General features: G+C 43.9%; 1 protein-coding gene across 1 annotated transcript; it reads right to left on the minus strand.

The window, feature by feature from the left end:
* Positions 1-14506: 14506 nt before the first annotated feature.
* Positions 14507-57133, minus strand: coq2 (coenzyme Q2 4-hydroxybenzoate polyprenyltransferase). Its single transcript, XM_072254401.1, has 8 exons — positions 57012-57133; positions 42372-42715; positions 41425-41591; positions 31513-31634; positions 29532-29617; positions 27480-27613; positions 24010-24198; positions 14507-16983 (listed from the first exon to the last, which is right to left on the minus strand). The coding sequence occupies exons 1-8, from the start codon at positions 57131-57133 to the stop codon at positions 16831-16833; spliced, it is 1317 nt and encodes a 438-aa protein (XP_072110502.1). The 3' UTR covers positions 14507-16830.
* Between the last annotated feature and the right edge of the window lie 14956 nt (positions 57134-72089).

Here is a 72089-nt window from a genome sequence, read left to right on the forward strand (position 1 = left end):
ATAGTCAGGATCATAAATATGGATGAGGGCTCAGTAGCAGATGAGTCAAGACTGGAATTGGGTAAAATTATAGAAGCAGAAATAGTCTTAGTGAAAGTGCGGATATATTGTTCAATGCGTATCTTAGAACTAAATAGAACACCAAGGTTCTGTTGGCAGGGAGAGGAACAAAAGTATATTGTATGATGCAGAGAGATGGGTTCACTATGAACTCTGCAATATCAAACCTACCTCAAGTTCAAGCTTGAAGTACTTGTGCAACGTTAAAACTTATTTGCAGTAGCATCGCAGGCACGTCAGATACTGCACACGACAGTCACACAAAAATCATAAATTAATAATACAAAATCATGCAAAAATGACATAAGTAGAACAAAACAAGGAAAACAAAATCAATTTTAGTGCAAAGTGGTCACAGTATTGCTCTACTGAGGTAGTGATTAGAACTGTGCAGCTTTGTTCAAAATTGAATGACTGAAGTAGTTGTTCTTGGAATGGATGGTGTGGGGCTTAAGACTTCTGTACCTCCTGCTGACGGTATCTGCGAGAACAAGGTCCCAAGATGTTGCCTTCTTAAGGCAGCACCTCATGTAGATACTTTCAGTGGTGAAGGAGGACATGCCCATGACGAACTGGGCACTTAAATGAAATCTCTTCTATAAATGAGCAGCTGTTGACAACATGGTTACATACTATAAATTTGGGATTTTGATGCTTACTAAGAAAATAAATAAAATGGCAGGTTGACTATACAAAAGGAATTCTCATTCACAAAGGTTTAGAAATGACTCAAGCAACACACATCAAAGTTGCTAGTGAATGCAGCAGGCCAGGCAGCAAATCTACGAAGAGGTACAGTTGACGTTTCAGGCCGAGACCCTTCATCAGGACTAACTGAAGGAAGAGCTAGTAAGGGATTTGAAAGTGGGAGGGGGAGGGGGAGATTCAAAATGACAGGAGAAGACAGGAGGGGGAGGGATGGAGCCAAGAGCTGGACAGGTGATTGGCAAAAGGGATATGAGAGGATCATGGGACAGGAGGCCCAGGGAGAAGGAAAGTGGGGGGGGGGAACCCAGAGGATGGGCAAGGGATATAGTGAGAGGGACAGAGGGAGAAAAAGGAGAGAGAGAGAAAGAATGTGTGTATATAAATAAATAATGGATGGGGTACGAGGGGGAGGTGGGGCATTAGCGGAAGTTAGAGAAGTCAATGTTCATGCCATTAGGTTGGAGGCTACCCAGATGGAATATAAGATGTTGTTCCTCCAACCTGAGTGTGGCTTCATCTTTACAGTAGAGGAGACCGTGGATAGACATGTCAGAATGGGAATGGAATGTGGAATTAAAATGTGTGGCCACTGGGAGATCCTGCTTTCTCTGGTGGACAGAGCGTAGATGTTCAGCAAAACGGTCTCCCAGTCTGCGTCGGGTCTCGCCAATATATAGGCCACATCGGGAGCACCGGACGCAGTATATCACCCCAGCCGACTCACAGGTGAAGTGTTGTCTCACCTGGAAAGACTGTCTGGGGCCCTGAATGGTGGTAAGGGAGGAAGTGTAAGGGCATGTGTAGCACTTGTTCCGCTTACAAGAATAAGTGCCAGGAGGGAGATCAGTGGGGAGGAATGGGGGGGGGGGGGCGAATGGACAAGGGAGTCGCATAGGGAGTGATCCCTGCGGAAAGCAGAGGGGGGGAGGGAAAGATGTGCTTAGTGGTGGGATCCCGTTGGAGGTGGCGGAAGTTACGGAGAATAATATGTTGGACCCGGAGGCTGGTGGGGTGGTAGGTGAGCACCAGGGGAACCCTATTCCTAGTGGGGTGGCAGGAGGATGGAGAGCAGATGTGCGTGAAATGGGGGAGATGCGTTTGAGAGCAGAGTGGATGGTGGAGGAAGTGAAGCCCCTTTCTTTAAAAAAGGACATCTCCCTCGTCCTGGAATGAAAAGCCTCATCCTGAGAGCAGATGCGGCCGAGACGGAGGAATTGCGAGAAGGGGATGGCATTTTCGCAAGAGACAGGGTGAGAAGGGGAATAGTGCAGATAGCTGTGAGAGTCAGTAGGCTTATAGTAGACATCAGTAGATAAGCTGTCTCCAAAGACAGAGACAGAAAGATCTAGAAAGGGGAGGGAGGTGTCGGAAATGGACCAGGTAAACTTGAGGGCAGGGTGAAAGTTGGAGGCAAAGTTAATGAAGTCAACGAGCTCAGCATGCGTGCAGGAAGCAGCGCCAATGCAGTCGTCGATGTAGCAAAGGAAAAGTGGGAGATAGATACCAGAATAGGTTTGGAACATAGATTGTTCCACAAAGCCAACAAAAAGGCAGGCATAGCTGGGACCCATACGGGTGCCCATAGCTACACCTCTAGTTTGGAGGAAGTGGGAGGAGCCAAAGGAGAAATTATTAAGAGTGAGGACTAATTCTGCTAGACGGAGCAGAGTGGTGGTAGAGGGGAACTGATTAGGTCTGGAATCCAAAAAGAAGCGGAGAACTTTGAGACCTTCCTGGTGGGGGATGGAAGTATATAGTGTTACGTACCCCGTAACTGGGTTGCCAAACCAGCAGAAATGGATCACTCAGTTGGAGTCTGGATTACTGGAACTAAGAGAGTTTTATTAAAGAAACAAGCAACACAGTAGTCTAATCAAAAGGATAATAAATGTAACAGTTCAGCAATGATAAACACACACGTACACAGAATTAGGATAACAGGATCAATCAAGCTCTATCGTCGTCTAGGGGTAAATGACCAGTTTCAAAGTGACGCAAAGTTCAGTTCAACTGAGTTCAGTTCAGTTCACAGTAATCACTGCTGTGGTGATGGACAGTGGGGGGGGAAGGAGAGAGAGAGCAAAAGCAAATGAATATTCAAATGGCTTCCACACAGACCTTCGATATTCTTCGCAGTCAGCTTTCGGGCGAGCCCTTTGTGATATCTTCTGAGGTCACCGACCGTGACCCCTCCGTTTCCAGATACGATCGTTTCTCTGCGGTGAACCTGGCACCCAGGCAAGGGCGGACACACACCAGGTTCCCACCGTTCGTACCTTTCCACCCTGTGCGTCTATGGCTTGGTCCCGCGAGCAGCCCTCCAAAACTCCCACCGACTTGTGGGAGGCGCACCGCTTCCAGGGTCTCATTACCTCGTGGTGTCATGTGTGTCCTGCCTTAGCGAACCTGTCCCTTTTTATCCCCCTGCTGGGGTATCGCCTGTCCCTCACTTCAAACAGTTCAGGATTCAAAAGGGGAGCCGATCTTGACAGCTCTCTTTCCGTTAAACTCTCCCGTCCCTTCATTAACATCTCTAAATGCTGCTCCATTGTTTTCCTTATCTCTCTTTCTCCTGAAGACAGGTGGCAGACCAACTGCTGATCCCACTGGTGCCAGCAGAGGACAGCTAACATCTTAATCTATGTGTACTCTCGTCACACCCTTCACCTTTAAGGATTTTTACCGGGGTAAAAATTACAAACATGAATACATTATTTGATACACACAAATATACATCTTCATCAGCTATTTGGCTAATACAGAGAATTTTAAGTTGTCAACACCTGACAGACAGTCAGCAATCACATTTTCTGTTCCTTTTATATGTGTTATTAATAATCCCTTAACCCAGGCTCCAATTTAGCAAACTTCATAGTGGCCGAAAACACCAATGAATTGCGATCAATGTAACCTCTCATTGGGTTTCGTCCCGGACCACAATAACAAGGGTCGTCCCATCCCGACTTAGTTTTCTCTCGCAAGGGCTTAGTAGGAGGGGGAGGGGTAGTAACCGCAGAGGATTCCAAAACTTCCTCCAGTACCCCACCATCTCCAAGAGCCTTCTGAGGGCCCTCTTGTCTGTCAGGGTTGGGATGTCAGAGATAGCCCGCACTTTAGCTTGCATCGCTGCCAGCTGCCCCTGTGTCATCACAATTCCCAGATAAATGACCTTCGTGTGGCCAAACTCATTTTTTTCAAGGTTCACTATCAAGCTGGCTTCAGACAGCCGTATTACATCGCCAATACACACCTCTGTGTTCGTCAGCCCTTTCGTCACTGAATTACTCATTCTATAGGCATGTTGCTCACTAGGCTGACCCAGCGTAACAAACACCACCCAACGTCCCAGTTCTTTGCATTGCCTCGGGACAATCAAACACACGTGTGCGAGCCGTTTAATTACTTCTCCTAAAGAGTCGCTTTGTTCGGGGATTAAGGGAGAGACCTTACCAGCAGAGCTGGCCAAAACAATAGTCTTCTCTCATCTGGTCGATACCATACTCATCTTTTCAAAATGGTTTTTTTCTCTTATCGGGGGACCCTAGCTTCATTGATTTCCGCGCTAACACCGACTAGGTTTGTTAGCATATCAAAAGCCTGTGACCGTCTCAGTTCGCGTCTGCCATAATCAATAACATCCTTCCTCCTGTGCAGCCGGTAAACCTCTTTCATGATTCCACCAACTGTTTCCTCCAGCACCTCAAAATGTCCACCGAAGGGTACCTTGTGGGCCAGGTTAAAAATCTCATCCCCATAACTCTTTTGCACCACTCCCTACTCCTCATCTGCGGGTACGGTACTTGGTCTCCCTTTCTTCCTTAGCACTTCCTCCTCCACACAACAGCCTACTGGCTCCCTTCTTAGTTCTGCGTCAGAGAGAGCTGTCTCCGCCAAAACCATCAGCCCCTCATCTCGCTCCTGTGCCTGCACAAATTCTTTCCTGGCTAATGCTAAGTCTGTCTCAGCTCCCTCACTACCTCTTGTTTCACTACACTCCTTCTTTTCACTTTCTACCTCCTCCTGGTACATCTCAGCTAAATTTACTTCGGCAGTCCCGTGATGAACCTGTGAGTCCATGGGCGGGGCCTCAATGCTGGCAGGCTGACTTGTCAATCTCACGGCTGGGAACACGATTCCCCCGGCGAGGTCATTACCGAGCAAGACTTCCACGCCTTTCATCAGTAATTCGGGCCTCACCCCGATCGTGACTAGTCCAGAGACCAAGTTGCTTTGTAGGTGTATCTGGTGCAAAGGGACTGCCTCTGTCCCTTCCCCAATACCTTCGACCTTGACCTCCCCAGTCTGGGTCTCTGAGCTAAACTCTAATACACTCTTCAATATCAATGACTGACACGCTCCCGTGTCTCTCCAGATCCGCACTGGAACTGGGTTTAATCCCTCCTTCACTGACACCAATCTGGCCGAGATAAACCTCTCGCGCCCTTCCTGAACTTTGGCAGCCCTTTCCTCTCCTAGCGGTTCGTTTACCAGCTCGATACAGCCAGTCAAAATCGCCGTTTTTCATTTTCCCGTCTCCTTCTTTGGGGCAAAGCATCTGGACGCAAAGTGTCTGACATTCCCACAATTATAACAGACGACCCCAGGAGACTTCCTACCAGACTGCTCCCGGTCTACCTTATCCTTCTCACTAGTCCCCGGCTTACTTTCTGACTTTTCTGGCGGACCCTCCCCGCCATCCTGACTACCCTTCTGGTAGCCTTTACTTGGGGCAAACTTCACTTTATGTGTCAACGCATACTCATCCGCTAACTTAGCAGTTGCGGCTAACATGGCTGCCTCTTTCTCATCTAGGTAGGGTCTCATACCCTCAGGGACACAACCTTTAAACTGCTCAATCAGGATCAGCTGTAGCAGTCTGTCATAATCCCTCTCTACCCCCTTCGAGGCGCACCAACGCTCACAATATGTCTGCATCTCACAGGAAAACTCTAAATACGTGCGGTCCCACTGCTTCCTCGCATTCCGGAACCTCTGCTGGTATGCCTCCGGGACCAACTCATAAATCCTGAGGATGGCCTCTTTCACCACCTCATACCTCTGGGCATCTTCCGCGGACAAGGCTGAGTAAGCTTGTTGGGCTTTCCCTTTCAGTACACTCTGAAGCAAAACAGCCCACTTATCCCTCGGCCAGTCCTGACTTGTAGCAACTTTTTCGAAATGGAGAAAGTACCGATCCACATCGGTATCGTCAAATGGGGGAACGAGCCTAACCTCCTGAGTCGCCCTGAACCCTCCACCTTGGTTCGGCATGGGCCCCTGCTTTGCCCTTATCTTTAACTTCTCCAGCTCAAATTCCCTTTCCCTCTGTTTCTCCAACTGCCTCTCTTCTCGCTCCAACTGTCTCTCTCTCTCTCCTGCCTTTCTAACTCTCTCTCTCTCTCTCTCTCCTGCCTTTCTAACTGTTTCTCTTTCTCCTGTCTTTCTAACTCTCTCTCCTGCCTTTCTAACTGCTTCTCCTCGTGTTCTAACTGCTGTACCCGGAACTCGTGCTCGAGTCTCAGTTTCTCAAGCTGCACCTGTACTGCGTCTCCAGCAGGTTTTTCAATAGACACCACCTCCAGCTCCCCTTGGGGAAACACACCTTTAGATACATCGTGCTCTACGATAGCTCTGTGTATCTCCTCTCTCCTTATTGTCGACTTCCCCTTAACAAGATTCAACCATTTGGCCACAGCTGCCAATTCCACTTTCCTGGCATCCTCTAATGCCTCCAAGGTCGGCGCCTTTAGAAATTCCTCAATCTCCACTTCTGCTGTTTGCCTTTTCTTTCTTTCGGGAATTTTAACCCAATCAATTTACTCTGTCCCAAATTTAGCGTTCAAAATCCTGGACGAGCCCCCACTTATGTTATGTACCCCGTAACTGGGTTGCCAAACCAGCAGAAATGGATCACTCAGTTGGAGTCTGGATTACTGGAACTAAGAGAGTTTTATTAAAGAAACAAGCAACACAGTACTCTAATCAAAAGGATAATAAATGTAACAGTTCAGCAATGATAAACACACATGTACACAGAATTAGGATAACAGGGTCAATCAAGCTCTATCGTCGTCTAGGGATAAATGACCAGTTTCAAAGTGACGCAAAGTTCAGTTCAACTGAGTTCAGTTCAGTTCACAGTAATCACTGCCGTGGCGATGCATGTTGGGGGTAAGGAGAGAGAGAGCAAAAGCGAATGAACATTCAAACGGCTTCCACACAGACCTTCGATATTCTTCACAGTCAGCTTTCGGGCGAGCCCTTTGTGATGTCTTCTGAGGTCACCGACCGTGATCCCTCCGTTTTCAGATACGATTGTTTCTCTGCGGTGAACCTGGCACCCAGGCAAGGGCGGACACACACCAGGTTCCCGCCATTCGTACCTTTCCACCCTGTGCGTCTATGGCTTGGTCCCGCGACCAGCCCTCCAAAACTCCCACCGACTTGTGGGAGGCGCACCGCATCCAGGGTCTCATTACCTCGTGGTGTCGTGTGTGTCCTGCCTTAGCGAACCTGTCCCTTTTTATCCCCCTGCTGGGGTATCGCCTGTCCCTCACTTCAAACAGTTCAGGGTTCAAAGGGGGAGCCGATCTTGACAGCTCTCCTTCCGTTAAACTCTCCCGTCCCTTCATTAACATCTCCAAATGCTGCTCCATTGTTTTCCTTATCTCTCTTTCTCCTGAAGACAGGTGGCAGACCAACTGCTGATCCCACTGGTGCCAGCACAGGACAGCTAACATCTTAATCTATGTGTACTCTCGTCACAATAGGGACTGGACATCCATGGTGAAAATAAAGCGGTGGGGGCCAGGGAACTTAAAATCATCGAAAAGTTTAAGAGCGTGAGAAATGTCACGAACATAGGTAGGAAGGGATTGAACAAAGGGGGATAAAACCGTGTTGAGGTATGCAGAAACGAGTTCGGTCGGACAGGAGCAAGCTGAGACAATAGGTCTGCCAGGACAGGCAGGTTTGTGGATCTTGGGTAGGGGGTAGAAACGGGAAGTGCGAGGTGTGGGAACTATAAGGTTGGTAGCAGTGGATGGGAGATCCCCTGAGCGGATAAAGTCGGTGATAGTGTGGGAGACAATGGCCTGGGGTCATGATCGAGGGGTAAATAAGAGGTGTCCGCGAGTTGTCGCTGCGCCTCGGCAAGGTAGAGGTCAGTACGCCAGACTACAACAGCAGCTCCCTTATCGGCGGGTTTAATAGTAAGGTTAGGATTAGTGCGGAGGGAGTGGAGAGCACAGCGTTCGGAAGGAGTAAGGTTGGAATGGGAACAAGGTGCGGTGAAGTCGAGACGGTTGATGTCCCATCGGCAGTTAGCAATAAAGAGATCCATAGCAGGCAGAAGACCAGACCGGTCTTAGAACAAATGACTCATCTGTCTAACAATGCACTTATTCAAGTGCTTCTTAGCACCAGCTTGAATCACCAGTTAAATAACTCTGGGGCACCTTTTGTGGAAGTCATGAAGTCACCATTCAAGTACATTCGGTACTTTTCAGTTATTTCATAATGATGGATAACATTTCAATTTAATGAATATTGGAAAGCTCAACCATACAGATTACTTATACCTGCTGGTTATTGTAAACAATGAACTAAATGAACAGAATATCAATCACAATCCAAAGCAATAATTGAAAATTGGAAAAAAAACAGTAATTCTGGCAATCTAAATATTTAGCAGGCCAGGCAGCATCCATTTTGATGAAGGTTCTTTGACTTGAATCATTAACTGTTCCTCTTTCTACAGATACAGATGCTGTAATTATAACAATCCAAAGCAGAATAGATTCAAGAGTACCACATCCAATAATCAGATACATAATTCGAGAACATGAAGCAGTACAGTGTGAGAATAGGCCCTTTGGCCAACATTGCCTATAATGGCCATGACACCAAATTAAACTAAACTTGTTTTCCTGCACGTGATTCATATCCCTCCATTCCCTGAACACACCATCATCTCTGTGTCCACTGCCAACCCTAGCAGTACGTGCCAGACACCTTACCATAGTTTGAATAAAAACTTACCTGCACATATCCTTTAAACTATTCCCCTCTCACCTGAAAACTATGTCCATAACGCATCTAACATTCCTACTCCGGAAAAAGATTCAGAATTTCTACCCTATCTATGCCTTTCTTAATTTTATAAACTTTTATCAGGTCTCCCCTCAGACTTTGATGCTGTAGAGAAAAGGGACCACGTTTATTCAACTTCTCCTTGTAACAAATGCACTGTAATCCAACAACAACAAAAAAACAAAATTTGTGTTTGGAAATCCAACAAAGTAGAGACCATTTTAAATACACTGTAGGTTAGGCAGCATCTACAGAGAAAGAGCTAAATTCTTTCTCCACAGATGCTGCCTGAACCGTTGAGTATTTCCACCCTATTCTGCTTTTATTTCAGATATTTAACCTATTTGTAGATAAATATAGTAATATATTTTTCATGTGAAAATGTTGCACATTCTACTAAAATCCTTGATTCCATGTATCACTTATTGTGCCTCAGAAAGCTTAAAGAACATTATAGCCAAAAATACTTTCCATACTTAATCACCTTTGAAAGTTGCCAACTTGTGTAGAGTACGATTACACAAAGAACAGTGAGACAATGATTATATAATTCATTTCAGCAATGTGATAAAAATTGGCTAGGACAATGGGAGGATTTCCTACTCTCCTTTGAATCTTGGCCTACAACATAGATCATAAAACAGTATAGCACCGTATGTGGCCTTTGGTCCACAATGTTTTGCTGACCAATCTCAAAATACTGCACAATCAATCTATCCTGTCCCTCATACACAGCCCTTAATCCTCCATTTTTTCCTTACATCCATGTGTCCATCTAAGAGCCCTTCAACTGTTCCTTTTGTATCAGCTTCTACCACTCTCTTTACTTTTATGCAAAAAAAACTTAACTCTTTCTCCCCTAAACTATCCTTCAGTCACCTTAAACACATGCCCTCTGGTATTTGTCACTGCTGTGCTGGTAAAAAGGTGCTAGTTGTCCACTCTACACATCTTATACACCTCTATCAAGTTGCTTCTCATCCTCCATTGGTCCACAGAGAAAAGCCCTAGCTTGCTCAACCTTTCTTCATAAGACGAGGGGGTTAGCATATGAGGAGGGATTGAGTCGACTGGGACTGTTGTCGCCAGAATTCAGAAGAATGAGAGGAGATCTTATAGAAAAATATAAAATTATGAAAGTTAAGATAGAGGCAGGAAAGTTGTTTCCACTGGTAGGTGAGACTAGAACTAGGGGATATAGCCTCAAGATTTGGAGGAGTAGATTTAGGACTGAAGTGAGGAGGAACTGCTTTTCTCAGAGGGTGGTGAATCTGTGGAATTCTCTGCCCAATGAAGCAATGGGGGCTATCTCAGTAAATACATTTAAGACAAGGTTGAATAGATTTTTGCATAGTAGGGGAATTAAGAGTTATGGGGAAATGGCAGGTAGGTGGAGATGAGTCCATGACCAGATCAGCCATGATATTATTGAATGGTGGAACAGGCTCAACAAACTAGATGGCCTACTCCTGCTCCTATTTATGTTCTTTAATCTCTTCGGCACCCTTTCTAAAGCTTCCACGTTATTTCTATAACACTGGACAGCAAATTTTTCCAAAGTGTTGCTTCCTCATAAGTTTTTTCTGATTGCAATAAAATTGCAATAAGCTGAACACAAATACAATTTGACACTACTTGTATCATGTAGGGATTCAGACAAAGAAATTAACTTTTATTGAATATAAAGTGTTTAATTGCATAACTGTGCTAACCTTAGCAAGAGTTCAAGTAAGCTAAAAATGTTTTGTTGATGATTTTTTTTGTTTGTACTCAGTGTCTGAGGCTTTTCACTCAAGTGTCCAACAGTAATCAGTCTGCATTGATGACTGTAGGAATGTCTTTCTCACCACAAGCACCTGTTGTCAGAATGTTTCCAACATTAAGTTGATGAAGGGTGTCGCTGGGATCAAGGGGGAAATTTGCAAAGGCTGAAATCATATGGGATCCTGGGGTAGATAGCTGCACTTGATAAAGATCAATTATCGTCCACTCAAAATAGCAGTTACCATTCTTCAGAATAGCGAGTTGCTCCAGCCACCTTTAACTATTTCACATTTTTCATTTTTAAGGCTACTTGCCAATGAATACACAGCAATCAGTACCTCTCACAGCTTGCTTTATAATAAAGCAATCAGTAACAGCTTGCAGCTGGGATAATGGGCACAGAGGTCACACACAAAATTAGCTCACATCCGTCAATTCCAGCACAAGCAACTACCAACTCAGTACTGCAGGTAATTCACAAATGAAGCAAGCTCAAAATTTTGGGAAGCTAGCTTCACTTAAGGCAGGGCTGTCTCTCTTATTTGGCATTGTCTTGCTTATTCAATAAGCACTAACAAACAGTGGATTTCATTAATGGTACTCTCACACAATCCGTCGCAGAGGCTCTCACTGAACTGACATGTCCTTCTGCTTACAAATATATTTCCCATCCTTTCCCAGCACATCGACCTGGTACGAATGCCACTTCTTCACTCTCAGAGTCGATGGTGTTTGAAAGGGAGTGACTGTTCGTGTAACCCACCCATGTTTGCTTACAATATTGTCAGGATGAGAAAATGAGCTGTAAGACGTAAAGAGATATTGGGAGGGGGTGAGTAGGCAAGAAGATGGCAGATTGAGCATTAAGTGAAGAAATGGAAAGTTGCTTCTTTGCTAAAATTATAAAACCGATTGTTTAAATGATTGAGAATCTAGAAATGTATTTTTAGATGTATTCAGGTGTTGTTTAATAATAGTTATAAGCTTAACATGTAACAAATACAGGAAGATATTTCCATGTTGTCTTTTACTACAAAGAGTGGGTTATAAAAGTAGTGTTGCTGCAAATGTAAGGGGCTTTGGATTATGAGCTGCAGATTTGGTTTCCATACCTTAGGAAAGATATACATCTTGAATACAGTACAGCATGGATTCCCTAGATTAACTCCTGAAATAGGAAGATTGCCTGTAGGTATCCTTAGATAGAGGTTATTTTTTTATACCCACTACATGGCAAGGGGATTTGACAATGTGAATGATGAGGGGGGCCACTTCACTACTTAGACACTCTATTCCCAAGAATATGGTCTCAGGGTATGTTTGATGGCTTTGGCTGTTCAATGAATCAACATAGTTTAAGGCTGATATTGAAAGATTTATGAGCTCAAATGGAACCAGATGTGATTAGGGAGCAACTAGGAAAAAGACCTTGAGGTAGATCAGAATACCTGAGAATTCTCCAAGTTTGACGCAGTCTCAGAATGAAAATCAGTTTGTCAGTGGCATACAGTATGAACAAGTCTTAGACACATTTGTATAGCTAGGGTGCCAAAGACTTTTGCACAGTACTGCATTTGTCAATGCGGAGCTAAGAGTGATTTTGTAAATCTGGCAGGAACGAAGGATGTTGGGGATGGTGAAGGTGGAGTGCCAATGGAAGGGTGTGAGACAAGTGGCAGAGGAGGAGTGTGGGCGCGGCAGGTGGCATGGATGCAGACACACCCAGCCCTGAGACACCAGCAGTGTCATTTGATTCCAAACAATTGGTTTATTGATCATTACAGAATGTTTCTGTTTCCCGCTCCCTCCCCTCTCCCTGCCCCCTTCTCCAACCATTATTCTCCTCTCCCTGTCCCCTTCCTACTCTCAGTCCACAAGAAAAAACACGTCAGAATCAAGTTTATCATCACTCACACATCATGAAATCTGTTTTTTTTTGCAGTACGGTGCATTACATAAAATTACAATATTGTGCAAAAATCTTAGGCACTCTAGCTATCTTTATATATACCTCTAAGACTTTTGGAGAGTACTGTATGTCATTGAATTTGTTGCTCTGCAGCAGTACAGTGCAAGACATAGAAATTACTGTAAGTTACAAAATAATAGTGCAAAAGGAAAATAACAAGGTAGCATTCATGGGTTCAAGGACTGTTCAGGAATCTGATGGTGGAGGGGAAGAAGCTGTTCTTAAAACAGTGAGGATCTTTAATGATGCCTCTTGAAGATGTCCTGGATGGCAAGGAGAGTTGTACCTGTGATTCAGCCAGCTGAGCCTACAACTCTCTGCAGCTTCTGGTGATCCCGTACATTGGAGCTTCCACACCAGGCTGTGAGGCAACGAGACAGAATGCTCTCCACAGTACCTCTCTGGAAATTTGCAAGAGTCTTCGTGACATTCCAAATCTCTTCAAGCCCCAAATGAAGTAGAGTCGCTGTGGTCTTTCTTCATAACTGCATCAACGTGTTTGGCCCAGGATAGATGCTCTGAGATGTGGACACCCAAACACCTGAAGCTGCTCACTCTTTCCACTGCTGACCCCTCAACGAGAGCTGGCATGTGTTCTTCTGACTTCCCTTTCCTGAAGTCGACTATCAATTCCTTGGTTGAATGTGAGGTTGTTGTGACACCATTCAACCAGTCAAACTATCACACGCCTGCATACCTCCAACATCACAATCTGAGCTTCTGCCAACAACAGTAGCGTCAATGGCAAATTTATAGATGGCGTTTGAGCTGTGCCTAGCAACACAGTCATGAGTATAGAAGAAGACCAGTGGCATAAGCATGCACCTGTGTTTACTGTCAGCAAGGAGTAATTAATAAAAAAAATACAATAGCTCTAGGTCTATTTTACCATCACCAGTTCTTCCAAACTCTAAGGGTCTCAACCCAAAAAGCAGACAGTCCATTTCCCTCCACAGATGCTCCCTGGCCTGCTAAGTTCCTCCAGTAGCTCATTTTTGCCGCAGATTCCAGCATCTGCAGTCTCTTGTGTCTTCATTTAAAATAACAAAAATGTAATAAAATTACTGAATGCCACCAGGTTATAAATTATAAATGTGGCTATAGGTTATACTTGTCTTCTCCCACCTCAACATTTCAGAAAAATGTAATATTCCCTTTACTCTAATGTATTCAGTTATATCTAAAAACAGAATTTCACAATTTTTGCTACATTCAGCTTTACTGTGAGTGCCATTACTGTGGATCAGGTCTCTCTAAAAAAGTGAACTCAGTGAAACACTCAAATGCAACAACATTACTATGCTTTTCATCTAAAAGTGCTAAAATGCAAGCTTGTGTTTAAATTCAACACAAATGTCAACACCTTGCAGTGTAATAATCTGAAAAGGTTGCTGGCTATTTGAAGGGACATGTTATGGCTGCCATGAAGACAAAAGGTTTAGGAGGATAGAAGGGAGCTCCACAATTATGCAATAGGACAGCAAAGTGCTTATAACTGAGATACTCTCCAGAAAGTCCTATGCCTCAGCAGGGCATGAACATCGTAACAGAAAACTTTTCATGAGGAAGCTTGAACTCTCCTCTAAAAATTTAAATTTACAACAATATATCAATATTGAAGAAATGCCACAACCCCATTGGATAGCACTTAAAACACATACACACACACACACATCTTGCCTGAAACCTCCAACTTTCATTCTCTAAATAAAAGCTCATTGTTTTCGATTATTCAATTTAGATTAAAACTGCAAGAAACTGGAAGGCCACCCAAGCAGGCAAGGTGCCCTCTGAAGTACAGCACCTCACCAGGTCTCATGGGTAGAGACTGTATGTGAACTGCCAGATGTACTCAGTGACAATGGTATATTGCGATTTTCACAGGACTTCTCTATTGACTGAAAGTAACTAAAGCTAAAAATAGCATTGGAATAAAGTAAAAGGCTTACAATGCTGCCAATAAGAGTAATAAGCCCAAAACTGAAAACCTTAGATTTCTGCAAAGGAGTTTCAAGAAATTGATAAATAATGTAGAATAATGTAGGATGTAGGTTAATTGGTCTTTGCAAATTGCCCTGTGATTAGGTTAGGGTTAATCGGGGGATACTGGGGTGGTGCGGCTCGAAGGGCCTACTTCGTGCTGTATTGCCAAATAAATAAAAATAACAAAAATTAATTTAATCTGTTATACATACAACAGTGAAATAATAATTAGAAAATAAGCAAAGAAATTATTCACACAAGAAATCATAGAATATGTCCTGAAAAAAATGGTCATCTTATCTTGAGTGAATATGGAGACGAAAGAAATTATATTAATTTTCTTTAAAAGTACAGAAGATACTAATAGGTAAGAAAATAGAAATATGACTGAAAATCTGTTAACCTCCAGGGTCTGAAGACCTACATTCCAAGATTTTCAGAGGTGGCCATGAAGACGTTGGATATATTGCTTCACACTTTACAAAATTTCAGAAACCTTGTAAGAGATTGCACAATTTTCTCTGCTCCTCCACCCTCACAGATAGAAAGCAGAACATGCCACTAGAAATTACTTTGACATCACTATTAGGCAAATTGCTATAATCTATTATTAAGGAAGGAGTAACAAGCAGTAACAGGTTTAGGCAAAGTCGGCATGGTTTTATTAAAAGGAATTCACGTTTAATCAACTTGTTAGAGCTTCTTGAAGGTTTATCAAGTAGCAGTGATAATGGTGAACTACTGGATACAGAGAATTTGGACAGTCAATGACCTTCAACAAAATTAGACCACGTGATTAAAGGTAATATCCAATCAAGGCTTGAGGACTGGTTACAGACAAAAAGAAAAGTACGATTAAAAATTCAGTTTGGGAGTCTGTGACTGATGGCCACTTCAATGGAGGAACAAGCTCAGAATGATTGCTATTTGGAGCCAGCAGATATGACCTTGAACTCTAGCTGCTTGTCACCTTAACCGGCTATTCCGCTTACATTTTTGTTTCTAGCCATGTTCCAATACGTTGGAGGAACAGCACTATATCTTCAATCTGAGCCTTTAGAACAATATAAAATTCAACAATTTTAGATAATTTGCTTTTTCTGTTCATATGAGAACTACTGCAAGATTATCCACCTGTTATATTAGCCTGATTTCCTGGCCACTTCCAGCACTCACATTCAGGGTTCAACAACTTTTCTTCTCTTCCTTTCACTAACTTCCCTCACTGATCTATCAACCAACCCTCTTCCTAAATTTTGGGATCACCTGGGTGGGGCTGATCTCACCCTATCTGAGAAATTCTCTATAATGTATTCATCCCCCTCTTAACTTTTTGCCACAAATTTGCTTGCTGAGTTCCCCAGATCTGGCGAAGGATTTCAAACAGAATCATTACTTGTTCCTCTTTCCACCAATGCTCTGTAACCTGCTGAAGGCTTCCACCATTTACTGTTTTATTTCAGGTTTCCAGCAACTCCTTGATTATCTTTCCTTTTTGCTTAGAAAATAAAGAAAAGCTGCAACAGTAATAACAACAAATAAAAACTATCAAGTAAAAAGGTTACCAAAGAAAAATAGGGGTAATTTCAAAGGAGATGTGAAGGGCAAGTTTTTAAGAGAGTATTGGGTGCCTAAAATGTGCTGTCTGGCCTGGTGGTAGAGGCAGACACATTAGGAATTTTTAAGAGACATTTAGATGGTCACATGAGTGTGAGGGGAAATGGAAGGATATGGACATTGTGTAGGCAGAAGGGATTAGTTTAGCTGGCTACTTGATTACTGATTAAATTACTCGGTCACAACTCTGAGGGCTGAAGGGCCTGTTCCTGTGCTGTACTGTTCTATGTTCCATGTTCTAAACGCATTACTCAACTTCATTGTTGTTCATTTTAAACAGACGGTTAAAAGCTCTTATTCTTACTAAACCATAAGTTTAGATGACAACCAATTATAAGGTTTCTGATGTGTTGTGCAGATTGAGATTGAAATATTTGAGTAAAGTCCAATGATTTAACAGTAGATTTTTATACAGTATATTTAATTAAATACCTGAATTAGTCAATACTATTTTAAAATCTGGAATGAACGTGGAATAATTTTATTATTTCTCTGAAATAACAGAGAACTTGTATTTATTACAAGTATCTGTACTCATTCATATCCAAACTATATGAAGGTAGTAAAGGTATGATATTAAAGTTTATCTGTTTTACTATAGTATTTAATTTCTGGCACATAGATTCTGATAAGTCACATCAGCTCTGCACCTTTTCTGCTTCGTCAGTCTGTGTCTTTCCTTTCCACAGATTTCCAAACACAATTCCAGAAAACAGTATTAGTCCCAATGTGCGATTCAAGCAGAATTTCTTCCAGCAGTCTTGAGGACTATTTATGTCCAATGAGTACATCTGTTTTAGAAAGAGCAAAATATACAGTCAGATAAATCAGCATCTTAAGTAAAAAGAAATTTTACAGGCATCTTTATAAAACTATTTTCTTATTTAAAAGCATAATTATGCATGAGTATAAGAGGCTTATTTACTGCTATTTTGATTAATAAGACCATTAACTCATAACTGTAAAGCCAGGCATTACCAATCCTTAGCTGGCTGGAGGTGTAGTGCCATCAGTACTGGACTTTGGGGCCAATGGTACCAAGTTCAAATCCAGCCAGCTCCATCACACAGCCAGCACACTTTTTCATCTGTGCTGAAAAAAAGTCAAATGCTACAGAAGTGGCAAAAAAAAGTCACTTGATGAACCACAAGGAGTGAAAGGAATATTTTCTATGCTTAGATCAACATTTATTGATTTTAAGAACCCTATTGGTAGAATCTTAGATAGCAACAAGGAGGCATACAGGAGTGAAATAGCTGGTCAAGTGGTGTCACAATAACACACACCATCAGCAAGACTAAACAATTGATTGTAGATGTCAGGAAGGTAAACTCTGAAGAAAACCTACCAATGCTTATTGAGGGGTCAGGGGTGGAAAAGGTGAGCAATTTAAAGATACTGGGCATCAGCATCTCAGAGGTTCTAATCTGGGCCCAAGATATTGATGTAATCATGACAAAGGCACGCCAGTGGCTATACTTTATTTAGGAGTTTGAGGAGATTGGTGTGTTACCAAAGACTTTAGCAAGTTTCTACAGGTCAGATGTACTGAGGAGAAGATTCTGATCAGTTGTATCATCATCTGGCATGGAGGCTCAAACACACAGGATCACAATGGGCTTCAGAGGGTTGTAGACTCAGACAGCTCCATCACAGGCACAAGCCTCGTCATCATCGAGGACATCTTCAAAGGTGGTGAGAAGGCTGAAGGGCCCTCACCATCTGGAACACGACCTCTTCTCACTACCATCATCAGGGAGGAGGTACAGGAGCTTGAAGACCCACACTCAACATTTTAGGAACAGCTTCTTTCCCTCTGCCATCAGATTTCTGAACAGTCCATGAAATCATGAACACTGCCTCACTATTCCTCTTTTGCACTTTTTTTTATTATTATATCTTACAGTAACTTGTTATGGCTACATAATACTGCTGTGACTAAACAACACATTTCACAACTTTTGTCAGTAGCAATAAACCTGATTCTGAAATTAGAAGTCATAGAACTAAATTTGTTCTTCCCTGGTGCAAAGGAAACCTCTGCAGTAAAAAATGATGAAATAATCCCACTTATAAATTTCCTTTTTAAGTCTGTAGCACCCAGGACAATCCAGTTAAATTATGAAATCTAAACATGCTGCAAGTTATCTAGTTTATTCCTTTCCTTGCAGTGAATTTACTCTAGAAATAACTCACGCTGGCACAAACTAATTACTGGGAATGATATTTACATCTGAATAAGTAAGCCCAGATCACACCTGTTTATATGAAACTAGCACTCTGTGGACAACTGCTAAGTATCACTAAGAGGCTTTGGACTGCAGACATACAGACTTTGAAATTTTCCTATCTCATAACTTAGCTGTGTACATACATCTATTGATGCTTCTGGACACAGCTTCAGTGATGTTCCTGGAATCATCGGGTGTTTCGGGTCTTTCAACATCATACAACCTCCTCCAGGTGACCCAGCCGGGGCTGATCAGACCCCAGCTTGTGTCCAGATGGCTAGCTACTTATGACTCCATGGCTCCTCTCTTTTGAGCCACAGCCATCTTGAGGCCCTCTCTGCCACATCAGTAGTACTGCGGATGGCTCTCCTCTTCCTCTCTCCCTCAATGCCCAAATTGCTGAAGGCTTTAACTAAAGAACGGGCTATGAATCCCCTACAACCAACCTCCACTGGGAGACACCTCGCTCTCCATCCAGCCTGCTGACAGTTGCTGACCAGTCCTGCGTACTTGGAGAGTTTCCTTTCAAAGGCCTCCTCCAAGCTACCTTCCCATGGGACTGTCAGCTCCAGCAGCACCACTTGCTTAGTAGAGTCAGACACAAGGACAATGTCTGGTCGCAGGGTGGTGGCTGCGATATGGTTGGGAAACTTCAGCTGCCCTTCGAGGTCCACCAACAGCTGCCAGTCCCTTGCAGAGGTCAGAATGCCTGCAGATGTCCTTTTGGCGGGTATTGGCTGCTCCCCAGCTCTGACAAAGGCAATGGTCTGCTTGGAGGGTCGGGACCGCTTCGCCCACTCAACTCCTGCGCTGACGGCTTCAGCGATGGTCTTCAGGACCTGATCATGCCTCCACCTGTATCGTCCCTCACCAAGGGCCCTTGCACAGCCGCTGAGAGGGTTCCTCGCTTGGAGCACAGTGACTCTGCCTTGCCCCATGTGTGCAGGTTTGATGGGCTTGGAAGCACATCGTACACTGCCTGGATGAGAAATTGGATGCGGTGTGGTTTGGCTTTCCAAAGATCAGCCCAGGACACTCTCCTCTCAACCGCATTCTCCCATCTTGTCCCAGCTCCCTGTTGCTTCATTCCCATCGCCTTGCAGGCTCTCATCTCCTCCACTACTGCTCTCACCTCCTCCTGAACTAGACAACGCCTTTCCTTCTCTCTGGTGTCCAATAATCTTTGTAAACTCCACAATAAACAAGTTAATTTTTAAAAAATGTTTCCTCACTGTATTTGGACTTTCCAATGAATGATCCATTTAGCAACATCTTTTTAGAGTAAAGGATTTATATTATCCACCTTTGATGTGAACTGACAATATGTTGATATGTTAATACTGATTGCATAATAGTGCACTTCAAACAAAGTACAATCAGAACAACAAGCTGTGATACACAATATATGGCAATAAACTCAACATAATAGTTTATAACTTCCTTTCCAATTTCCACACAGGTGTAATTACCTGTGTTGCATAGAAGGAACAGAGTCAAATATTTGGAATTAAACAATGGGATAAACAGACCAACTTCCAAAACAATATACTAAAAGCACCACACACAAAACGCTGGAGGAACTCAGCGGGTCAGACAGCATTTTATAATAGGCATCCGTTAGTCTCGTGAGACCATGGATTTGCGCCTTGGAAGGCTTCCAGGGCGCAGGCCTGGGCAAGGTTGTATGGAAGACCGGCAGTTGCCCATGCTGCAAGTCTCCCCTCACCACGTCACTGATGTTGTCCAAGAGAACAATACAGCTTGGCACCAGTGTCGTCGCAGAGCAATGTGTGGTTAAGCGCCTTGCTCAAGGACACAACACACTGCCTCAGCCAAGGCTCAAACTAGCGCCCTTCAGATCACTAGACGAACACCTTAACCACTTGGCCATGCACCACCACACAGACAGCATCTATGGAAATGAATAAACCGTTAACAGATGGAGTGGAGGTGCAGGTGAAATGTTGCCTCACTTGGGAGGACTGTCTGGGACTCTAGATGGTGGCCAACCATTTAAATTCCTATCCCCATTGCCATTCTGCCACGCCAGTCCATGGCCTCCCCTTTTGCCGCAACGAGGTTACTCTCGGGTTGGAGGAGCAACCCTTCATTTCTTTTCCCTTTTCCACCTATCACCTCCTTATCTCTTACTTCACCCATTCCCACTCACCTGGCTTCACCCATCACCTTTTAGCTTGTCCTCCTTCCCCTCCCTGCACCTTCTTATTCTCACATCTTCCCCCTTCCTTTACAGTCCTGAAGAAGGGTCTTGACCCGAAATGTCAACTGTTTATTAATTTTCATAGATGCTATCTGACCCGCTAAGTTCCTCCAGCATTGTGAGTGTGTGTTGCTCTGGATTTCCAGCACCTGCAGAATCTCTTGTGTTTAAGATATAATAAAAGAAATGTCCTTCCAAGTGAGGTGGCAATTCACTCACACTTCTTTCAATTTAGAGTTCTGCATGCAAAGCTCACCCCAGATGCAATCTATAGAATTCTCAATTCCCAAGGATTACCCTGAACTTCCTGTGGCCTGATACTTTAATTGCCTATTCCACTTACAATCATACACCTTTCCAACATAATCCAATGCAAGCTTGAGGAACAACATCTTTCTTTCTCTTTCACATTATCCCCTAGCTCAAATTCAAGCATTCTATGTACCAGCCTTTTCAGTTTCTGTTAGAAGTGGCCAGTTCAGCAATAAGAGGAATGTTCAGAAGAACAGGTGGTGACTGTGGGGAGGGGAATGGGGTGGTAGGTCAAAACTGTGGTGTTAGCTCTGTTTCTTTCTTCCATGATGACACCTGGCCTATTTTCTCTTTTGGTTTCAGATTTCCCAATCTATATTTTCATGTTTTCTTTCTCCAAAAGTGTTGCCTGAAGTGCTGGACATCCTCCTCATTTCAGATCTCCAACGACAAGTTCTTTCTTCACTCCACAATTTCAGCATGTTTAGTTCTTCTTTCTTGCTCCCCTGTTCTTCCTCCTTGGCACCTCTATTGCTGTGTGAATGAAGTCACTGGAGAGAAATACTGGTAGATATGAAGCCGCCTCTTTATTCGACAAATTAAGATACAGCAGGCATCAGATGGAGACCCTTTCAAAGGGAAAAGGTCTGCCTGGCCCAAGACTACACAACTTTTTATGTGCTAAAGATCAAAGAAAAAGAATCAGGACAACTCCAACAAATCCATATTTACAATGCTTTCTTTGAACTATATGTAACAGCTTCAATGGCTGGATCTTTCCACCATCACACCCAAAATAAGTGTTAATTACTGTTGTATCCATGCAATGGGATATTGATTAGATTTGTACATATGTAGACAATTAGTTAAGTGCTCCTTTCCTGGTCTGTCTGGGCTGAAATTTTATTGTTCTGAGCTGCATTTTAAATTTAATCGATGTATATTCAAATCCGAAGGTTGTCATTGAAGTCAATATTTTGCTATATGTCCTAAACCCTAAAATTGCTCCAACAACCTCCAACAGATAGCATCCATCATAAGCCATTTTCACCCTTTCTCAGAAAACACCAATTGGCTTCATCTATTTTCTCTGTCTCCAACCTATGACATTCTCCCCACCCTCCCCCTTCTTTGCCTGTTTCCTAAATTTACCAAATGTACTAAAAGATTATTAATTTGAAACATTACTGCATTTACTTCTTCACAGATGTTGCCTTATCTGCTGAGTATTTTCAGCATCTTTTGCTTTTATAACAAAATATGATTCACAGCTTTTTCCAATGGTGATTCCCTCAAGGAGAAATGTTTTTGAATACTGGAAGAAGCTTGTAACAAAATCATTCCATTCTGGAAAGCAGGATATACTTTTCTAATTTCTTGGACACACTCATGATTGGACTATTTCTGTAACTTACTACTCCCACGTACCACTTGATATTTATTTGCTATTTGCATTCAACAAAGTAAAAATATACTACATAAAAAACTGATCATTGAGTTAGGCCATAGGATAAATTTTGTGGTTTATAAGAGAATCCAAAAGTCAGAAGATATTTGGTGTAATATATTTAGGCAACCTCTAATACAAAGACTGCAGTGAAGGCTATTAGGAGAAGTGGGCATGGTGTACTGTACATACATAATCTACAATCAAGGCTTATAGTGAGACCCTGGATTATGTGGACGTTTTTCCATACTTCAGGCCCTACTGTTAGGGAAGGCAGACATGAATGATGAAATCTACCAAAGTACTCAATGCACCAACACAGCCTTTGGTCAATTGAAGAAAAGGGTGTTTACAGATCAAAACCTTAAAATAGTTACAAAACTCCACCCACGTGGCAGCAGGTAGCCTTACTTTCCTATATGCTTCAAAGCTCAGGCATTTCAAAGCACTAGAAATATTTCCATCAATCCTCTATCCAAGTCCATTGGAAGGAATACCAAACCATCTCCCGAGGAAATCCCCTGCATTAAGGCACCAGCGACTTATGGGAGGCCATATTGTTCACATGCCTGACACAGAGCTCCCCAGACAGATGGTCAGTTCCTAGTTCTGTCATGGGAGAAGATTAACAAGTGGACAGAGAAAATGATTTAAGAACACGCTCAAGCTTTTCTAAGACATTTCCATTGACTTATGGCAACCCCTGGCCCATGGTACTTAAATGGAGAAGAGCCACTCAGGATGGTACTAACAATGCATTGGGAGCACACAGAAGCCCCACAATATGCAATAGAAGTGCACCACCTCATAATCTACCCATCTACTCATCTTACTGGTCACCTGTTACCTCATTTGGGGAAGAGTCTATGGTTCCTACATTTGCCTCATCAGCTACCTCAGAACTCACAAGAATAAGAGTGAAGCAGGCCATTCTCAATTCCAAGAGGCCTCCTATGATGAAGGAGACAAAATCGATGAATTTAAAGAATTAGATAAATAATCAAAGGAAAAACGGACAGGTTAGGGTGAATGAGAATGAATAAGTTCTATGTCAAATTAGGGACAGAAAATGAAATTTAAAAAAAATTAACTAAAGAAAGTAAATCAATGTTTATATTTTTAAAATTTAGTTCCAACAACCATTTACAATCTGGTGGAATGAAACCTTGTAATTTTTACTACTCATTAGAGTTTTATAAAGTTCAAAATTACACAAGGAGTATCTGCCTGTATTAAAAATTCTAATTCAGTGATCTTCTGCATTGATTATTCATCTGTAATCAAAATGTTCATTGTTAGCTATTCTGAACTATTAAAGATTTAATATTATAAAGACCTGCTTATGTAGCCAAATGCAGAACTGAATTGCATGTTAAAGAAGTAATTTCTTACAGAACACAATTTATGTAGGATCTGTAACCACAAGACTGGATGGACATTCTCCTCAAATTGTACTACTACGTGTTAATTTATTGAAGCATTTTATGGCAGTTTGCAAGGGATTTCGCTTCCTTAGAACAAACAGTATTTTAAAAAGAAATACCATTCCCATGCCAAAGTGCAGCTACTGTGATTTAGGAGGAAGGGAATAGAAAGTAACAAAATTAATTCCAACCCAACTCCAGCCTCATTTAATTCTAAAAGGGACAGCTACAGATATGCATACCTGATAGGCTAGATGAGTTCCAACAGCTACCACAGCTGCATAGTAGGGTAATGTTTGTTCACTGTTTACTCCCACCACCGTCAATCCTGTCAGCATGACAGCACTAAATCCCATTAGCCATTGCTTGGTCTGTTCTTGAAACCTCAGTGCGGTTGATTTCACTCCTATCAGAATATCATCGGCTTTATCCTAGATACAGAAACCCACAATAACATAAGCTGAGGAACAGTATGTCACATAAAAAAAACTCTTGTTTTCTCATGATAATCATGCACCCAAAACCAAGATACAACATCTATCAATTCATAATAGGTATATGAGTATCTGGAGACAATGCTTTTCTTCAATTAAAAAAATTACAACATTTACTTACTTGGAATACACAAAATTGTGTGTAAGGTGATGAGAGGCATTGACCGCGTGGATAGTCAGGAGGCTTTTCCCCAGGGCTAAAATGGCTAGCACATGGAATGGGCTGCCAGCAATGGTGGTGGTGGATACGATAGGGTCTTTTAAGCAACTCCTGGACAGGTACATGGAGCTCAGAAAAATAGAGGGCTATGGATAACCCTAGGTAATCTCCAAAGTAAGTACATGTTCAGCACAGCATTGTGGGCCGAAGGGTTTGTATTGTGCTGTAGGTTTTCTATGTTTCTAATTAAATATTTAATCTAACATTAAAAAAATTCAGTAAATATCGCTCCTCCCAAATATAGGAAAGGAGTAAAACACTTATATTTTGTATGTAAAACAAAATTTTCCAAGATCCTTTCCGCCATGCATGATTTTTTTTTAAAACTAGCCTCCTCACTAGTAAAATTTCATTTAGACATGAGAAAATGAAACACAATAGCTTCATAATTATATTTTGGATTTATTCAAGTTATGGTTAAAAGAGGGCAAGACTGCCTGTTGAAACACACACCACTTGGTAAATTGGTTTATTATTGTCATATGTACCAAGGTTAAATGAAAACCCTGTCTTGCATACTCATTCATAAAGATCAATTCATTGCCACAGTGCAATGAGGTACAAAGTAAATCTATAATAAGAGTGCAGAATAAAATGTTAGTTACACAGAAAGTGCATATTAACAAGTAGAATAACGGTATATGATTGTTCAGGTGTTACATAAATCTTGCTTTATCAATAAATGCAACAAAAGCATGTTAAACATTGTACTGCTAAATTAATTGGCAAATAACAGTTGTTCCAAGAAAGCAAATGTTTTAACTGTAGTTAATTGCACAAGAATGCAAGATTATAAATGTTTAAGGTAACAAAACTTTCCTCTGATGTAATGACAAGAATTATAAATGTGACATTCCTGGAGCCCTGGATTATGTTAATATTGCCTAGCTAGTGTTGTCTGTTGGTTCTATCTAAACCTTCTTTGTTCCTATATTCTACGCTACAGAAAAATTGAAATACACTATGAAATAGGGTGCATTGAGCTAGAAATTCAGCATATGGAAAAAGACATGATGCAACAATGATGCAGAAGGTTTCAGAATGTCATGTCTTAAGCATGAGAAATTGGAGGGGGAGGGGTTTGGCAAAAATAAAGGACTGCAGGATGGACAGGCAGTAAGGACTATGGCTGGTGTCAGAATCAACTGTACAACGGAGCTTTGCTTGTTGAAGAAGGGATTGGTTAAACACATGGGTAAACAAACAAAAAAAAACAATCCTGGGCTGTGAGAATGTGGGAAATTCCTTAGAATATGAAAAACTAATTATATATTAAAGATTTGAATTAAATGTAGGTTGCATGATAAAGATGTTTGAAGATGATACAAAATAGAAGATACAATTGACAGTGAGAAAGAAAGCATTTGAGCTCAGTATTAAAAGGTTTGGTCATTTGGGCAGAAAAGTGACAGAGCTCTTTCTGCAAAATCCTTAACCATGGGTGAAGAGCCAGAGGATTGCAGGATAGCTAATGTTGCTCTATTGTTTAAAAAAAGGCTCTAAGAATAAATCAGGAAATTATAGGCCGTAAAGCTGACATCAGTAGTGAGTAAGTTATTGAAAGGTTTTCTAAGGGACCGGATGTACAAGTATTTGGATAGACAAGGACTGATAGGGATAGTCAATAAGGCTTTGTGCTTGGTAGGTCATGTCTAACCAACCTTAAGAGTTTTTCAAGGGAGTTACCAGAAAAATTGAGGAAGGCAAGGCAGTGGACGCTGTCTACGTGGACTTTAGCAAGACCTTTGACAAGGTCCCACATTGGAGGTTAGTCACAAAAGGTTCAGTCGTTTAGCATCCAAGATGAGGTAGTAAATTGGATTAGACATTGGCTTCACTGGAGAAGCCAGAGAGTGGCAGTAAATAGTTGCCTCTCTGACTGGAGGCCTGTGACTACTGGTGTTCCATAAGTATCGGTGTTGGGTCCATTGTTGTTTGTCATCCATATCAATGATCTGGACGATAATGAGGTAAACTGTTTCAGCATATTTACAGATGACACCAAGATTGGTGGTGTACTGGAGAGAGTGGAAGACTATCAAAGTTTGCAGTGGGATCTGGACCAGCTGGAAAACTGGGCTGAAAAATGGCAGATAGAAGGAACTGGAGGGACTCAGAAGGTCAGGCAGCGTCTATGGAAATGAATAAATAGCCCACATTTTGGGCAGAGAGCCTTCTTCAAGACTGAGAAGGAAGGAGGACGACGCCGGAATAAAAAGTGGGGTTGGGGGGGGGAGAGAGAGAAGATAGCTAGAAGGTGATAGGCTATCTGGGATTACCTAGGGAGACAGAAGCAAGCGGGACAGTCAAAATCTGCAGAAGAACTGTGGCAAGTTCTCCAAGATGCTTGGAACAACCTACCAATCAACTTTCTTATAAAATATTATTTAGAAGCTTTTCATTATTTTTAAAGCATCTTTACAGATTTTTTTTACATGTGCCTAAGACTTTTGCACAGTACTATAGTGTACTGTATATATGTGTATTTAATATGCCAGTAATATTTGAGTAATATGGTAAATATATTGTTTGATTAAGCATTCTTTGTTGTTTACATAATGCATTGCGGGTTATATACAAAAGTATGTAAATGGCATACGTCATTACGCCGCCACATTACAAGCACGTGCTTTGCTTAAAGCGAAAATGAAATTAAGACCCGTTAACTCTGGGCTCCCGTCTTACATTTTCAATTAGTTTTATGTTTTGAAGTTAGAAAATATAACAATATAAACCTCATGTTTATACTGTATCAGTACACAGGATCAGACTATATCTTCCTTCCACCCATGTTGATAGTTTTCCTGTTTTCCCATCTAAAACCTCTATAAGTACAAGTTGTTTGGTTACCATCTGGAATGCTATAGTATGATGAAATGCAGTTTTAGCTGTTCCTCTCAAATAACGCAACTTAGGTTTTAACAACTCTTGTGAGGCTCCATGGTTTGGTTTGGGTGCTACGAAAATAACATTTAGATGAACTATTATATTAACTTACCTGATGTGCATAAATTGTGTCATATATCAATGTCCACATTACACCAGAAATATAAAGCGGTAGACAGACTGACCAATCACAGGAACCCTTCACAGCAGACCAACCTAAAAGTGCTCCCCAGTTTATTGCAAGTCCTATAAGACAATAATTTTATGATAAATCAACTATATTTAGATAAATTATAAAAGACTTGCCCCAAATTTTAGTGGGCATCAACCGGGAGGGGGGGTGAAGAGAAGAGAGGTAAAGTGAAACAGCTATTGACTATTTGCATTTTACTTGAAACCACTGCTTCAAACATCTCAAACAAATAGACGTTCTTATTTTAAAAATGGCATCAAGCAACAGCTTAATCTCTTGAAATAATTTTCCCAAGACATGAAAACTTCTAATGAACTTCATCCACAGCATCTTTCAAAAATTTAGTCCTACTTCTGATAAATAAGTTCCTAATTTTTTATTTTGTGAAACAGTAGTTCATTGACTACATAAAAAATTTAAATACCAAAGATGGACAAGTGGAAAGTAATTAGTTCTGCATACAAAGATATGACCATCACCATCTTAATGGAAGGGTCATGTGAATAACTCAAAAACTGCAAGTAGTCTAGGAATAGGAACTTGATCTTACAATGCTTTTTAGTTTGTTTAAGATTATCCAGAATAAAGCTAAATTTAAAGACTGCTTAGAAATTATTAAAATGAATGAAACTACATAGCATGCAAAAGGCGGCAGGGTATTTGGAGGCAGTAGCATATAGCAATGTATCACCTGGTTGGAATAACTGAAAGCTGGCTACTTCAAAAGCAGAACTAACATTTACATTTTGTATATTCCTACATAAGAAAAAATGGATAAGGAAATAATTGAGAGTATTAGTGGAGATGTGGGGGAGGGGGGAGATGTTCAATTCCAATTCTTTGGAAGAAATTACAGGTTAAATAATTCTCAGGCAGCTTGATAGAATCTCAATGGCCAGATCTCTTAACTTTACTCAATAGAGCAGAGGATGTTATTCAGCAAGAGGCATGGATTCAGCTGAAGGAACATGGATCTCTTTTTCTCAGTACACAGGAGCACAGTGCAATAAATTAAGTGGTCTCACCGTACTGAATTCTTACATTGTTTTAAAATCTATTTCCTTTTTAACTCAAGACATATAACAAAGTAAAATTTTCTAAACGGGGAGAAAATCCAGAAATCAGAGGTTCAAAGGGACTTGAGAGTCCTGTGCAGGATAACATAAAGGTGAACTTACAGGCTGAGTCAGTGGTAAGGAAGACAAATGCAATGTTAGCACTCATTTCAAGAGGACTAGAATATAAAAGCAATGGATGCAATGCTGAGGCTTTATAACACTTTGGTCAGACTGCACTTGGAGTATTGTGAGCAATTTTGGGCCCCTTATCAATGCTATGATGTGCTAGCATTGCAGTTGATCCATAGCAGGTTCACAGGAATGATCCTGAGAACAAAAGGGCTAATGTATGAGAAGCGTTTAATGGCTCTGGACCTGTATTCACTAGAGTTTAGAAGAATGACGGGCGTTCTCACTGAAACCTATCTGACATAGAGAGGCCTAGACAGAGTGGACGTGGAGAGGTGTTTTCTCTAGTGGGAGTCTAGGACCTGAGAGCACAGCCTCAGAATAGAAGGACGTCCCTTTAGAACAGAGATGAAGCTGAATTTCTCTATCCAGAGGACAGTGAATCTGCGGAATTCATTGCCTTTGTGGAGGCCAAGTCATTGGGTATATTTAAAGCAGAGGCTGATAAGTTCTTGATTAGTAAGGGTGTCACAGGGTATGGGGAGAGGTCAGAAGAATGGGGCTGAGAGGGGTAATCAATCAGCCATGACTGAATGATGGAGCAGACTCGATAAGCTGAACGGCCTAATTTTACTCCTATGTCTTAAAAATTGGTAATGACAGAACTTGAATATTTTTCAGAAGAATCTTAAAAATCCAAGTTATAGCATTTTATTTATAGCTGCGGATTTCAACAGGTTTCCCTCCTGTTCATGGAGTTACTCAGAAGTCACAACTTTCTTACCCAGAATTAACTGTGGCCAGTAAGTTAGCCTCTTCATCAGAGGGTAGGTGACCACGAGACCCAGTGATGCAGCTCCAAGTGCAATACTGTTAAGAGAAAAAAAATATTTCAGAAGATTTACAAAAATAGAGCAATTAGATTTAAATTGGTGTCTTAGCCAGCTTCCATGGAAATGAAGTGATGAGGTATAAAACAAATTGTTAAAGCTGCTGGATTTGAAAATGAAAAGGAAACTGCAGATGCTAGCAAAATGTATTCAGTAAACAACACAGAACACCATCCAATATAAACATGAAATTAAACCACAATATTTTCATGTAACTTAAGTGGATTAATTTCTATTCACTCAAGCAATAAATTTTTATTCAATAGTTTACACGTAAATGCTCTGTGCACTGCATAAAGAATGTAGCACAGTTACTCCTTGTCATCCATTGATTTGCTCTCTATGGATATTGGTCCACACCACCCTGACCTTCTCTAAAGATTTTGAAGTATAATAAACACCTGAAATAGCCCAAAGGAGCAGAGATATGTACCAATATAAAACATTCTTTTTTGATGCTTCTCAATGAAGGACCAAATGAATTTTACATCCTTGCTGCAGAGTTGCTGTGAACAGTTTCCAGAACACACTCATCTAGTGGTTGCAAGCTGTGTAACATTATAACTGCTATTCAAAGACAGGTGAGTCTTTGTTTATACAGATGCGTTGTATTTTCACTGCTTATAAATGTCAACACAATCAATACATTTATTGTTATTTGGCAGGTGCACTGGACTCATATGACAGAACCTTAGTGGTTTCTGCATTTGTTTCATCCACATGAAGTACGTGCCTCTATTCTTCATGGACAATGAAGACAGAGCATACAGTTGCAAGAAAAAGTTTGAACCCTTTGTTATGACCTGGTTTTCTGCATCAATTACTCATAAAATGTGGACTGATCTTCATTTTAAGTCACAGTAATAGACAAATACAATCTGCCTAAACTAGTAACATACACAATTGTACTTCTTCTCATCAATACTGAAATTACCATTAAACAATCACAGTCTAGGTTCAAAAAAGTATGTGAAGCTCTGGGTAATGGATTCTACCAAAGTTATGTGGAGTCAGGTGATCCAATCAATGAATGCTGAAAGAGGTGAAAAAGAACCCAAAGGTAACAGTGAAAGACCTGCAGACATATGCCAGTGAAATGAAACCCTGATTCTGAGATGCACCAGCATATCATCTTCAGCACATTCTGTAGTAGGTCACAAGCAAGGATGTCTGTATTCTGCTAACAGCTGGTTAATCACTTGCATAATTGGCCCTTAATAATGTTGCAGGGGCCACCACGTACATATCCATTCATCGAAAATGATTGACCTAATCAGCTGAGGATATTAACTGATCCAATCTGGATAATATAGGAAATAAAGTTTGAGTACCTTCAGCAGGCAAATATGAACAAATTATTTTCCTGACAAATAATACCCAATAATTAGGTTACACAGAGCTCCTGTCTTTGTGCCGTAGGTCTGAAAATCTACTTACAACAGAATAAAAAAAAGAGTAACAATCAATCTGGGTCATTCCATGCCAGTTGAAATTTGTCTGGGCACTTAGTGTTGTGCTAAAATTGTACAACTAATGTGATTTATTTGCTAGAGAAGCATCAACTACATCACTTCCTGTGCAATCCTTCTTTTGCAGCATCTTGGGGAAAAAAATTTCCCAGTCACAAGCACTCCTATGTACATTGATCTTTCACAATACACTGTCAGTTTCAGACACAACAACCCTCCTAGCCATCAAGGCCACTTTCAAGAGGCAGTGCCTCAAGAAGGTGGCACCTTTGTCCTAGAAAGACAATACAACATTTGGTATAAAAATAGAAAATAGACATATGAAATCTATTTCTCTCATTCCATTTACAAAAATCAAATAGCAGAATCTGACCTATTACAAATAGAGGGCAGCTACTTCACTTACCTGTAATAATTTAAACATAAAAGAACAGCAAGTGCTAGGCTCAGCTGACCACCTAAAAACACAAGAGCCTGAAACTGACTGATTTCTCCAGAAGCTATGGGCCGATTTTCAGTTCTAACAACCTGTTCAAGAACAGAGGAAATACATGATGATTAACAGGAACCCTTGAGGACACGTGGTGGAAGACAGCACAAGAAAATGTGGCATTGGAATCACAGTAATCTGTTTTCATTTTGCAATTTAAAAAAAAATACTGGAAATGTACAATAGACAGGCAGAAACTTAGGATGAAACAAACCCTCATTTAGAATTATAAAAGCAAAAACAAAACTTCAGCAGATCTAACAGCATCTGTAGCCAGAGAAACAAAGTTAACAGGCATTCTCTGTGACTAATTGCAATGCAAATCAATGACTGTGAAAATTGTGCAAGATTATACTTCCGGATACAAAGAATTTTAGAGACCTTGCTCTTAAAAGGCCAGTGCCAATGTGACCGGAGACACAAGAGACTGTAAACGCTGTAACCTGGAGCGAAAACAAATTGCTGGAGGAATTCAATAGGCCAAGCAGTATCTATGGAGACAAAGGGATAGTCGATGTTTTGACTATCAAGACATGCAAATGAATTGCTAAACAATTACAGTTGTAAGAAAAAGGTTGTGAACCCTTTGCAATTACCTGTTTTCCTGCATTAATTATGTAGTCTGATCTTCATCTGATTTTCTTTGCTCTGAGTTTTCAACGCTTGCAAATTATATGTGGAGATGACTGAACAAACAGCATGCACCACATACATTTGCACAAATGGATTTGTGGATCGAAGGCTCACAAATAACGTGGGCCTGTCACAAGGAGGTTTCTGGCTACAGTTGGGACTTGTGTTGCCTCCCAGGTGCTATGGTCTAGCATGTCATGCAATGGTTACAGTACATTCTGACGGGCGGGGGGTGGTGAGCAACTAAGGTCGTGGTTAGGTTTGTTTTGAATAAACAAATAAAGAATTTGTTCTTTAAAATAAAGAACAATTATTAATTATTTTCAAAATAAAGAATTTTGAATAAAGAATTGCAGGGTTGTATGTGGTGACAAGTATGTATTCTGATAATAAATTTTACTATGAACTTTGGTATAATAGGTACAAATAGCATAGGCAGGAGCAGGGATGAGGTCTTGCAAAGGGATTTTTCAGCAGAAGGTAATTCCAGGATTACTACCCATGCCGTGTGCTGGTGAGGTGAGATATAGTGCGAAGGAGCAGGTGCAGGAGGGGGACTTCAGATTTATGGATCACTGAGCTCTCTTCTGGGTGGTAGAATCTTCACAGAAAAATGGTTTGCACCTGAACTGGAGGGAAATTAATACCCTCACCAGGAGGTTTGGTCGTGCTACTTGGGAGGGTTTAAGCTAGAGCGGCAGAGGAGATGGAAACCATAGCAGCAGGTGGTCGGGTTGAGGGCAAGGAGAACTGTCTGACAAGTAAGACTGAAAGGAAGGGCAACAAGGAGAAGGCCAATAAACATAGTGGAACTGGTGGGCTTATTTCCATGCTTGAGCACGAACTCAGAGCCTGGATCAGTTCATGGAATTATGATACCTTTACCATTACGGACACCTGGTTACATGAGGCACGGGATAGGCTTCGATGGGTTTTGTTGTTTTTGACATGGTGATGGGGGTGTGGGTAAAAGAGGTGGAGGGGCTGCACCACTGATAAGGGAGAATGCCACAACAGTGTTCAAGGACACACTGGAAGGCTCATCCACAAAGGCAATTTGGCTGAGCTCTAAAATAAGTAAGGTACAATTACACTGATGTGATTATACTATAGGTGATCTAATAGCCACTGAGAGGTGGAGAAACATGTCGAAGATCATGAAAAGGTGCAGAAACAAAAATTGTTGGCATACTGGGGGACTTTAACCTCCTCAGGATTGTTTGGAATTTTGCTAATTCAAGAGGCTTAGATGGGGCATGATGTTGAGAGTCCAATTAGAGGAGCAAACATACTGGACCTGGCTTGGTGACAGACCTAATAGTAAGTGAACATTTTAGGAACAGTAACCACAACTTATTCTGTTATGAGTAAGGATAAAATCAGATCTTGCAGGAGGGTACTCAATGGGGGGAGGGCAAATTAAGACAGGAGCTAAGGGGGGCAGGGGTGTGATTGGGAGCAACTGCTCTCAGACAAATCCACATCAGACATTTGGGAGTTTAAAGACCAGCTGATCAAGGTTGGCATATTCTAGAAAGGACAAGGAAGATAAGGTCAGGGGACTCTGAATGACCCAAGAGATCCTAAATTTAGTCAGGAAGAGAAAGGAGCATATGTAGGTCTTATTAAGTTAAAATCAAACTGGGCCCTTGGAAGTATAAACACAACAGAAAAGTGTTCAAACAGACAACTAGGAAGGCCAGTAGGGCCCATTGCCCTTGGCAAACAAGATCAAGGGGAATCCCAAGGCATATTTACTGTTGATAAGTCAGGAAAGGGAACGTCCACTGAAGGACAAAGAAGGGAATTTGTGCTTAGAGTCAGAGCAAGTGGCTCTGGTATTAAATGAGTACACTGTTTCACTATTTACTGAGAGAAGAATCGAAGAATAGTGAAGGTAGAACAGGCCCTTCTGGCCCACTGAGACGCTTCGCCTGGCAAGCCGCTAATTTAACCCTAGCACGAGGAATTCTGCAGATGCTGGAATTTCAAGCAACACACATCAAATTTTCTGGTGAACGCAGCAGGCCAGGCAGCATCTCTAGGAAGAGGTACAGTCGACGTTTCAGACAGAGACCCTTCGTTAACCCTAGTCTAATCACAGGACAATTAACCTATTAACTGCCATGAATTTGGACTGTGGGAGGAAATTGGAGCACCCAGAGGAAACCCACAAGCAGACGGGAAGAATATACAAAGGATATATCCTCTTACGGAGGATGCCAGAATTGAACTCCAAGCTCTGACGGCCTGCGATGTAATAGCATTGCGCTAACCACTACGCTACCATGGCAGTTGTTCTCCCTAGGGCAGGGGCACGAGGTCCCGACCTGTGGTTCACAGATTCCTCAGTTATGGTAGAGGTCCACGGCATAAGAAACGATTGGGAACCCCTTCCCTGGAACATCAGAGGCTAAGGGGAGTCCTGATAGGAGTTCTTTTTAAATAATGAGATTTCCCCAGGAAGAAATATCATACACTAGGAAAGATGCTTTAGGGGGTTGTTGCTGTTTAAAGGAGGCAAGTTGTTTTTTTTAAAATGCAGTTTGTTAGGTTTCTGGAATAGTTACCAGGAGCGGTAGTGGAATTAGGCAGTTTGGTGGAGTTTAACATGGACACATGAAAATTAAAGGAATTGAGGGATATGGATGATGAACAAGAAGAGGGCACTTAGTTTCAACTGGCTTCAAGATTAGCACAAAACCATGGTTAGATTTTTGAATCCAGGACATCAAACTTCTCTCAAATCGATCCTACTCTCCCTCCAATATCTGCTTGTTAACAAACAGAACCAGCCCATTCCTTTCTTAATCAATCCCTAATTGGAATGAATCCCCAACCCTCCAATCAAGTACGTAACATGTCTCAAGTCTTCCACAATATGCTAGAAGAACTCATTAGGTCAAGCAGCACCAGTGGGAGGCAAGAAATAGGCATCATTTTGGGCCAAAACCCTGCGTCAACTTCTGATTCAGGGTTTTGGCACAAAATGTCAGCAACTTCATTCTTCCCACCAATGCTGCTTCACCTGCTGAGTTCTTCCAGCAGATTGGTGTTGCTCCAGATTTCAGCAACTGTAGTCTTGTGTCTCCCTTGTACACCACCGCTTCTGAGTTGAGACTATTCATCTTCTGTGCTAAAAACATCTCTCCTATCTTTACCGCCCACCTAACCTGTAATCCATTTCCCTTTGTTAGTTTCCCCTTAGTATTCAAGCCCTGTTCTATATTTATAATGCTACAAGGTTCTTTTATTTGGAGTACTGCAGAGACACAGTAGAAGCATTCCTGCACAAGTCTGGCGAAGAGCTTTAAAAACCCAGTCTCCATAAAAGAGGGGTACCGTCTAGTGGAGTGGTCATTGTGGGAATGGTCTGAGTCAGAGTGGTAAGGCTTTGGCTCAATAGGGCTTCAGCAAGAACAGGCAGGAGCAAGGTAAGAAGGAAAGTTCATTCTTTATTTCTTATTTAACTCTTGAGAAAATAGAGGGTATGTCTACAGGGCCAGTTTTCTGTTCTGGGTGTCAAGATATGGGATTTCTAAGAGATGACCTTCAGCCTGTTAGGGAAAGTGAAGAGGTGGACAGGAGCTACAGGGAGGTAGTCACCCCAAGGCTACAGGAGACAGATAAATGGGTGACTGTCAGGAGTGGGAAGGGTGAACATCAGACAGTGGAGAGCACCCTTGTGACCGTCCCCCTCAATAATAAATACTCCATTTTGAGTACTGTTGTGAGGGGATGACCTACCCGGGGGGGAAGCAACAGCAACCGTATCTCTGGCACTGACTCTGGCCCTGTGGTTCAGAAGGGTAGGGAACAGAAGAGGATGGCAGTAAAAGGGCACTCTATAGTTAGGGGGACAGATATATGATTCTGTGGATGTGAAAAAGAAACACAGATGGTAGTTTGCCTCCTAGGTGCCAGGGTCCAAGATGTTTCTGAATACGTCCACAATATCCTGAAAAGGGAGGGTGAGCAGCCAGAAGTCAATAGTACATATTGGTAGAAAAAGGTAGAAAAGGAAAGAGGTCCTGAAAATAGAATACAGGGAATTAGGAAGGAAGCTGAGTAGGACTTCAAGTCTGTAATCACTGGATTGCTGCCTTTGCCAAGCGACAATGAGGATAGGAATAGAATGAGATGGCAGATAAATGTGTGGCTGAAGATTTGGAGCGGGGGAGGGGGCAGGGATTCAGATTTCTGGATAATTTGTACCTGTTCTGGGGCAGGTGTGACCTGTACGAAAGGGATGGGTTGCACTTGAATCTGAGGGGGACCAATATCCCCCTCAGGTCGCTACAGCTATCGGGAGTGGTTTAAACTAATATAGCAGGGGGATGGGAACCAATATAATAGAGCTGAGGATGAGTCGGCAGGTTTACAAATAAATGATGGTGTAATATGAATTTAAGGAAGGACAAGCCAATGATTGGATACAAAGGAAGATGTCTGTGGTGGTTGGAGGTCAATCATCTCATCCTCAGGACATCACTGCAGGAGTTCCAACCATCTTCAGCTGCTTCATCAATAACCTTCCATCATAAGGTCAGGAGTGGGGATGTTCGCAGATGACTGTACAATGTTCTGTACCATTTGTGACTCCTCAGATAGTGAAGCAGGTCATACCCAAATGTAGCAGGACCTGGACAATATCCAGGTTTGGGTTGACAAGTGACAAGTAACATTCGAGCCACACAAGTGCCAGGCAATGACCATCTCCAACAATGGAGGCTCTAACCATCATCCCTTGACATTCAGTGGCATCACCATCACTGAATCCCCTACTATCAACATCCTGGGGGTTACCATTGACAGGAAACTGAACTGGTCTAGCCATATAACCACCGTGGCTACCAGAGCAGGTCAAAGGCTAGTAAGTCACCTCCTGACTCCCCAAAGCCTGTCCACCATCTACAAACGTACAAGGCTCAGGTCAGGAGTGTAATGGGATACTTGCCACTCGCCTGGATGAGTGCTGCTCCATCAACACTCAAGAAGCTTGACACCATCCAGTATAAGGCAGCCCACTTGATTGATATGCCTTCCACAAGCACCCTATCCCTCCACCATTGACAAACTGTTACAGCAGTGTGTACTATCTACAAGATGTACTGAAACAACACACCAAAGTTCTTAAGGCAGCACCTTCTAGACCCACAACCACTACCATCTCGAAGGACAAAAACAGCAGTTACCTGGGAACACCACCACTTGGAAATGTCCCTCCAAGTCACTCACCATCCTGACTTGGAAACATATCACCATTCTTCATTTTCGTTGGGTCAAAATCAACGAATTCCCCTCCCTAACAGCACTGTGGGTGTACACCTACACCTCAAGGACTGCAGCGGTTCAAGAAGGCAGCTCATCTCCACCTTCTCAAGGGCAACTAGGGATGGGCAATAAATGCTGGCTTAGCTGGGGACGTCCACATCCCATAAATTAATAAATAAAAAAAATTGTATACAGAGCAGTAAGTTAAATTGTACCACAGAGACAAAATTCAAAAGAGCGAAGAATGCAGGACTGAAGGTGCTGTATTTAAATGTGCATAGCATTCGGAATAAGATGGACAAACTCATGGTTCAATTAGAGATTGGTCAGTATGACGCTGTAGGCATCACTGAGTCACAGCTGATTGAAGGCTATAGTTGGGAACTTAACATCAAAGGATAAACTTTGTATCGAAAGGACAGGCAGGAAGGCACAGGCAATGGTGTAGGTCTGTTGGCAAGAGATGGAATTACATCTTTAGAAAGAGGTGACATAGGGTCAGAGAATGCTGAAACTTTGTGGGTGGAGTTAAGAATCTGCAAGGGTAAAAACCGTTATTGGAATCATATGTAGGCCTCCAAATAGTAGCCAAGATATGGGGTTGAGATTGCAAAAGGATCTGGAAAATGCATGTAATAAGAGCATTGTTAGAATTGTAATAGGGGAATTCAATATGCAAGAGTAAACACAAGATACTCTGCAGATGCTGGGGTCAAAGCAACACTCACAACACGCTGGAGGAACTCAGCAGGTTGGGCAGCATCCATGGAAACGATCAGTCAACGTTTCGGGCCGGAACCCTTCGTCAGGACTGTAGAAGGAAGGGGCCGAGGCCCTATAAAGAAGGTGGGGGGAGGGTGGGAAGGAGAAGGCTGGTAGGTTCCAGGTGAAAAACCAGTAAGAGGAAAGATAAAGGGGTGGGGGAGGGGAAGCAGGGAGGTGATAGGCAGGAAAGGTGAAGAAGGAATAGGGGAAAACACAATGGGTAGTAGAAGGAGGCGGAACCATGAGGGAGGTGATAGGCAGCTGGGGGAGGGGCAGAGTGAAATAGGGATAGAGGAAGGGAATTACCGGAAGTTGGAGAATTCTATTTTCATACCAAGGGGCTGGAGACTACCTAAACGGTATATGAGGTGTTGCCCCTCCAACCTGAGTTTAGCCTCATCATGGCAGTAGAGGAGGCCATGTATGGATATATCTGAATGGGAAGCAGAGCTGAAGTGGGTGGCTACCGGGAGATCCCGTCTGTTGTGGCGGACAGAGTGGAGGTGCTCGATGAAGCGGTCCCCCAATCTGCGTCGGGTTTCACCGATGTAGAGGAGGCTGCACCGGGAGCACCGGATGCAATAGATGACCCCAACAGACTCACAAGTGAAGTGTCGTGAAACCCAACGCAGATTGGGGGACCACTTCATCAAGCACCTCCGCTCCCTCTGCCACAACAGACAGGATCTCCCGGTAGCCACCCACTTCAACTCTGCTTCCCACTCCCATTCGGATATGTCCATACATGGCCTCCTCTACTGCCATGCTGAGGCTAAACTCAGGTTGGAGGAGCAACACCTCATATACCGTCTAGGTAGTCTCCAGCCCCTTGGTATGAACATAGAATTTTCCAGCTTCCGGTAATTCCCTCCCCCTCCCTTCCTCTATCCCTATTTCACTCTGCCCCCTCCCCCAGCTGCCTATCACCTCCCTCATGGTTCCGCCTCCTTCTACTACCCATTGTGTTTTCCCCTATTCCTTCTTCACCTTTCCTGCCTATCACCTCCCTGCTTCCCCTCCCCCACCCCTTTATCTTTCCCCTTACTGGTTTTTCACCTGGAACCTACCAGCCTTCTCCTTCCCACCCTCCCCCCACCTTTTTTATAGGGCCTCTGCCTCTTCCCTTTACAGTCCTGACGGAGGGTTCTGGCCCAAAATGTTAACTGATCGTTTCCACGGATGCTGCCTGACCTGCTGAGTTCCTCTAGCGTGTTGTAAGTGTCAATATGCAAGAGGATTGGGAAAATCAGGTTGGTGTTGGATCATTAGAGAGGGAATTTGTTGAAGGCCCACGAGATGGCTTTTCTCTTTCAGTATTTTTATAAGTTTCTACTAGATGGCTTTTTACAGTAGCTTGTAGTTGAGCCTACTCGGGGAAAGGCCATCTTAGATTGGGTGTTGTGTAATAACCCAGATTTCATTAGGAAGCTTAACATAAATGAACCCTTAGGAGGCAGTGATCATAATATAATTGAATTCATACTGCAATTTGAGTGGGAAAAGCATAACTCACATGTATCAGTATCACAATGGAATAAAGGGAATTACAGAAGCATGACAGAGGAGCTTGTCACGTGGTTTGGCGGAGGATACTGGCGGGGACGACGGCAGAGCAGAGGTGGCTGAAGTTTCTGGGAATAGTTCACAAGGCACAGCATAGATATGTCCCACAGAAGTTCTCAAATGGCAGGGGTAGGCAACCATGGCTGACAAGGGAAGTTAAGAATTGCATAAAAGCCAAAGAAGGAACATATAAGGTTGCAAAACTGAGTGAGAAGTTGGATGATTGGGAAACTTTTAAAATCCAACAAAAAGCTACAAAAAGGGAAAAGATAAAATATGAGGGGAAACTAGCCATTAATATAAAGCAGGGTACTGAAAGACTTTTTATCAATTATATAAAGAGTAAAAGGGAAGTGAGAGTTGATATTGGACCACAGGGAAATGATGCTGTTGAGGTTGTAATGGGGACAAAAAAATGGCAGATGAACTTAATGAGTACTTCGCATCTGTCTTCACTGTGCAAGACACTAGCAGTGTGCCAGAGTCCGCGAGTGTCAGGGAGCAGGCGTGAGTGCCGTTGCTATTACAAAGGAAAAAGTGCCAGGCAAATGGAAAGGTCTTAAGGTGGATAATTCATCTGGGCCAGATCGATGACATCCCAGAGTCCTGAGAGAGGTTGCTGAAGAGATAACGGATGCATTGGTGATGACCTTTCAAGAATCACATGATTCTGGCATAGTCCCGGGGGACTGGAAATTTGCAAATGTCACTCCATTCTTTAAGGGAGGAAGGCAAAAGAAAGGAAATTATCAGCCGGTTAGCATAACCTCAGTGGTGGGGAAAATGTTGGAGTTTATTATTAAGGATGAGGTTTTGAGGTACTTGGAGACTCATGAGAAAATATTTCCAAGGGAATAGAATATAAAAGTAAGGAGATAATGCTGAGCCTTTATAAGACATTAGTCAGGCTGCATTTGGAGTATTGCTAACAGTTTTGGGCCCCACATCTCAGAAAGGATGTGTTGTCATTGGAGAGGGTCCAGAAGACGTTCACAAGGATGATTCTGGGAATGAAGGGGTTAACTTATAAGGAGTGTTTCGCAGCTTTGGGCCTGTACTGCACTGGAATTCAGAAGAACGCAGGGGGATCTCATTAAAACCTACTGAATGTTAAAAGGAGTGGATAGGGTGGATGTGGAGAGGATGTTTCCTATGATGAGGGTATCCAGAACTAGAGGGCACAGCCTCAAAATTGAGGGGTAACCTTTTAGAACAGAGGTAAGGAGGAATTTTTTTTAAGACAGAGTAGTGAATCTGTGGAATGTTCCGCCATGGACTGCAGTGGAGGCCAAGTCTGTGTGTATATTTAACGCAGAACTTGATTGGTCAGGGCATCAAAGGAAATGGCGAGAAGGCAGGTGTATGGGGTTAAGTGGGATCCAGGTTCAGCCATGATGGAATGGTGGAGCGGACTCGATGGGCTGAATGGCCGAATTCTGTTCCTACGTCTTACGGTCTTATAATACTGCCGAAGGATTGTGCAAAACAAAAAGCAAGCATATGCTTTGAAATGGGCACTTTTCTTAAAATAATATAAACTATGAAAAGTGTATTACACAAGCAGCTTAGAGTGTGTTCGAGCAGGTAAGTTACCTTTCTATCTATGTCTTTATCCCACATGTCATTGATTGTACACCCAGCTCCTCTCATTAACAGTGCCCCCGTTCCAAAAAGGGTCAGCATGGACAAATCCGGAAGGCATCCTGGCTCTGCTGCTAAACCGATACTCCAGGTACAAGGCAAATACAACAACCAGGTCCCTAAAATATTAAATTACAACAAATTAAAACTTATTGATTGCCAATGCAGTGTTACTAAATTAAAATTGCAGAAAGGATGTTAATTCTAACATTATTATAAACAGCATGCTGCAGGATTCACTCTAAACATCTAATCCAACAATCTGAAGCAGAGGTGTGATCTTTCAAAAGCGATAATTAAATGAAATTCAATCTACTCTTTCAGTTGGACCAAGAGATCTCACTGAATCATTACAGCGATTCCCACTGATTCATTACAGAATCAAATTATAATGAGGTTTTACATTCCTTTTGATCAAAATAATTTAAAATGGAAGTCATAAAAGCAAATGAAGAACATGAAATGCAGAAAAGTTCAGTGGAAAGAAGTACATGGACTGCTGGTATCGACTAGTTCAGATGACTGTGTAGTAAAATCCTTACACGCCTTACACCATTTAAAAAGTTTGTGTAGTTCATTCTAATTATTCAACCGTGAGGACAGATCTGCAAGTGATTTGGCACGTTGCACCTGCTCCCATCTGTCTGTCTGTTTCAGGTTTCCTGTGTCAGTGGGACTTCGCTTTTACAATAATGGGGAAATTGCATTTTGTTTGGTGTGGACCCCAGAGTTGAGTTGATCAACTGGCATCAGTAACGATCCCTGAAAAGGTCCCAGCCTCTCCCCATCCATTTACTCCACCCCTTCTCACGGCCCTGCAGGTGTCACCACCCTCCAGCTGTTATGAGCCTCCCACATCACTCTCTCCGCCACCCTCGGCGGCCCTTTCCCCGCTTTACCGGTGGGCTTGTCCACCCGCATCAGCTTCAGGTAAGGCTGCACGAGCGGCGGCGTCAGCCCCACCAACCTCGCCGCTGATAGGCCGCCGCTCCTCCTGACGTGGGAAGCCGGCGGCGCGCGGGCCCGCCGATCGCACGCGGCCGCCACCGGCCAGCGGCTGTGGCTCGCAGCCGTCAGCAACCGGCGTGGCCCGGCGCACCTCAGCATCTCCAGCGGCTCAGCGAGGCGCCCCAAGCGTGTGTCAGTACCGGTCTCCGGCCTCGCAGCGCACCATCGCTCCTTCCCCAGGTCAGCCGCTGCGCATGCGTACTTCCGCAAACGCCAATGGCCGCGCACTGCAGGGCTTTTGAGAAATCAGAGATGGTGGGTGCTGTGTATTTGCAATCTGTCTTATTACTGAATTAGACAGTGCATCCATCATGACTCAACGCTTCATGCACTGGTGTCTATTTCTCATTCTCGCTCTCATGCTCCCTCACATTACGGTTGTTCTGTCTCAGACTGATGACATCATCACCGTCGTTGTCGTGGCTATCCCTTGGATGATGGTCTTCATTCTGAAGTCGTCCGCAGAGTGAAGACGCCTGTGCGTGTATTTGTTTAATGTGTACTTGATGCTGCACTCCAAGAAGCACACGGTACTTCACAAATCAACCAACTGATTCCAAAGGCGTGGAAACCACGATGATTGGAGCTGATGGATTTGTTGCAGCCTTCATCCGCCTTCACAGCCGTTGAGTTCGAAGTAACTTCGTCCACCTGTTCCATCATTGAGGTCTTGGTTGGATTGTTCTTTGTCAGGGACCTCCCCCTCGACCTTACCGCCATGGGTGACCCTACCAGGAGCATAGCTCCAGACGGCATTGCTCTCGGGATCACAGGACCACACAAGCTTCTCCACCACGACAAGGTGACAATCAACGGAGAAGATCATCACTGTACTTGACAAGTGTCAAACTACATTATCTGATCTTACCATTTCAATACATGACACCGCTCCTTTCCTGAGAAATGTTTTAGACCACATTCAACTCACTGATTTAACCATTTCAACACACATATTCTCTCAATTCATGACTATAACCAACACATTTTCTGTTTTAACTTAATGATAACTCTAGAACTGAAAACTTCATGTTAACAGTTCTCGTTGTTTCAAAACCCACAACTGAAAGCTCTACTTGGATACAAAATTGTTAAACTTCAGAGGGTGTTTTTGAAGTCTCTCTATCTTTGCTTTCAATATCTGGTAATGACTTTTGCTTACTGTGAACCTGAGCTTGTCTTTATCTGTGCTGTTGTCCTGGTACCTCATTGTCAAATCCTTGAATTTCCTCCTGTTTGTCAGAAGTCTCTCGAGTTGAACTTTTTTACATATGTGGTTTTGCTTGCATACTGCACTCCAATTGGAGATTCAATTACCACTTGATTTCCTGTTTGCCTCACCACCCTGTAGGGTGTTGAAAGGTGTGGTGAATTTGTCCACATTTACTTGCTGGATAAGAACAGTGTCCCCAACTTTTACAGTAGACTCTTGCAGACATCCCACCCTGCAAAAACTCATTTCAGGGAGGTAGCACCCCTGCCCCCGTCGACCTCCAAGGGTGTATGTAATACTTTGTTTAGTGATTTTGTCTAATCTGTGAACCAAGTTGGGTATATGCAGAAAATGTGACATTAAAATATGTACTTATATTATCATGTTTATTCTATTACAACTCTATTACAGGGAGTTTGGCCTCATCACGTAGGACATCAATAGCATAGCTCCTTAGCAGCCAGCTAGCTGGTTTAAATAACGTTAGCTACGCTAATGAACAAATGACACCTGTTAAACTCACCTCAACATGTCTTTTACATTTTAACCCACCATGGGCAATAGAAAAGTCACTGTTGCAAACAGTGCAGCCAGCACTGAGAGGCGGGACTGCGCAGGCGTGTGACATCAGGCAGTGAACCGCGGAAGATTTAAAAGGAACAGAGCCTCATCTAGCGGGCAGCGGAGTGAGCCGGGAGCAGAGTGAAGGCTTAAGGGCTTCGGCTCAACGGGCTTAGGCGGAAACGGGCGAGGCAAGGAAGGTTTGGTATTCATTTTTTGTTGTTATTTGAGGAGGGGGCAGTATGAGTGTGAGGGCAGTTTGTTCTTGGTGCCGGATGTGGGAGGCCCTGGAGTCTCCAAGCCTCCAGAACGTCCACATCTGCGCCAGGTGTGCCGAGATGCAGCTCCTAAGGGACCGCGCTAGGGAAATGGAGCTGCAGCTCGATGACCTTCGTCTGGTCAGGGAGAGTGAGGAGTTGATAGAGAGGAGTTACAGGCAGGTGGTCACACCGGGGCCACGGGAGGCAGACAAGTGGGTCACGGTTAGGAGGGGGAAGGGGAAGAGTCAGGTAATAGAGAGTACCCCAGTGGCTGTGCCCCTTGACAATAGGTACTACTGTTTGAGTACTGTTGGGGGGGACAGCTTACCTGGGGGAAGCGAGAGTGGCCGTGCCTCCAGCATAGAGTCCGGTCCTGAAGCTCAGAAGGGTAGGGAAAGGAAGAGGAGGGCAATTGTAATAGGGGACTCGATAGTAAGGGTGTCAGATAGGCAATTCTGTGGACGCAGTCCAGAGACCCGGATGGTAGTTCGCTTCCCTGGTGCCAGGGTCCGGGATATTTCTGATTGCGTCCAAGATGTCCTGAAGTGGGAGGGTGAAGAGCCAGAGGTTGTGGTACATATAGGTACCAATGACATAGATAGGAAAAGGGAAGAGGTTCTGAAAGGAGAATATAGGGAGTTGAGAAAAAAGACCGCAAAGGTAGTAATCTCGGGATTACTGCCTGTGCTACGCGACAGTGAGAGTAGGAATGCAATGAGGTGGAGGATAAATGCGTGGCTGAGGGATTGGAGCAGGAGGCAGGGATTCAAGTTGTTGGATCACTGGGACCTCTTTTGGTGCAGGTATGACCTGTTCAAAAAGGACAGGGGTTACACTTGAATCCTAGGGGGACCAATATCCTGGCGGGGAGATTTGCGAGGGCTGCTGAGGTGACTTTAAACTAGAATGATTGCGGGGGGTGGGAATCAAATTAAAGAGACTTGGAGAGAGGAGGTTAGTTCACAACAGGGGGATGGGAACAAGTGCAGAGAGACAGAGGGGTGTAAAATAAGGGTAGAAGCAAAAAGTAGTAAGGTGAAAAGTAAAAGTGGCAGGCCGGCAAATCCAGGGCAAAAATCAAAAAGGGCCACTTTTCAACGTAATTGTCTAAGGGCTAAGAGTGTTGTAAAAGTGAGCCTGAACGCTTTGTGTGTCAATGCAAGGAGCATTCATTACAAGGTGGATGAATTAAAAGTGCAGATTGTCATTAATGAATATGATATAGTTGGGATCACAGAGACATGGCTCCAGGGTGACCAGGGATGGGAGCTCAACATTCAGGGGTACTCAATATTCAGAAGGGATAGGCGTGAAAGAAAAGGAGGTGGGGTAGCATTGCTGGTTAGAGAGGAGATTAATGCAATAGAAAGGAAGGACATTAGCCGGGAGGATGTGGAATCGATATGGGTAGAGCTGTATAACACTAAGAGGCAGAAAACGCTGGTGGGAATTGTGTACAGGCCACCTAACAGTAGTAGTGAGGTTGGGGATAGTATTAAACAGGAAATTAGAAATGCGTGCAATAAAGGAACAGCAGTTATAATGGGTGACTTCAATCTGCATATAGATTGGGTGAACCAAATTGGTAAGGGTGCTGAAGAAGAGGATTTCTTGGAATGTATGTGGGATGGTTTTTTGAACCAACATGTCGAGGAACCAACGAGAGAGCAGGCTATTCTAGACTGGGTATTGAGCAATGAGGAAGGGTTAATTAGCAATCTTGTCGTGAGAGGCCCCTTGGGTAAGAGTGACCATAATATGGTGGAATTCTTTATTAAGATGGAGAGTGACATAGTTAATTCAGAAACAAAGGTTCTGAACTTAAAGAAGGGTAACTTTGAAGGTATGACACGTGAATTAACTAAGATAGACTGGCAAATGACACTTAAAGGGTTGACGGTGGATATGCAATGGCAAGCCTTTAAAGATCGCATGGATGAACTACAACAATTGTTCATCCCAGTTTGGCAAAAGAATATATCAAGGAAGGTAGTGCACCTGTGGCTGACAAGGGAAATTAGGGATAGTATCAATTCCAAAGAAGAAGCATACAAATTAGCCAGAAAAAGTGGCTCACCTGAGGACTGGGAGAAATTCAGAGTCCAGCAGAGGAGGACAAAGGGCTTAATTAGGAAGGGGAAAAAAGATTATGAGAGAAAGCTGGCAGGGAACATAAAAACTGACAGTAAAAGCTTTTATAGATATGTGAAAAGAAAAAGATTGGTTAAGACAAATGTAGGTCCCCTACAGACAGAAACAGGTGAATTGATTATGGGGAGCAAGGACATGGCAGACCAATTGAATAACTACTTTGGTTCTGTCTTCACTAAGGAGGACATAAATAATCTTCCGGAAATAGTAGGGGACAGAGGGTCCAGTGAGGTGGAGGAACTGAGGGAAATACATGTTAGTAGGGAAGTGGTGTTAGGTAAATTGAAGGGATTAAAGGCAGATAAAACCCCAGGGCCAGATGGTCTGCATCCCAGAGTGCTTAAGGAAGTAGCCCAAGAAATAGTGGATGCATTAGTGATAATTTTTCAAAACTCTTTAGATTCTGGACTAATTCCTGAGGATTGGAGGGTGGCTAATGTAACCCCACTTTTTAAAAAAGGAGGGAGAGAGAAACCGGGGAATTATAGACCGGTTAGCCTGACATCGGTGGTGGGGAAAATGCTAGAGTCAGTTATCAACAGCACATTTGGAAAGTGGTGAAATCATCGGACAAAGTCAGCATGGATTTGTGAAAGGAAAATCATGTCTGACGAATCTCATAGAATTTTTTGAGGATGTAACTAGTAGAGTGGATAGGGGAGAACCAGTGGATGTGATATATTTGGATTTTCAAAAGGTTTTTGACAAGGTCCCACACAGGAGATTAGTGTGCAAACTTAAAGCACACGGTATTGGGGGTAAGGTATTGATGTGGATAGAGAATTGGTTGGCAGACAGGAAGCAAAGAGTGGGAATAAACGGGACCTTTCCAGAATGGCAGGCAGTGACTAGTGGGGTACCGCAAGGCTCAGTGCTGGGACCCCAGTTGTTTACAATATATATTAATGACTTGGATGAGGGAATTAAATGCAGCATCTCCAAGTTTGCGGATGACACAAAGCTGGGCGGCAGTGTCAGCTGTGAGGAGGATGCTAAGAGGATGCAGGGTGACTTGGATAGGTTGGGTGAGTGGGCAAATTCATGGCAGATGCAATTTAATGTGGATAAATGTGTGGTTATCCACTTTGGTGGCAAAAACAGGAAAACAGATTATTATCTGAATGGTGGCCGATTAGGAAAAGGGGGTGCAACGAGACCTGGGTGTCATTATACACCAGTCATTGAAAGTGGGCATGCAGGTACAGCAGGGGGTGAAAAAGGCGAATGGTATGCTGGCATTCATAGCAAGAGGATTCGAGTACAGGAGCAGGGAGGTACTACTGCAGTTGTACAAGGCCTTGGTGAGACCACACCTGGAGTATTGTGTGCAGTTTTGGTCCCCTAATCTGAGGAAAGACATCCTTGCCATAGAGGGAGTACAAAGAAGGTTCACCAGATTGATTCCTGGGATGGCAGGACTTTCATATGAAGAAAGACTGGATGAACTGGGCTTGTACTCGTTGGAATTTAGAAGATTGAGGGGGGATCTGATTGAAACGTATAAAATCCTAAAGGGATTGGACAGGCTAGATGCAGGAAGATTGTTCCCGATGTTGGGGAAGTCCAGAACGAGGGGTCACAGTTTGAGGATAAAGGGGAAGCCTTTTAGGACCGAGATTAGGAAAAACTTCTTCGCACAGAGAGTGGTGAATCTGTGGAATTCTCTGCCACAGGAAACAGTTGAGGCCAGTTCATTGGCTGTATTTAAGAGGGAGTTAGATATGGCCCTTGTGGCTAAAGGGATCAGGAGGTATGGAGGGAAGGCTGGTACAGGGTTCTGAGTTGGATGATCAGCCATGATCGTACTGAATGGCGGTGCATGCTCGAAGGGCCGAATGGCCTACTCCTGCACCTATTTTCTATGTTTCTATGAGCAACACTGTCATTATTTTTGAGGTCGACTGTAAAGCCCGCCCACAGAGAAAACTGATAGGTCTACTTAGCAGGGGTCCCCAACCTTTTTTGCACCGTGGACCGGTTTAATATTGACAATATTCTTGTGGACTGGCCGACCTGGGGGGGGGGGGGGGCGCGGGGGGAGGGGGAGTGTTAATCACGACCGGAATATAAGTGATAAGTCAACTATAAGTCACTTTGAAGTGGCTAATACACTCAATTTTGTTTCTAAAAGTGCTTATCTAACAAATATAATATTAAACACACAGCGCATATTTTCCTCGCATGAATATAGTGTTAAGTCAATAGCACCATAACATTTTAAGTAACATTTGGATATTAAACACAGCGCATATTTTCCTCGTATGAACATATAAAATCATTACAACACACCAATATCGCTGAATCAGTGGGAGCCCTGGGCTTGTTTTCCTGCAACAAGACGGTCCCATCGAGGGGTGATTGGAGACAACGATACTCGAACGGGGTTCCTTATGTCCAGTCTATTCCGCAATTTAGTTTTCGTTGCATTCATTGCAGAAAACCCAGCTTCGCTAAGATATGTTGGAAACGGAAGCAATGTTTTCAGTGCTTCCGTGGCTATCTCAAGATATTCAGCCTTGACTTTGATCCAGAACGCTGGCAGAGATGTTATGTCAAACATACTTTTCAGCCGTTGTCATTTGCAAGCTCGAGGAATTGATCTTTTTCCCGCACTGACATGGATGACACGCGCGTAATGACCTTACGTGCGTTCAAGTTCAACATTGCGTGACAGGGAATGAGGAAAGGTGCAGCTGACTCGTATCATTTCATATCGCCAAATCATATCGTTTCCTCGCAGCCCGGTGGTTGGGGACCACTCTTAAACATGAAGATAGACCAATCAGGATGCTTGCTCTCCTTCTCCCTCTCTTTCTCAAAAAAATCGATTTCCGGGATATTGTATATAATTTCTGGGCATCAGGGAGCCACTGTTGATATGCGGGAGACTCCCGGAACTTATGGGGGAGGTGGGATGTCTGCTTGTGATCGTCTGCATACAACTTGTACTTTCCTTTTTGTTCTGCATCCCGATCTCATACTTTCAGTTCTGCTGTGTGTATCTCCTTGACGTTTGGTAACTTACCCCTCATTTTGTAGTTGTAGGGAAGTTCGGCAGGGCTTTTCCCTGTAGTGGCATGTTCCACACATCTGTACACAGATAGGTACTTTCTCAGTTCACGTTTCCAGTCAAGTCCTTCTGCTTGAGCTATCCTAACCCTTTTCACCTGTGATGCATTTTGGCGTTTCACTTCACCATTTGCCTGAGCCCACTTTGGCATTGTCTTCAGGTGTTTGATTCCATTACTCTCACAATATTCCTTGAACTGTTCAGATCTGAACTGATGTCCATTCTCTGATTTGATAGATAAGGGCAGTCCATATCTACTGAAAATGTTCTCTAAACTGTCAATAACTCTCTCTCTGGTTATGGAGGACAAAGTGTCATATTCATAAAATCAGCTGTAGTAATCAACTCCTACTAGAATGGAATGGTTTGTTGGTAATGGTCCAAGCAAATCCACAGTTACCTCCTGCCTAGGACCATCTGGTAATGGTTTTAGTTTTAGTGATTCTGGAGGGTCGGGTCTAGATACAGTTTGACAGCTGTGACAAGTTTTGCAGTATTTCTCAGCTGCTTTGTCCAAACCAGGCCAACAAACCTTGGTTCTGAGATGATGCTTTGTACCAACTAATCCCGTGTCCTTCATGAGCTAGGGCAAGTGCCCGTGTGTGCAAGGCTTTAGGTAACACGATCTGTGTCCCTCTGAGGGTAAGATGACCCACTCCACACAGCTCATTTACAATGGGTGCCTATGCCTTAGAGTTCTCGAAGTGTAGTGGGTCATGATTCATGATGGCTTTACACACCTCCTGCAGCTCTGGATCTATGGCTGACGCTCTCTCTACCTCTTGTGTTGTCAGGGCTTCAGACGTGGCACTCACAGCTATGAACCTGACGTATTCCTCTGAACCATGCTTGTGTCTCTCTTTTTGAGCAGTCTCTCCCAGTAGCCGTGACACTGGGTCTGCAATGTTTTGTTTTCCTGGCATGTGTATGACTCTGGAGCCACATGGTTGCAACCTCAAGACCCATCGCTCTATGTGTGCGCATGGTTTAGATCAGGAGTCCCCAACCTTTTTTGTGCTGCGGACCGGTTTAATATTGACAATATTCTTGTGGACCGGCCGACCCGGGGGGGGGAGGGTTGCCAATGGACAAGAGTAGCAGTCAAAAAAAGACTACAATGACCGTGAAGCCTTGCGCATGCACCAGTGCGCATGCGTGACCTGCGCGTGCATGTACCTGCCGATATTATTCTCTGCAAATCGTTTTTGGCATTCTGTTCGGGGGGGGTGTTCATCACGACTGGAATATTGGTAATAAGGGGCTAATACACTCAATTTCGTTTCTAAAAGGGTCTATCTAACGAATTTAATATTAAACACACAGCGCATATTTTCCTCGCATGAATATAGTGATAAGTCAATCATCAGGGGAGGACGGGGAGCTTGAAGTAAGTGTTGAACGAACTTCCAGTAGAAGTGGTAGAGGCAGGTTTGATATTATCATTTAAAGAAAAATTGGATAGGTATATGGACAGGAAAGAAACGGAGGGGTATGGGCTGAGTGCAAGTCAGTGGGACTAGGTGAGAGTAGCTTTCGGCACGGACTAGAAGGGCCGAGATCGCCTATTTCCATGCTGTAATTGTTATATGGTTATATAAGTCACTTATCAGTCAATAGCATCATAACATTTTAAGTAACGTTTGGATATTAAACACATAGCACATATTTTCCCCGTATGAACATATAAAATCATCGCAACACACCAGTATCGCTGAATCAGTGGGAGCCCTGGGCTTGTTTCCCTGCAACAAGACGGTCCTATCGAGGGGTGATGGGAGACAGCGATACTCGAATGAGGTTCCTTATGTCCAGTCTATTCCACAATTTAGTTTTCGTTGCATTCATTGCAGAGATATGATGGAAATGGAAGCAACGTTTTCAGTTCTTTCATGGCTATCTCAGGATATTTAGCCTTGACTTTGATCCAGAATGCCGGCAGAGATGTTATGTCAAACATACTTTTCAGCCCGCCGTCACTTGCAAGCTCGAGGAGTTGATCTTCTTCCTGTGCTGACACGGATGACGCGCGGGTAATGAGCTCGTGTGCGTTCAAGCTCAACAATGGGCATGACGGAATGAGGAAAGGTGCAGCTGACTCCTATCGCCAAATCATATCGTTTCCTCGCGGCCCGGTAGCAAATGCTCTGCGGCCTGGTACCGGTCTGTGGCCCGGTGGTTGGGGACTGCTGGTTTAGATCCTGGGCTGTAAATCATCTCCAAGGGTTTGTAATCTGTGATCAGGTTAAATTTTCTCCCATACAAATAAGAATGAAGTCTTTCACAGGCCCATACTAGCATTAATGCTTCTCACTCTGTGGGTATTTTCTTTCACAGTCTGTGAGACCACGACTCACATAGTAGTCAGGTACCACTTCTTCGTTTTGTTTTTACATGAGTACCAGCCCCAGTCTGACTGGGCTGGCATCTGCTACTATTTTGGTTGCTGCATCTTTATCAAAATAGGATAATGTACCTGCTCTTGCTAGCTCCTCTTTCAGGGCTTTGAATGCTGTTCTTCTCCAAACTTGAGCTGGATGTTCTTGCAGGTCAATTGTCTCAGTGGTTCTGACAAAGTTGCAAACTGTGGTATGAATGTGCTTCTGTAGCCAACAAGACCTGGGAAACAACTGGCTTCTGTGGCATTTTGTGGTTCACGAGCCTCCATTACTGCTTGCATTCTCTCCTCAGTTGGTCTGATGCCTTTCTGCAACGAGAGAATTTCAATGAAAACCAGCCTGTCCATGTTGAACTGACATTGCTCCAGGTTCAGTGTCAGTCCACTCTGCGAGTCTCTTTAAGACAGCATGCAGCCTCTCATCATGCAGTTTTTGGTTAGGCGCATGTACAATCATGTCATCTGAGATGTTCTCAACTCCTTCAATTCCATCTGAAGCATTTACTGTCTCATGCTTGTGCTGGTACTGCTCACTGGCTGATGACACACCAAATGTCAGTCTCTTGTACCTATACACCCCATATGCACAGTATATGTGGTTATCTCTCTAGATTCTGAAGTTAGTTCGAGCTGGTGATAGCCCCATTTCAAGTCTAGTTTGCTAAGCACCACAGCTCCATTCATACCCTGTAGTATCTCATCTACAGTTGGAATGGGATATCTCTCCCTCACAAATGCTTCATTTGCCCTTCTTGTGTCTAGATACATTCAGATGTCTTTGTTGGGTTTTGGTAAAATTACTACCCAGTTAACCACATGAATCAGGGCTTCAACTTTCTCCATTTTCATTAGCTTTTTAACTTTTTTCTCAAAAGCCTCCCTTAAGTTGTAAGTTATGTGTCTGAGTGGCTGGGTCACAGACTTTACCTGGGATCAATGTACAGACTGATCTGCTTAATGTTCAGCTTTCCTGTCCCTTCAAACACTTTTGGATACTTTAGCTTAAGTTACTCTTTAACGTCTGTCACTATTGACACATTTTCTCCTGTCATTAACACACCCAATTTTGTAGCTGTGTCTCTACCTCAGAGTGCTTCACCATTGCCTTTTATCACGATGAACTCTACCTGGTCTGTTCTGTTTCCAATGCTTATTTCACATTCAAACTCCCCCTCGACCTCCAGTGATGTGCTGGGTGAAAATGGGGACAGGTTTCTCTTCTGCTTGGGAATATATGAATGGGACTTTACCTTCTTGGACACATGTTCACCCAGTATATTACTTCTGGCTACTCCTGAATCTACTAACATGCACAGTTTTACACCCCCTACACAAAAAGTAATTTTTTTAGATCACTGTCTCATTAGCAACAAATGCAAGTTCCTTCTGTTCATCCTCAACATTGTTCATTTTTAATCCTTTGTTCTGGCACATTTTTGCAAAGTGGTCCTTTCCAGTACATTTTCTGCACATCTGTCCACGAGCTGGGCACTTTGGGTCTCTACCCAGGTGTTCTGTGTTTCCACATCTGTAGCATTTCCTTTCATTTATATTAGTAGACTTTCTTTTCCCCTCTTTATCAGCATAAAGTTCAAGTGAGTTGAGCCACCTCGGACCTGGTGTAGCTGGCTCCATAAAACATTGGAAATGTTGGATCCTGGATTTCTCCATTCTCATCAATTAATGTTAAACTTACTTTCAAAGTCCGTATCCTCGTTGCCACTGTCGCGTATTTGCAACCTATCTTAGTGCTTAATCAGATAGTACATAAATCATGACTCGACATTTCATGCTCTGAACGTGCCTTTGTTTCTCATTCTCACTTCCACGCTCCATCACATCACGTGTTGTTCTGTCCCAGACTGGTGACATCGTCACCATACTTGACAAGTGTCAAACTACATTAACTGGCCTTACCATTTCAATACATGACAGTGGGAGGAGATTGTTTCAGATGCTGAAGTAATCGTCCACATCTGGGAAAACTGGTAAATATTAACAAGTCTCAGATGCCCCAGTCCTGACCATCTGCAAGAAGGGAGATAAACCTGATGGTGGAAGCTCCTTACTTCCTGTGACAGGGAATGTCCCGGTCCGGATTCTCCTCATCCCTCTCCTTCACGTGGCTGAAGAGCTGCTGTCCACTTTGTAGTGCAGATTCCTGACTTCTGGAGGTAAACTCCCCAAAAAATTGCCAAAATTGCGAGATTTTGTTTCTTTTTCTTTTTGCTAGGCGATTGATGCCAATACCTCCTGAAAACCAAGGTTCCCTAAACCTGTTATCCTTGCCTTTTATTCTGACAGGCACATACGAGCTTTATATTTGCAAAGTTTCACTTTTGAAGGCCTCCCACTTCCCAAGTACACCTTTGCCAGAAAACAGCCTATCCTAATCCACACTTTTCAAATCATTTCTGATAGCATCAAAATTGGCCTTTCTCCAATTTAGAATCTCAACCCACAGACCAGACACATCGTTTTCTACATTTACTTTGAAACTAATGGCATTATGATCACTAGATGCAAAGTGTACCCCAACACAAACTTATGTTACCTGCCCTGTCTCATTTCCTAATAGCAGATCAAGTATTGCATGCTCTCTCATTGGGACTTCTACATACTGATTAAGGAAACTTTCCTGAACACATTTGACAAACTCTATCCCATCTAGTCGTTTTACAGTATGGGAATCCCTGTCAATATGTGGAAAGTTAAGATCACCTACGTTCACAACCTTATGATTCTTGCAACAGTCTACTCTTTCTACATACAAGTTCCCCTAAAACCTGTGGTGGTCTGTAATATAGCCCCATTAACATGGTTGTACCTTTCTTATTCCTTAGTTCACTAGACGAGTTCCCCAGTCTGTTATGACTGAGCACTGTCGTGACATTTTCTCTGATTAGTGACACCACCCATTCCCCCTTTAATCTCTTTTGTTCTATCACATCTAAAACAACAGAACCCCAGAATATTGAGCTGCCAGTCCTGCCCCTTCTGCACGAAGTCTCACAAATGGCTATAATATCATAATTCCATGTGTTGATCCATGCCCTGAGCTCATCTGCCTTTCCTACAATACTTTTTGCTTTGAAATATATGCTACTCAGGACATTATTTTCACCATGCTCAACTTTTTGATTGCTGTTTGAGGTCTTAACAACATTTGTCTCCACAACCTCTCCACTGTCTGTTTTGGCACTCTGGTTTCCATCCCCCTGCAACTTTAGTTTAAACTACGCTCCCACCCCCACCCCACTTGCCTTCCCGCTAGGATATTAGTCTCCCTCCGGTTTAGGTGCAGCCCGTTTCTTCTGTACAGATTCACCTTCTCTGGAAGAGAGTCCTATGATCCTAAAATCTGAAGCCCTCCCTCCTACACCAACTCCTTAGCAATGTGTTAAACTGTATGATCTTCCTATTTCTGGCCACGTGGCATGGGTAGCAATCCTGAGATCCCAACCATGGAGGTCCTGTACTTTAACTAAGCACTGAACTCTCTGAACTAATTTTGCAGAACCTTGTCACTTGTCCTACTTATGTCATTGTGCTTCTGTGGACCATGACCTCAGGCTGGTCACCCTCCCACTGAAGAATGCTGAGGACTCAATCAGAGATGTCCCGGACCCTGGTATCCAGGAAGCAACATACCATCTAGGAATCTCATTCTCATCATAGAACCTCCTTTCTGTTCCCCTAATTAACAAATCCCCTATCACCACTCAGTGCCAGAGACCTGACCGATGTGACTTTCCTCTGCTAGATCATTTCTTCTCCCCCCCCCCCCCACCAAGGAGTATCCAACAATTGTTTGGCCAGAGGGGTACTCTGCACTGGCTGTTTAACTTCTATCACCTCTAACTACCTCTCTATGTCATATCTATCACCCCCTCAGCCTCCTGCATGATCCAGAGTTCATATAGTTCCAGCTCCAACTCCTGAATGCAAATTGTTAGAAGCTGCAGCTGGATGCACTTCTTGCAGGTGAAGATGTCAGGGCATTGAAGGTTTCCCTGCCTTCCCACATCCACAAGAGAAGCATTCCACTATCATGACTGGCATCCCTATACTCTAACTGTGCAATTATAAAAGAAGAAAACAATAAATAAGCTGAGAAAAATCTATCCACAGTTTCACCTTCTCTCATTCAAGTCCCTCCTTGCTGAAGTCTCAAAGAGCTAAAGTCTGAAAAACCCCACTCTAACACCGTCCACTCCACAATGGCTGCTCCATTTGCCCTGCCTTTTTAAAATTTGCCCGAGCTAATGTATCCCAATCTCTGATTGTCTGCTATTCAAACTCCAAAACTCCTGCAAAGCGCTGCTTTTTAATGCATACTTGCTGACCTGTGTGAGTCACTTCTCTCGCCTCCAATCTCTGATTGGCTGCTGTTCAAAACCGTTGTGTTCAAATTCAGTGCATTAATATAACCTTTGGTCGATTGAGGATCAGACCACAGATTGGGCACCGTACTCGTTCTGTACTGGATCGAGCTGATCCTAGATGTTTTTGAGATGTGGACATCATACAGCAGGCATGTTAAGGCTCTGGAAAAATACTGCCACTGCTGTCCTAATTCACTGGGAGAATAACGGAACCCCAACGTCAGAAATCTCTCCTGGGCTAACAACTGCAGTATGATGGCATTTCTTATACTGTACCTTGTTTTCTCCATTAGGAAGGCCACATGATTTATATGTCTGACACCAAAACTTGACTCTGTTCTGTTGCTCTTAGTTCAGTCCCTTGCCACCTACATCCATGACACTTCACACACTCTCAATCACTTCAATAATTTTAAGTTCCCTCATTTTCACTATGTCCAGTCTCTATATACTTCTCAAGAAGGCTTTAAAGCTCTCTGCTTCTTTCTAGGCAACAGACCTAACCAGTTCCGCTACGCCAACACCCTCCTCTGTCTGGGGAAACTGATCCTCGCTCTCAACAATTTCTCTTTTGGCTCCTCCCACATTTTCAAAACCCAAAGTGTAGCCGTGGGCAACCATGCGGGCCACCTGATAGCATAAACATTGATTTCTCCATCTCCTAGTAATTTGTTATCCTCCCTCTTCTCTCCCTTTTTCCATTCCCCATTCTGGCTCCCCTCATGAACATCTTGATCTTCACTGTTACTCTGCTTCGGAGATGTTTGCATGCTAGTTTTCAGAAAAGGAAGATGCCAAAGTGGATGTGCATTATGTTTGAACTACAAGTGAGTTTAATTGTCATTCAACCATACACAAATCCAACTTGTCCTCCACTGAGTGAACATGGGACGGCAGCCCCCGACCCAGCACAGACTCCAGCTCTCTCCCACACCGGCTCTGTCATCTCCTTCCCTGGACAACCCGTGGCATGAGGGCTGGTCCGCACAACAGCCAAGGCAAAGCAGCTCCCCTTCCATCAGTCTTTCCAATGAACTAGTGAACTGGACTGGCAGTATTCTACCCATGTCCAACGGGGTCTTGCGATCACAAAAAAAACTCCCTATCATTTGCACCGTTTGTTGGGCCATGCATCGCCTCTGATGCCTTCCTCCTTGGATGGCTGCAGCAGACAGCAATGTGGTACGCAACAAGTCCAGCTCCGATGCTGTCAGGGCTCCGGTGGAGGACTTTGTCAAATGGTGCAAGCTCAGCATCAGTAAGACAAAGGAGATGGTGATGGACTTTAGGAAGGCTAAGCCTACACTGCTCCCTGTTATTACTGATGGTGAAGATGTGGATGTGGATGTGTTAAGGACCTACCAGTACCTGGGGCTGCACCTGGATGACAAATTTGAGTGGAGCACCAACACAGAAGCTGTGTACAAAAAGGGCCAGCATCATCTATTCTTCCGGAGGAGACTGAGTATTTTGGAATATGCAGGCTTCTCCTTCACGTGTTCTTTTTTTTGTAATTCAAATTCTTATTATTATTTATTCTTATTTTACAAAGCAGCACAGCATATCATAGAGCAGATACAGTACAGCATATTTACACAGCCATCCCATGACAGGAAAACAATTAAAACTTAGAAACAGAAAGAAGTTCTAATTTAAGTTTAAATTAACATACAACCAAAATTGACCCCACGCGTCTTGCACTTTTTCCTCACTGTTAATTCTTCCCAACGTGTTCATATGATGAAATCTTAATCTTTCCTCAGTCCATTCCTTCACGGTGGGACATCTGTTTTTTTCCAGTTTTGCAATATAATTCTTGCAACTGTGATGAGACCCACCTTTAAATATTTGTCATTGTTTACATTAGGTATCATTGTCCTATCACCCAGGAGACAAAGCCGTGGGCACAAGGGCAGTGCGGAACCCGACCAACTCCCCAACAAATCAAGAACTTTACACCAAAATGGGCGAACCATGAAACACTCCTTAATCATTTGAGAATATGTGCCCACCTCATTTTTACATTTCCAGCATAAATTATCATCAACAATCCCCATTTTGTAGAGTCTAGTTGGTGTCCAGTAATATCTGTGTACTATCTTATATTGAATAAATTTCCCTCACGCTTCCCTAATATGTCTACCCATGTTTGATAAAGTATTTGACCACTCATTATCTTCAATATCACTTCCAAGATCCTTCTGTCATACTGCTTTGAGATTGCTACACGATTCACCCACAGAGTGCTTGAACAGTTTATAAAACACTGATGCTTTATGAACTTCCTGTGGTAATGGAAAGTATTCAGTTAAAGGGTTACTTTGTGGGTCACTGTTCTTGAATATGCTACTAATGCAATGTCTTATTTGTAAATACTTCCAAAAATTTCCTTTATCTACGAAGTTATATTTCCTCTGCAAATCCATATATGACATAAAAATCCCACATGCAAATCCACATATGACATAAAAATCCCATTCCCATAGAGATCACCTCCTTCACGTGTTCTACCAGTCTGTTGTCACCAATACAATCTTTTATTTCGCGGTGTGCTGGGGCAATGGCATCAACACAGATGATGCTGACAGGTTCAATAAACTGATCAGAAAGGCTGGCTCTGTTATAGGAATCGAACTGGACACACTGGACTCTGTGGCAGAACAAAGGACCCTACGGAAAATCCTGGCAGTTCTGGACAATGTTTCTCACCCTCTGCGTGCCACCTTGGCTGAACAGAGGAGCACTTTTAGTAATAAACCAAGACAACTGCACTGCTCCACAGAGCACTATATGAGGTTATTCTTAGCCTCGGCCATTAGGCTCTATAATGAGTCAACCTATAGCTGGGGAAGTGATGATCCCCTCCTGTTAGACTGTTTGAGGTAACTTATTTTTTTAAACTTTCTTACTTCTCTTGTAATATTTGTATATTTGTGAACTTCTAATGCTACTGTGACGCTAATTTCTTTAGGGGTCAATAAGGTATCTATCTATCGAGCAACCCACTAGTGGGGTAAACCTGCAGGGCTTGACGTTCTTAATAGGCAGTGTGTTGCATTCTTAGAAATGACATAAAGTGGGAAAATGCCAATAGTGGCTAATGTCTTGAGCAGAAAAAGGAAAGATCTCACTTTGAAATCATTTGCCTTGAAGTTTTCTTCCATAGATTCCATTGGGTGTCCAAAGAATTTAGTAAAAATCTCATAGATATAAAAACAGAAGAAAATTATATTTTAAGTGGCAACAATCCTGAGAACCAAGTGAAATTTTTTTGGTGTCCTGGCTAGTACTTACCTCATCCCTCACCCGAGTCATTACCAAAACAAATGAACAGGGCAGATTCATCTCAAATTCAGCACTCCTCTCTCCTCCTCGAACTTTACCTTGGACTGCCCTCCACTCTCTATTCACCAACCCAACCTTACCATCAAAACCGCAGACAAAGGGGGTGCTGTTGTCGTGTGGTGCACTGACCTCTACCTTGCTGAGGCCAGGCAACAACTCTCAGGCATCTCCTCATACCTACCTCACTCTCTGACACCATCACTGACCTCATCAGTTCTGGAGAACTCCCATCCGTTGCCACCAAACTCAGTTCCCTCACCCCACACTGCCCACTTCTCCCTCCTACCGAAGATCCATAAACCTGACTGTCCTGGTAGGGCTATTGTCTCAGCCTGCTTCTGCCCCACTGAACTTGTGTCCTCATACCTCAATTCCACTCTATTCCCCTTGGTTCAGTCCCTTCCCACCTACATCCACGACACTTCTCGTGCCGTCAGTCTTCTCACTAACTTTCAATTCCATGGCCTGACCGCCTCATTTCCCTATACACTTCTATCCACCATCTCCCCCATCAAGAAGGTCTCAAAGCTCTCTGCTTCTTTCTTAACAAAAGAACTCAACCAATTCCCCTCCACCTATACCCTCTCTGTGATTCCCTTGTCCATTCATCCCTCCCAACACTTATCCCTGCTAGCGGCCCAAGTATTACACCTGCCTATTCACCTCCTCCCTCACATTCATTCAGAGGCCCAAATTGTTCTTCCAGGTGAGGCAACACTTCAGTTGCGAATCTGATGGGGTCATCTATTGTGTCCAGTGCTCCTGATGCAGCCTCCTCCACACTGGTGAGACCAGTTGTAAATTGGGATACCACTTGGTCTAAGCCATCCTCCTGAATGACCTATGTCACAGTACGATTGAGCCCCAACAGGGTCCCAGTGGGGTACCAGGGTCGATCGTCCGCTGTGACTAGCCACAGCGAGGATATTTCCAGATATAGAGCCTGGAGATTCCTGACCTCCAGGTAGCCATTGGTCAATTTTTGCAAGGAGAAAGTAAGAGTCGCTTGGGGGAACTAGTCGGTCCCACACCGGAGGCAGAACATCTTCTAACCCCGGAGAGATTCGACGGTAACCTGGGCTCTTGCTACAGCTTCCTCATTCAATGCTTGTTAGTACTTGAACTTCAGCTGTCCTGGTTCCGTTTGGAGCATAGAAGAGTGGCCTTCATTATCTCTCGCCTGACTGGAAGAGCCCTGGCCTAGGCCACCGTGCATTGGGAACATAGGCTGGGGTTCTGCGCCGATTTGGAGGAGTTCATAGCCACCATGAGGAAGGCGTTTCATCACCCTGCTGGAGCCAGCCAAGCCTCAGACCATCTGATGGAGATTCAACAGGAAGGGCAGTCAATGGCCGAAGACACGATTGAATTTTGGGCCTTGGCCTAGGAGCGTGGTTGGGCCCGGGAGGCCTTGGCCATGCTATACCGCCACGGACTCCAAGACAAACTGAAGGATGCTCTTGCCTTGGGAGAGCTAGCAGAGAACTTAGAGGCTCTTATTGACCAGTCCGTCCGTCTTGATAACCGTTTGGCAGAGCGAAAGTGGGACCACTTCAGGACTTCAAAGAGAGCCAGTCCCTATGCATAGTAGTACCACTCCCCAACCTCAGGCCCTGACGAGCCGGTCGTCTGCTCAAGATCTAGCCGAACTCATGCAGGGCGGTCGTTTTAGACTCTCTGCCGATGAGAAGCCCCAGCGTCGGAGTCAAGGTTGCTGGTATTAGTGCGGAGTAGCAGGTCACCTGTGGGCCAAATGTCCAGAGCTGCAGCCACCTGGGGAACTGCCAAGACCGTCCAGTGTTGGGAGGACTGTGGTGGTAGCAGCCACTATGCCCAACCCCATGAATTCTGGCTTCATGCTGAAGACGGAGTTCACCTGGGGTAAGAACTTGAGGCAGGTGAAGGCTTTTGTGGACTCGGAGACAGCAGGTAATTTTCTGGATTTGGAAACCGCCTATCAGTTCGAGATACCACTGTGACAGTTGAGCCAGTCTATGCCCACAACTGTCTTGGACGGCCGGTCAGCCGCTAGGTTCTGCGCAGGTCCAGCATCAGACCATGGAATTACAGATGAGGATGGGGGAATCATATGGAAGACATTAGTTTCTGCATTACTGACTCTCCACTCATACCTCTGATCCCCGGGTACCCTTCATTGTCCCTGTATAACCCATCCGTGGAGTGGAGAGAGGGGAGAATCATTACTTGCTCCAGTTATTGTAAGAAGCTGTGTTTACGGCATGGTGCTCCAACACTCAGACTCTTTACTGACCAACGACGTACAAGGGGGCAGGCTTCAGTGCAAGGGAATCTGAGACCTGGAGACCTAGTCCAGTCCTCAAGAGCAGAAAAGCCAGCTCTGGCCAACGGGACAGTGCAAGTCATGACACAGTCTGGTTGGAATCCCGCAGAAATTAGAAGGAATTTCTAGGTCAGGAGAAGATGCCAGAGCAGTATGGGAGACTAAGTATGCCTCTAAGCTGAAGGGATCCAGCCGCCAGGTCTCAAAAAAGGGAAAGATTCCTCTATTTCGATCTCTTAAACCTTTTCCGGGGATGCAACGCCTCACTGCCGTTGCCTGTGGATACAGACGGAGAGTCTGACTCTGGTTTGATTACTGTTTCCACAATGAACTTTGAGCTCAGAGAATTCCGAAGCCCGTCGAAGCATCTCTGTCACCAAGAAGTCTGAGAAGTCATCCTCAAAGGAAGGTCTGGAGGACATAGCAATCCCCAGCCCGGCCAAAATCCCCTCCGTTTACAAGAACTTGGAGGTTTTCAGCAAGGGAAAGGCCTCGACTCATCCTCCGCACCAACCCTACGACTGTGCCATTGTCCTGCTTCCCGGTAGAGGCTGCTAGATCATGGACTTTATGTCAGGTTGGAGAAGTTCGAGTTTCATGTGCCAACTGTTTCATTTCGGGGTTTCAATTGTCTCTAATGGTAACCTCGAGATGCACCCTACCAAGTCCCAGGCAGTCCGAGACTGGTCACCACTATCCAAAATATCAAGCAGGTCCAACGATTACTGGGATTTGACGAACTTCTGGTAGAAGTTATCAGGAACTTCAGCTCGGTGGCAGCACCTCTGACGGCCCTAAGAAATCCGCGGGCCCTCTTGTCTGGATGATTGAAGCGGAGGCTGCTTTTACAGAACTTGAACAGAGGTTTACTACAGCTCCCATCCTGGTTTCTCCTAACGTAGACTTTCCCTTCATCGTGGAGGTGGACGCTTCAGATATCAGAGTAGGTGCTGTCTTGACTCAACAATCACCTTCGGACAGTAAACTGCACCTGTGGGCATTCTTCTCCAGGCGGCTATCCCTGGCAGAGAGGAACTATGACATCGGGAAGCGGGACCTTCTTACGGTTAAGTTGGCTTTGCAGGAATGGCCTCCACTGTTTAAAGGGAGGCCAAGAACCCTTTTATCGTTTGGACTGACCATGAGAACCTGGCCTATATTCAGGAGGCCAAGAGGCTGATCTCCAGGAAGGTCAGGTGGTCTGTTTTTTTAAAATTTTATCCCAACCTGTCGACTGGGGTCTAAGAACCAGAATACTGGAGCCCTGTCCTGCCAGTTTGACAAACTGGAACAAGAGGAACAGCCTACCACCATTTTTCCCCAAGCCAGCATGGTAGCACCATTTCACTGGGGATTGACGCTCTTGTTCACAAGGTGCAAGCGCAAGGGGAGATTCCTAAGAATGGTCCTACGGGTCAGCTGTTCATCCCAAGTTCCCACTGGTTTCAGGTACTCCAATGAAGACCTTCTTCAAGAATGACTGCACACCTAAGGATTGCCAGGCTCCTCGAGTTTATCAAGAAGAGATATTGGTGGCCCGGAATGAGAAGTTCGGCAGTATGTGCAGGCATGTCAGGTGTCTGCCTGGAACAAGAAGCCTCATACCTGACCTCAAGAGCTCGTCCACATCCTACCTGTTCCAAAGAGACCTTAGGCACATTCTCCATGGACTTCGTCACAGGTCTCCCACCATCCAAGGGAAAGTCGGTCATCATGGTGGTTTTTGATCTGTTTTCAAAAGCCTGCAAGTTCTTTGCATTAGAGAAGCTACCTTCCGTGGCGGAGACAGCCAAAATTGTTCTGGACCAGGTCTTCAGGATCCGTGGATTCATGGTGGACATCGTCTCAGATCGTGGTCCACAATTCACATCACATTTCCAGAGGGCATTCTGTAAACTGATAGAGGCAACAGCAAGCCTTACCTCTGGCTTTCACCCGCAGTCCGATGGCCAGGTGGAGCAGGCCAACCAAGATTTAGAACGTACCCTGGGCTGCCTGGCCTCTGGAAGACCTGATGAGTAGTGTGACCAGACATTGCCCACAACATCTTGCAGCACTCGGCGCATGGGATGTCACCGTTCAAGTGCCAGTTTGGTTATCTTTCCAGAACAGAAGGCCGAGGTGGGGGCTCCTGCGGCAGAACATCTATCCATTTCTCATTGCAGCGTTGGAGGAGGGTAAGAGTGATTTTGCTGTGCCCCACCTGGAGAGCAGAGACTAAGGCAAACTGAAGGAGAATTCTGGGAACCGCATAACAGCCTGGGCAACAGGTCTGGCTGTCCACTCATGAATTGTCTCCAAGTGGAATCTAGAAAGTTGGCACCCAAGTTCATTGGCCCCTTTAAGATCCCAAGGAAAGTAAAGCCGGTGCCTTACACCTTGCAGTTCCCCAAGATCCTAAAGATCAACACCACCTTCCACAGCTCTAACTTAAAACCTGTCTGCAGTAGCCTCTTAGCCCCACCTCCATCATCGACTCCCCGCCTGCCAGGTTCATCGAGGGGGGAAAGGGTCTTCACGGTGAAGACTTCCTGACTGGCGTACTGTTCGAGGTGTTCGGCAATACCTAGTGGACTGGGGGGGGGGGGTGGATTCGGACCGGGGGAGAGATGCTGGATGGCGGGTGCCAGAAAAAGATAGCATGGATCTCCCTTTCATCCACGATTGCCATCAGTGCTACTCCGAGCAACTAGGGCCGTCAAGAGTCAGTTGTGGATTGGGGGGGGAAGGGGGTGTCTTGTTCCGATATGCTTTTAACCACACCAGTTTCTGAGATTTAATTGCTCTAACTCTCCAGAGTATGGATAGCTGGTGCGGCCTCTTTAATGACTTGATAATGTTTAGGCGCCATTATTTGGTATTCAAGAAACACCTGAATATCGGTTCAGTGTTCACGCCTTTACAGAATACGTAAAACTGCTGGATTGATGGGAGATGGCGGTAAAACAAGGGGGGAAGGAATTATACTGACTGGACTTAGAATTGTGCATCCGATGCTTAATTATTCTTTATCTTGTTGGAAAACATCACTCTGGGACGTGTAGGTGTTGACCTCATTATGAAACAGTTGAACACATTCTTTTACAATGTGAAGCACACAAGGCTGAAAGAAAGCAAATGCAGGCTGCAATACTAGCTTTGGGGGTTGACAGTTTTCATTTTTTAAAAATTTACTTAGTTATATGTAAGGGGTTTCTTCTTTTATGTTACTGCGTAGGCTAATTAAAGTGGCTTCTCTGTTATGTTAACCGCTGAGAAAGTTCTCTCGCTATCAGCTTGTTTGGGTTATAGAGCGAGTTGTATTCCGTTGCTAACCAATTGGGATAGATGTTATTCTTTCTTGTGTGTCTGTAAGCTATTGTATGCACAGGTGTATGGGGAGACAGAGAGTGGATGTGATGCTGTGAGCTGGCCGATGGAACGGACCCCGAGCCAGAGTCCAAGGTCCAGGGTCTTCGACGAGGAGAGGAGGCAAAGACAGACTCGTGTGGAGTGTCTGGTCGACCACCGTGGTTGGTCCTAGGCAGCAGGTCGAGATGGTCAGAGGGGATCGAATGGCGAAAAGAGGATCATTACTAGAGGTCCAACTGTTTGTGCATGAAGAGGTTGAACTTTGATAAGTGTGGCGCCTTTTACTTTCCTTTTATATTTTATCTCTATTAATTATATAGTTCCAGTAATATCTATAAACTGTAAATCATTTAATCATATATGGTGTATTGTCTGTTATTTGGGCGGGGTGGGGTACATCACACAGCATCCACACAAACTTAATTACCCAGTTTGGTGGGGCCGAAGGCTACTTCCCCTAGACCACAGTAAGATGAGTGAGCCTGAGGCAGTACCGGGGGGCTACATATGGAAGTGACCTAATTAATTCACAATATTGTCTTTCATGATTTACAAACTATAGAGCTTTTTGGGGTAATTTAGTTTTCATTTGATAAAGAACTAGTAGGGGTTTTACAAACGTATTTCCCAACTCTCTACACCACACTCCTTAAGTTGGACTGCCAACCGCCATAAAAGTTGGAAGAAGGTTCAGTGCTTAATTGTAAGCCTACTAGTGTTTTGTGCTCATTTTCTCGATCCCAGCCTTGGACACTCCAGCATTTGGGTTAGGTACTCTTGTCACAAGCTTGTACAGTCAATTTAAATGTTATAAAGGAAGCGTCTCATAAATCAGGTTGACTGGGTAATGGAGCTGATAGAAGACTGTCACGATCTTGCTGGAAGGCAAAGCCCACATTATAGCCCACTTCTGATCCTAATTGAACGAGAGCACCTTGTCTTAGTTAATTTAGAACCGTACTCGGGTTAACGCCCAATATACTCTTGCTTTCTTGAGTAGTCCAGGTCAGGGGTGTACTGTTGCCAAGAATGATGCAGTTCAATTTCCTTTAAAAAAGTCACTTGTGAACATGCCTTTTGTTGCCTGTTCAGTATTGGTTTATTGTCACGTGTATCTTCCTGTTGCATCAGGTTTTCCTCCTCTCCCTCAATCTATTGTGTAATTCCATTATAAAAGTAAAATATTTTTACTGTTGGATTGTTTACAATTACAGGTTCATGCCAACACTATGGATTGTTCGTTAAAGAGTAAAATCAGTTTTAATGATTTTTTTTCACATAAGAAAATTGTAAAGTTAAGATTAAGTTTGAATAAAATGTTGTCAAGCTTGACTAGCTAGATATTGCTCAAGACCTGGGGTATTGTTAACATTTTTTCTGACTTATCTAGCAAGTACCAAATAGTGTTGAGTGGAACGGGTGAACCCAAATGCAGGACACTGACACGGCGATAGAGTAATCTAAAGTGTGTTTTTTAACGGTTGCCGGGAATGCTGGGGAGCGAGCGAGGCTGAGCAGAACAGCAAACAGGAGAATGAACGGAAAAGCAGGCGGCAGGCAATCCCTATCTTGACGTGGAGCGTTGCTAGAGATGAATGGCAAACAGGAGGCAGGCGGCAGACAATACTTATCTTGACACGGAGCGTTGCTGGAGCTGAACGACAAACAGGAGAGTGAACGGAAAGGCAGACGGCAGGCAATCTTTATCTTGACACAGAGCATTGCTGGAGCTGAACGGCAAACAGGAGAATGAACGGAAAGGCAGATGGCAGGTAATCCCTATCTTGACATGAAGAGACAGAGTTACACAGGCAAACCTCAGTACTGAAGCAAAACTTAGAATACACAATCCTAAGCGGTCGGGAACGCTAATTACCACACTGGCTAAATAATGATCTGGTGATGAGTGGATGCAAAGCCAGGGTATTTATGCTGCAGGTTTAGATGAGAATCAGGTCCGCAATCAAGGAGCCTGGGAGAATACGGGGAAAAGGGAATTAGGAGAATATGAGGAATTAACGGTCAGGACCGTGACAAATAGAGGACTGTAGACGTGCATCTCTAATTTTGTTCCTCGTGGGGGAACATAGCAAACTTTAGATACGTAACAAGTGCTGATCAAGTATGTTTAGCCGTTGACTATTGCCCAAAATTTGCTGTACAAATCTGAGATGAAACCTGACACTTTTGGAGTCATAAGACAAATGGCTCCCTGTGATTGTGCAATAGACGGGTTAACCGTATACTGAGGTCTGTGTTTTTATTTCTGTTCCTTAACAGTAAAGTCTCCCATAGTGATTGGCAGTGAAGTTCTTGTGCGGTAAATCAGAGTAAATTCTTCAACAGTAATTTGGTGACGATGATGGGATTCCGAACCCACCCGTGATTCTTGCTCGATAGGATAGCAGTCAAAAGCGGACTGATAGCTTGTGCCTATTAGGATCCTTGTCTCTGACTGCCTCAGGCACCGGGCTATATCCTCAAATAGCACGCCTTCCCCCAGTCTGGAACTTCCGGATGATGTTGTTGAACTGGCTGGGGTGTCCCGGCATGGTGACTGCCAACAGCAGTGGTAGAGAAAGTCTGATGCTTAAACGCAGGATGCAGCAGAGGTACGCAACATGATCAGCGAGGCAACCCAGTAGCCTTCCATAATTGGTTGGTTCAGTCTTGCCAAATTTTAATTCATTTCATTGCTCAAGGTAGCCTATGGAATCCTGGCTAGGAGTTTGGACAGGATTTTTCCAATGCGCCCCAAGGGCACTGGGCCCCTGCACCGGGGAACGAGGGGAATGGTGATGGGAGTCCTACTGACGGAATGAACTATTGATTGAACAGAGCAAAAGATGCCAATCTCGCACGCCAGGCAACACAGTGACTTTGGAGAGGTAACTAAATGTCAGAAAAAGAAAGGGAGACTATTACTGATTTTATTGCCCGGTTTAAAGATACTTGGGGATCTAGCGCAGAGATACCCTGGCAGGAGCAGGCCACTGGCAGCGCAAACATCTATCAAGTGTCTCCAGCCAGAGGTAGCACATTCTTTTAAATTGACCAATCTGAAGTGGCATTACCAGAAGGCAGTGGAAGTATTAAGACTGTAGGAACAGCCGGAGTTCTTATGATAGAACCAAGCCCATTAAGCTAAATGCCGTTATTCACTGCGCCTCTGGAGGATTGAATTTTGGAATCGTTGAGCTCCGCACTATAATGCTACCTAAAACTGAACAAACAAAGTCCAGCTGCTCTTTACAGCTGGTAGATGGGAGGGGGGTTGCTGGGAGATTGGCTGTGGCAGCAAATCGGTCAACATTAAACTGGGGGAATTCTTGGCTGATTTGATCGGAACTTGTAAACTAGTAAGTGATGCACTACATTCTACTGCGGCCCTCAGGGATCCAGATCCCGACGACGATTACAGAAACCATGAGACTCAACATGAAGACAAGAGGGGTGGCTTATTATGGACCAGATAGAGTGGTAACAGTAACTCCGTTACATGCTGACTGTGAATTGCATAGACAGAGTACCCCCTACACTAATCATGTAGGATCGGTAAAATCCATAGCTCCCCATCAGGGGCCTCAAATGAAATGCCCGACTACAGTCCATCAGACAATATCGCCGGCCTCTGGAAGCGGTATGAAACCTGTTGTCGCAAGGGGTTCTGCGACTGACTTAAAGCCCTTGCAATACGCTGATATTACCCACAGGGAGGCTGAATGAGTGGCGGTGTGCTCAGGATCTGAGGGCTATAAATCAGATAGTGCAGGCCATTTTACCGGTGGTTCCGGACACGTATGCGATACTGGCCTCTATCCCTTTGGAGTGGTGTTTGTATACAGCCCTTTTTCTCTATACTGTACCATTGCATGGGGACGGTCAGTACAGTATCTGGCTGCCTTCACTGCAGTGCGCGTGGAGAAGGTTACCACAGGGTTGTACAGAAAGCCCGGCTGTCTACGCAGCCGCTGTCCGGGATGATCTGGCAAATTGACTACTCCCCAGAGGCAGCATGGTTTTACAATATGCGGACGAGTTATTGCTGGCCCCACAGACACTGACTGGTTGTAGAGAAGACTCTGTGACTTTGTTGAACCATTTGGCCACCAGAGGACGTGGAACCTCGCTGTCAAAATGACAACTCTGCCAGCCTACAGTAACATATCTGCGGTATGCACTGTACAAAGGAACCCACCGGAGCATGTGAGTAACAAACAACAGGAATTCTTCAGATGCTGGAAATTCAAGCAACACACATCAAAGTTGCTGGTGAACGCAGCAGGCCAGGCAGCATCTCTAGGAAGAGGTGCAGTCGACGTTTCAGGCCGAGATCCTTCGTCAGAATGGAAGTGTAATTGGTAAATTACACCACTTAGTTTGCAGTTTCAGAAATTGGTTCTGGTTGCCTCACTACAGGAAGGATGTGGAAACCATAAAAAGGGTGCAGAGGAGATTTACAAAGATGTTGCCTGGATTGGGGAGCATGACTTACTAGCTCTTCTTTCAGTTAGTCCTGACGAAGAGTCTCGGCCTGAAACATCGACTGCACCTCTTCCTAGAGATGCTGCCTGGCCTGCTGCGTTCACCAGCAACTTTTATGTGTGGAGCATGTGAGTGCTGCTGTGCAGGCTTCCAGACTTGCTACCAAGAGACGGATGATACAGTACCTCCCTGGGAATGACGAATTGCTGCCGACATTGGGTACCTGAATACCGCAGCTATTGCCCCGCGAGTCGCAGTAACCCAAGATGCATCTGATACAGTACAGTGGGCTCAGGATTGCCCGAATACAGCAAGCCGTGCCAACTGTGTGTGAATGAAAGGGAGGGGTTCGCGAGTACTGTATTAACCCAGGAACATGGTGGTTTACGAAGACCAGTGGCATATTATTCCACCCTATTGCCTCCAGTGGTTAGAGTGCCAGGATGTTTAAAGGCGGTGGCAGCGATAGTGGTAATGGTCGGAAATGTTGCACTGTTTAGTCTAGACCATGTCTGTATGGTACACTACTGACATTTCACGCTGTAATGTTGCTACTCAACCCAGCTACTACGTGACACTACTGCCTCTCCCCCCCACCCCCACGGGATACCAAGTCATGTTACTTAACAAATTGAACTTGACTTTTAAGAGAGCACCCGCACTCAACCCGGATACCCCCGTTCCTATGACGGAGGCCGCAGAACCCCACGCCTGTGTAAAGAGTAGTAGAGATTGTTACATCTCCACCACCTGACCTATCCACTGCACCTCTTGACAACCCAGATTTAATACTCTTTGCGGACGGCTTTTCTGGCAAGTCTAACAATCACAGCCTATTGACAGGCTGTGCACTAGTGACCGCATTTGAAATTTTAGAGGGACAAACCCTTCCCCAAGGGACTTCTGTTCTGGCGGGAGAGCACGAGGGATACAGCGTGCGCACCTACACGGACTAAATCAGGCTTAATCCTTCGGGTGGTGCATGATGTTGGATCACTTTGGCAACATCAGGGGTTCATTAGGTCTGGGGGTAGACCCATTCAGCATGCATATCTTTTAAAAAATTGCTACAAGCAGTGCAGTTGCCTAAACCAAATTGCTGTCATTACGTGCGAAGCTTACACTTAAAGCCTGATTTATACTTCTGCCTTACCTCGACACCGTAACCTACACAAGTGGCCTACGCGCATTGTGAGCATTTATGCTTGTGCGCTGGTATGTCTGCGTCGCTCTGCAATTCGCGTGCGTCACATGCGCACTCACCTGCCCGCGCAAAGCTTCATGCTCATGGTAGTCTTTCTCAGGGTAAACAAGTTTAAAGTGAGCGTCTTTTTTTGTAAAAGCGAAATGTGTCCTCCATAATTTCGGAGGTCTGTAAAGCTTTCTGGAAAGCATTGCAGCCAGAGTTCCTTCCCTGCCCTCCAGTGTAGGAGGAAATGCGATGCTACCAAGTGGACCAATCACAGCTGTTGCGTTCTGCGTTGCCGCGACGCACAGTTACATTTTAGCCTGGTTTATACTTCTGCGTCAACGCGTCGCCGTAAGATCTGCGTTGCCACAAACCCTATGCAAAGTCGATGTGGAACCCTACGCGAGAGCCTGCATTGCTGCAACGCGCACCTCTCCCAAAATGTAAATGCAACCTGGGAGGTCAAATGCAAAGAGACAAGATCCTTAGCAGTATTGATGAGCAGAGTCCAAGTTCATAGCTCCTGAAAGAGGCTACACAGGTTGAAAGGGTGGTTAAGAAGGTGTATGGCATGCTTAACTTTATTAGTCAAGGCTTTGAGTTCAAAAGTTAGGAAGTCTTGTTTTAGCTTTATAAAACTCCAGTTAGGCTGCATAGAGTTCAGGTTGCCCCATTATAGAAAGGATGATGAGACTTCAGAGTGGGTGCTGAAGAGGTTTACCAGGACACTGCCCAGTTTAGAGGGCATGTGCTATCATGAAAGGGTGGACAAACTTGGTCTGTTTTCTCTGGAGTAGCAGAGGTTGTGGGAAGATGTGATAAAGGTTTATAAGATTGTGAGAGGCATAGATAGGGTAGACAGGCAATATCTTTTTCCAAGGGTTGAAATGCCTAATACCAGAGGG

The sequence above is a fragment of the Mobula birostris genome, chromosome 3, assembly GCF_030028105.1.
Source record: "Mobula birostris isolate sMobBir1 chromosome 3, sMobBir1.hap1, whole genome shotgun sequence".
Taxonomy (NCBI): Eukaryota; Metazoa; Chordata; class Chondrichthyes; order Myliobatiformes; family Myliobatidae; genus Mobula; species Mobula birostris.

Coding starts and splice junctions, on each gene's coding strand:
- coq2 (XM_072254401.1), bottom strand. CDS start 57,133: ATGGTTGCCCACGGCTACACTTTGGGTTTTGAAAATGTGGGAGGAGCC. Junction 42,716..57,011: donor GGCGTAGCGGAACTGGTTAG/GTCTGTTGCCTA, acceptor ATTTCTCAAAAG/CCCTGCAGTGCGCGGCCATT. Junction 27,614..29,531: donor CTGGCCACAGTTAATTCTGG/GTAAGAAAGTTG, acceptor ATTGTCTTATAG/GACTTGCAATAAACTGGGGA.